This window comes from Heteronotia binoei, chromosome 21, assembly GCF_032191835.1.
Source record: "Heteronotia binoei isolate CCM8104 ecotype False Entrance Well chromosome 21, APGP_CSIRO_Hbin_v1, whole genome shotgun sequence".
Lineage (NCBI taxonomy): Eukaryota > Metazoa > Chordata > Lepidosauria > Squamata > Gekkonidae > Heteronotia > Heteronotia binoei.
Window position 1 is genome coordinate 41,956,804 of NC_083243.1, and position 72,089 is coordinate 42,028,892.

Genomic DNA, 72,089 nt, shown 5'->3' on the forward strand with positions numbered 1-72,089 from the left:
GCGAAACAATGATCAAGAGTTCCATTGGTCCCCTTTAAGTATTAGCTAGTATTATTAGTATTTTTAAGAGAGGGATTAAAATCCTTCCTTTAACAGTGGTTCAGCTGAGTTTGGGAGGGAAGGTGGCATGGTATAGTAGTCTGATCTTCTCAGATCTCAGAAGCTAAGATAAGCGGTAATTGGAAGGAAAGACCACCAAGGAAGGCAATGGCAAACCACCTCTTTCTCACTTGGCTTGAAAGCCCTTTACTGGGGTCACCTTAAATCAGCTGAGACTTGACAGTACTTCACACACACACACACAAACTGAGCTAAAATCCCCACATCTTTCTTCTAGATACAGTGACTGTTATATCCCACTGCACATGCTTGACTGACAAGTACAGTCCTAAATAGTTATGCCCTTCTAATTGAAGATGCCCTTCTAATATGCCCTTCTAACTGAAGATGAGCGTGAGTAAAATTATATCTGCCTTCATACACCTACACCTGCACACACTTGCTATGCTTATTTCTACTTCAAGAAAAATTCCAATGGTGAAACCATGCCCTTTCTAATTAAGTATGGATGGATTTACACTGGTTTTAATTGGGAATTTAGTGGAATATATGAATATTCAATAGCAGGATTTTATCAGGCTATGTTTACCATAATGCAACAATTATGCTTTTGTAACTTTTTGTAACTGCAGTTTAATATACCCAGTGGTTTATATACTACTTTAGAATGCTAATCACTAGCAACAAACTCACTGGCTGAAGTCTTGAAGCCTTAGCAATCCCTGAATAGTTATACAGCAACTGAGTCTCTGTCTCAGGGAACATTACCAAAATGAATGTATTTGTGGAGGTAGTCATGATCCCATGCCTGTAGGTTCTATTACTTGCCTTAAAAAAGAAAAGAAAAATTAGGCCCTGACCTGGATAGCCCAGGTAAACCTAATCTCATTAGATCTCAGAAGCTCAGCAGGGTTGACTCTGGCAAGTACTTGGATGGGAAACCTCCTTGGAATACCATGAATCAGGAGGCGGAGGGGAGGCTTTATTCAGACATCTCCCTGAATATCTTCCAGGCTGCCAGTAAGTCACCATAGGGTTGCCAAATCCTACCTTTATTATGATGGGGGATATTCTTCTTGTGTGATTTGTGTGTGTGACATCATCACACCAGGGACATTGTGCCTGGGATGCTCTAGCATTTGGGCAAAAACACCTCTATGGTACCATAGAGTTTTTTGCCCATATGCTACAGTGTCCCCGCATGACATGCCCGGTGTGATGATGTCACTTCCAGGTGACATCATCATATTGAACACATCATGCAATGACAGAGCTCTTTGGGAGCAGGGATCCCCCCACTAGCCAGCTTTGTGCCAGCGGGTTGGAGATTCCCAAACTGGTGGAAACCCCACCCGCGGCAGAAGCTTGGCAGGCCTAAGTCACAATGACTTCCAGGTTCTCCCTCTCTCTCTCTCTCTCACACACATACACACACACACACAACACCAAAAGAAAAGAAAAAGAAAAATAAGGCCTCATCTCTTCTGGTTTACAGTAGAGTTTCTGGTGATTCTTAGAGTTGCCCTTCATCATAAAAACATTACAGAAGCCATGCTGAATCAGGACAATGGCCCATCCAGTCCAACACCCTGACAAGATTTTGCACTAGGGCTTGTTCTGGGTGGAGAGCCCTTTTGCCTCCAGCATTTCTCTTGGTTTTCACACAAGCTGCCCTGGAGCTGCAAGTTGGCCCTCTGCTTTTCTTTGGCAAGCAGAAACCATTTGTAAGAGGATCTCACTTGCTGCAGAAAAGTGGCGCACCAACTCACAGCTCTGAGGCAGCTTGTGCGAAAACTGAGAGAAGCACTGGAAGCAAAAGGGCTAGTGAGAAATTGGTCCCTGTGTCACACAGTGGCCAACAATTAGGTAAAACTCAGGTAATTTCTGGGTAGCTCTAGGAATCAATAAGAACTGTATGATAAGAAATTCTTGCGAGTAGATGAGACCATATTTTTCTTTTCTTTTTTCTCCTGGGATGTTGCCCCCCCTCCTGATGACAACCCAATCTGAGATCAGGAGGGTGGCAACCCAGGAGATGGCCTTCTTGGCAGACGCATCAGAACCCTGGAACTTTCTGCCTTATATTGCTGTCTTCTGCCAGTGAGTGAAGACTTTTAAAAAATTTCATTCAGCATTTCCTCAGCAATAAATATAGTTGGGAGATCTGCTATGATTCCAAGAGATCTCCGGGCTCCATTAGGAGGTTGGCAACCCACGAAGGAGAGACAGAAGCAGAAAAATGGAGGCAGCTATGGAGGCCAGAAGGGGAAAGAAGAAATGGTGAGGGGAGGGAGAAATAAGATCCCTCTTGCAAGTCCTTATGCATTCCCACTTTTTAATATAAATAATGAAAGAGCTCTTTTAAAATAAAAATATTTTTTAAAATAACCCTGGGGATCTTGACCTAAAGGCCAAACTGCATGTGATGCTCAAGTCTGGTGTAATTTTTCCTGACTCTTCCCTCCCCTCCCATTTTGTAAAATGTACCCATAGAGGTTACATTCTACAGTACTAGAGAAGACCAGGAAAAGAGGATTCTTATGGTGCTTTCTTGCTGAAAATCACTTCCCTGAGAATCACTTTCTCCCTACCTGAATAAAAGATGAATACCTCTATCCTTTCCTCTTCTGGGGGAAAAGCAGCTTGGGAAGGGGAATGATTTCTTGCAAAACAGAGGGTTAAAAAGGCTGTCTGCCATACTGCAGATTTTAGCTTCCATTGCAGAATTTTGCAAGAAGAAAAAAAAGAAAAAGGAAAGGAAAGCATTAAAGAAAATCTGCACACAATTGAGCATCACGTGTAGCTTAGTCCTTAACAAACAGATGATTGATGGCTCAGGTTGCAACTGCTGACCCAAAGGAGCCCCACATGCCTTCAGGAATTGATTGGCAGGGCACAGCACCATGCTTCAGATCAAAAGGTAACAATCCCACTGATGGAGAGATGTGCCAGGCATACAAAAGAATCACAAACGTTGTGTGGAAAGTGCATAGGAACCGAATACTTATTATTTATGTGTTTCCAAAGTAACGGAGCTAGGAGATATGTTAGGAGATTAAGTGCCGCTGCTGAATAAGATTGTTTTCCTGGACTGTACCACTTTGCAATATGGCAAAGTTGCATTGCATGCCAACAGTTTCTCATGTTTTTAAAAAATCTCCCCCCACCCCCCAAAAAGAGAAAATTGCAGTACAACCCTGAGGGCTGCCAAGGTGGAGGCACTTGGCAGCAGTGCTGCTGGCCAGTTCTCTGATGGGAACCGGCTGAGGATTGGACAAATGCTGTGGCAGCAGGGCTGCAGGGGCCATAACCATGCCTGCATCACCAGCAACAGAGCTATCGGACCACAAATGAAATAAAGTGAGTTCAGCCAGCTCTGACTCAGCTAAGAACACTTTATTGCAAGAAAAAACAGTCACAAAGGAACACAGGCAAAACTGCACCTATATACAAAATGGACATGGTTAACCAATAGCAGGCAATAGTTGCTCCTATTGGCTCACTCCAGAATCCTTCATTTGCATCTCTTTGTTACAAGTTGTTACATGCCTAGCATCCTGATTGGCCAGTTCTACCAGGCTTCGAGATCCTGATTTGCAAGGAGGGCCTGCCTCAAGCTCAGGCAACAGAACACAGTAAAGCACAACACTTTTGGGGAGGGACAGTGGCTCAGTGGTAGAGCATCTGCTTGGTAAGCAGAAGATCCCAGGTTCAATCCCTGGCATCTCCAACTAAAAGGGTCCAGGCAAAAACCTTAGCTTGAGACCCTGGAGAGCCACTGCCAGTCTGAGTAGACAATACTGACTTCGATGGACCAAGGGTCTGATTCAGTATAAGGCAGCTTCATATGTTCATATGTTCAATACATAACAACAAATATTGCAGGGGTGCAATGGTATGGCTGTGATGGATCTGGGGGATCTAACCAAATAGAAGGCAGCAGCCATGGAGACTCAACTGCAGGGTCACATGAACTACAGTTGCCAGGTCTCCCTTGGCCACTGGCAGGGGATGAGTGGTGATAGATCCAGGTTGAAAAACTCAAGCGTTTTGGGGATAGAGCCTGGGAAAGACAGAGACCTAAGTGGGGCACAATACCCTAGACTAATCCTCTGAAGCAGCTGTTTCCTCTGGAGAAATTGATCTCTCTAGTCTGGAGATAAGCTGTAACTTGGGGGGGATCCCCAGGTCCCCTTTGGAGGCTGGCATCCCTAACTTGAGCAGAGTGGCAGGTGAGCAGCCATGTCCATGACAAACAAGCCACCTCCCTGCCACCCCTGCCACACAGAATAGAGGAAGCAGCACAAAAATAAGGAGAAAGAAGCCCCACACAAACCCTTATGCTGGGAGCATTCCCAAGCAGGTCCACTCAGAAGCAAGCACTGTGAAGCAACAGGGATGAACTTCAGGATGATCCTTGGGAAAGTGGTAACAGCAACAAGCCACCATTTGCAACACCCCAAGACTGTGATGTGCATGTGTGTGTATGCCTTTAAGGAAGTCCTCATAAACTAGTATCTGTTCCTCCCCTCTAGGCCTGTATGTAGGACTGCCCACTTGAGGTTGATACCTCGAGATTTTTAAGGGTTGGAGCTTAAGAAGGGTGGGGAGGGGAGGGACTTCAGTGAGGTATAGTGTCATAAAGTCCACCTTCCAAAACCACCATTTTGTCCAGGTGAACTAATCTCTGTTGCCTGGAGAACAGTTGTAACCCCAGGAAATCTCCAGTCACCACCTGGAAGACGGAAACACTAATGGAAGAAGCCTCACTTAGTTCTAATTCTCTATGTGTGGGCTGTGTGTGAAGCAATACAGAAGCATATTATTGAAGCTGCCTGTCTCCCATGTGCTATCTGGATAGGTAACCTTAGTCTACCACAGTGCTTGTCAGTACTTCCCCTGGTGCCTGTTTAGCTTCTCAGAAAATGGATAAGGCCATTGTAAGGCAGGATTTCTTATTGACGATCTTTATTCAAATGAAAGAGTTTTCCATGGCTGCAACAACAACTGCAGCTCCTGGAGGATCAGGAGGACTGGTAAGAAGAAGAGTTGTTTTTTATATCCTGCTTTTTTCCACTGTAAGAAGTCTCAAAACAGCTTACAGTTGCCTTCCTTTCTATTCCCCACAACAATAGAAAAGAGCAGGAGTTCAGTACCACCTTAAAGACTAACAAAATTTGTGGCAGGGCATGAGCTTTTGTGAGCCAATTTGGTGCAGTGGTTAAGAGCATGGAGTCTAATCTGGAGGAATTGGGTCTGATTCCCCACCCCTCCACATACAGCTGCTGGTGTGACCTTAGGTCAGTCACAAGTTCTCTCAGAGTTGTTCTCTCAAGAGCAGTTCTTGAAAGAGCTTTCTCAGCCCTACCTACCTCACAGTGTGTCTATTGAAGGGAAAGGAATGGAAAGGAGAAGGTAAGTTGCTCTGAGACTCCAAATGAAAGGCGGGGTATAAATCCAATCCCTTTTCTCTCTCACGAAAGCTCATGCCTTGCCACAAATTTTGTTGGTCTTTAAGGTGCGACTGAACTCTTGCTGTTTTCCACTGCTACAGACCAATTCAGCTACCTTTCTTGATCTATCTCCCAACAACAGGCACCTTGTGAGGTAGGTGGGGCTGAGAGTTCTGAAAGAACTGTGTCTGGCCCAAGGTCACCCAGCAGGTTTCATGTGGAAGAGGGGAAGAATCAAACCTGGCTCTCCAGAGTAGAATCCACCACTCTTAACTACTACATCACACTGACTCACAAGCACCCAAGCTTCTGGGTCTATTTCCCTTTCAGGCTTTCTTTGTTTTTCTCTCCCCACCCCACCCCACCCCACCCCCCGCACAGCTTCCCTTCATTTCTTGTTATTCCCCTTCTGTGATTCTTTACAAAGCAAGAAAGAAGGTAAATAGGGTTGCCTGGCAACCAGTGGGAGGGTTGTGGGGGCAATATCCTGGGAGAAAAAAAGAAAAAGAGGGCTTGTGTACTTATGGGAAGTCCAGACAACTAGATAAGCAGCCAGTGGCAGGGCTCTCAGCCCTATCCCAGTGCCTGGAGGTGGTTGTCCAATAGTTTAAGGGGGGAGCTTATGACTGCTTCCTATAGCAGTGGGCAATGGGACCTGGGGTCAGCCCTAGACTTATGGTGATTATCATGTATGGATCCATGTATGGATCACATATGGTGATCTCCTGCAGCAGTCAATTCAATGTTCTCTCTAAGGCTGGGTACAGACCAGCAGCTTTGGGCATACCAGAGGCATCCCAAATTGTGCCACCCCAAACTGCAGCAGCCAAATCCTGATCAAATGCTCCAGCGCAATGCGCCTGTACAGAAAGCATTTTGGTGCATTCACACAGTGGTTGTACACCACCCTCTTAGTGCAGTTTGGTTTTTTTCCCTTTACCTTTTTAGTGATCATGCACTCATGTGCACATGCCCTGGGTAGTTTTTTTTTTTTTTTAAAGAATACCAGTGATGGTGAGTGCCTAAAGCAGATTGGCAGGTTCACACCACCAATCCGCCTCGCTTGCATGTTCCCCATTCAGACGCCAGGAAAGGAGTGGAGCAAAAGAAATTGCTACCATTTCCTAAGTGGTAGCTATTTGATCCACCTCAGAGACATCAGAGTACGGGGTGAATGCGGGAGCAGGACAGGCAGCAGCTGAGACTGTCTGACCTTGCTTTTTTAAATCCGCTTGTTTGCTGTCCTTATTTTGATTCAAATTGGCTGTCAGTATTCAGCCTATGGCGGAGTGCTGTGAGCAGAAATTCTACTTTGTGAGCTACTAGCATCAAAGTTGTGAACAAATTCTTTTAAATGATATTTTATGTTCAATGTTTAAATCATTCTTAAAAAAAATAGTTTAAAAGAATTTGTTCTGAGATTTTGCTAGTTTATTTTGCTTGTAGACATCACTAGTAATGAGGTACGTGGCGGATAGTGGGAAAAGGATATTTACAGTAATCAGTTTCTTTGTTATTTTATTGTTCATATTGTTAAATAAAATGAAAAAAATAAAAAAATGTTCTTTTAAAAAACTGCACATATATTTCATACAAAAAATTTAAAAATGAAAGCCATGTTGTACCTTTTATTAAAAGCAGCCAAAACAAGATCGTTTCAAGAAACAGAAACATTATCAACATGTTGGTTATCTCTTTCCAAAGTTTTCAGAACGTTTTAAAATGAGCTTCTCTTTTTGAAAACTGAGACAAATTTTTTTGTCTTCTGGTATACAGTAAACAAGTCAGACTCAAAGACTGAATTTTAAAAAGCAGCAAAGATCAAAAGAGAATTCTAGATAAAGGTTTTAGAGAAGGAAACAAAAATAGATATACAGATAATCTCAGAGTTCTTATGAAGGACAAGAAAACAAAACAAAGCAAAAGCAGCTGAAAAACAAAGGCCATAGAAGAGCAGGTAATTCAAACATTTATACTTGCAGTGAACAATTAGTCAGTCATCTACATGAAATCATTTAAGGTGCTGGTCATACTCATACTCAGTCCCGTGGCGCGGAGTAGTAAAGCAGCAGTACTGCAGTACTGTGATCTGAACTCTCTGCTCACGACCTGAGTTCGATTCCAGCAGAAGCTGGTTTCAGGTAGCCAGCCCAAAGTTGACTCAGCCTTCCATCCTTCTGAGGTCGGTAAAATGAGTACCCAGCTTGCTGGGGGGAAAGTGCAAAAGACTGGGGAAGGCAATGTCAAACCATCCCGTAAAAAGTCTGCCATGAAAATGTGAAAGCAACGTCATCCCAGAGTCGGAAACAACTGGTGCTTGCACAGGGGACCTTTCCTTTCCATACTTATACAAGAAGAAGAAAATGGAATCATATAATTAACATAGAGCTTGACAAGGCAACTTTAAATTCTAAAGCCTTTTGAACAAAATGGTTAAGAACTACAGAAACCTCAACTGCACAATTTACTGAAAATCTACCATTGGTGAGGCCTTCAATGGGTAAAAATTGCACTTACAAAATATCCTTGCATGCAAAGACTAAATACATTGACCAAGCCAATCCGGCTGAAATCTTCACTCAAGCCTCCCATCCACTGCCATGCTGGCCCTCAAGCCAGCAACTCTTCGTCTTACCTGAAATGTGGCCTCCACTTCCAGTGCTCCAGTCCCCACCCCCTTCACACTGCCACAAAGCTTTAGCAACAAAGGATGCCTAAACCCAGGCTTGAGATGCAAGAGCAGCCAAGCAACTCAGAGATACAAAGAAGAGTTGGTTTTATACCCTGCTCTTCACCAGGGCTTTTTTTGTAGCAGGAACTCCTTTGCATATTAGGCCACACACCCCTGATGTAGCCAATCATCCAAGAGCTTGCAGTGCCTACTGTGAGCTCCAGGAGGATTGGCTACATCAGGGGTGTGTAGCCTAATATGCAAAGGAGTTCCTGCTACAAAAAAAGCCCTGCTCTTCACTACCCAAAGGAGTCTTGGAGTGGCATACTGCCTTCCTTTCTCCACAAAAGACATCCTGTGAGGTAGGCGGGGCTGAGAGAGCTCTTGAGAGAGCAGCTCTGAGAGAACTGTGACTGGTTACCCAGTCAGCTGCATGTGGAGGAGTGGGGAATCAAACCTGGTTTTTCAGATTAGAATATGCTACTCTTAGCCACTACACCACAGCTCTCAAGCCCCCTCCTCCCACCATCTTCATCCAAGATCACTTTTAACCTTTCACCTCTCTGCTCTGTAATACTTCTGGTCTGCTGTTGCCAAGGAGACAGCCTCCTGCACTTGAAACAGTTCCCATAAAATAGGAACATCTATTTTACAGACCACAGGGCTTTCTTAAAGAGGTAGGAACCCATTTTTTTTCCAGTTTCTTTCTCTCAGGCTATTTGAAGCTGATGGGGGCAGTGACGTTCAATGTGGCCAAGTGCAAAGTAATGCACATTGGGGCCAAAAATCCCAGCTACAAATACAAGTTGATGGGATGTGAACTGGCAGAGACTGACCAAGAGAGAGATCTTGGGGTCATGGTAGATAACTCACTGAAAATGTCAAGACAGTGTGGGATTACAATAAAAAAGGCCAATGCCATGCTGGGAATTATTAGGAAGGGAATTGAAAACAAATCAGCCAGTATCATAATGCCCCTGTATAAATCGATGGTGCGGTCTCATTTGAAATACTGTGTACAATTCTGGTCACCACACATCAAAAAGGATATTATAGCATTGGAAAAAGTGCAGAAAAGAGCAACTAGAATGATTAAAGGGTTGGAACACTTTCCCTATGAAGAAAGGTTAAAACGCTTGGGGCTCTTTAGCTTGGAGAAACGTCGACTGCGGGGTGACATGATAGAAGTTTACAAGATAATGCATGGGATGGAGAAAGTAGGAAAAAAAGTACTTTTCTCCCTTTCTCACAATACAAGAACTTGTGGGCATTCGATGAAATTGCTGAGCAGTTGGGTTAAAATGGATAAAAGGAAGTACTTCTTCACCCAAAGGGTGATTAACATGTGGAATTCACTGCCACAGGAGGTGGTGGCAGCTACAAGCATAGCCAGCTTCAAGAGGGGGTTAGATAAAAATATGGAGCAGAGGTCCATCAGCAGAGTGACACAGAGTGTTGGACTGGATGGGCCATTGGCCTGATCCAACATGGCTTCTCTTATGTTCTTATGTAAAAGAAGGCATATGCACCCTCCCCCTTCCCCAGCTACCTGGGTTCTAATGCCACTGTCCTGCTGAGCTTCAAATTGGCCTTGCAGAAGCACTTCTTCTGCAATCTGTCTTGCAGCTGGTGGGGGTGGCACAAAGCCTTGAGCCACCCCTGTTTGCCACACTAAGCCAACACCCAAAATGTGTGGGATTCTTCTGGCCCACAGGCCACCACAGAAGAAAAGGACAACCATAGAAGAAAAGGGGTGGGGCTGGTGAGAAGAAGTGGCTGGTTGACCTCGCAGGCCCAATTGCCTGAGAGGGGATGCTGACACCTCCACTTTGAGCATTGGGTAAGTGTTGGTTCTTTTGTTAGTATGATTTACTATGGCTGGGCTAACTGCACTATGTATCTCCTAGTTTTTTTGTTTATGTTGGTTCCAGTGAAAGTATTTGATTTTTCTGCGACCATGAAGAAGACTACAATTGAAACATACAAGTAAACCTAGGTTGCATGCAGTTGCTTCTGCTTTCATCCACAAGGCCAGACAGCCTTCACTGTTGCACTTGCTATCTTCCAGTGTATTAGATGCACTTGGAACTATAAAGGATTTGGATTTACTATATGTACTTTGGATGACTGTAGGAAACATTGTAGTACCACATGTGCATTCATTGATTTTAAGACTTTATTAAGCAAGTCGGAGTACAAAATATCTTTGATGTGGCAGGTAGGGTTCAGGTTTACAGATGTGCATGATCATGTAACCAGCTACCTCTCCCTGTGCCTTGCTGGGAAATATAGTCTAGAAGCTGCAGCTGTGGTCAAGGTGATCTTTCACTTGCATCCGCTTGCACCAGTGTGTTGAGCTGAAGGCCATGGCTAAGAAGAGCAGTGCCACTCTGTTCAGCCCCAGCACCACCCACACCCTCTCAGCTTCCACAACACAGGCACATGACTCTGTGTCTCCTGCCTGCTCTCTCCCCCCAACCAATATCTCAGGAATTTTGGCCATGCACTGGGCAAAAAATCCTTGTGCTATGGGCTAAAAACATGTGCTAGCACATCCTAGCACAGCTTAGAGGGAACACTGCACACCACCCCCTTTCAAAATCTCAAAAGTGCCTGCACACTCAATAAAAGTTAGGGACACGAGACCCCAGGGACTCCCAAGAGGGGGTATTCCTGTGGGATCATCAATTGGCCTGCCAGGCCCAAGACCCCAAGGCCCTCTACCTCCTCCTGGAGAGGACAGTTGTGAGATTGATGACTATGGTGTGGGCCCCAAGATCCCTCAGCCTCTGGAGAAGAGCCTTCAGCTGAAGGAGATGCAGCAGGGAGAGCTCACATGCAGATGGCCTCAGCTGGCATCTCTGTTTCAGATACAGAGTTGGATGCATCTGCTCTGTTCAAAAAAGAGAAAAACCAGAAAGGGCAGAAATGGAAGAAAAAGAAGCACCACCACACGGCGTGGAAAGAGGGCCCAGCTACCCAGGAAGCTGAAAGGCATGGGGATGAGTCAGGGGCTGAAGGACCTGTGGGGACTGAGTAGGTCACAGAGGAGCCTGAAATCTATGACCCCAATTTCATTTTCTTTAAGAGAATCTTTGAAGCTTTCAAGTTGATTGATGATGTGAAAAAAGACAAGGAGAAAGACAAATGAATGTGAGGGCGATCTGGCTGTGACCTTTGTCACCCCATTGGTTGCCAGGGTTGATTCAGCTGATCTGGCTGGCTAGGCAAGTGTCCTCTACCTTTCTCACTGTTTTGTATGTGTCCCTCCTGAAGCTGCATGCTCATTGGAAGAGTATGGCCCTCCCAGTTAGGGACTCCAGCTGTTTGGTGTAGTGGCTTAGTGTGCGGACTCTTATCTGGGAGAACTGGGTTTGATTCCCCACTCCTCCACTTGCACCTGCTGGAATGGCCTTGGGTCTGCCATAGCTCTGGCAGAGGTTGTCCTTGAAAGGGAAGCTGCTATGAGAATCCTCTCAGCCCCATCCACCTCACAGGGTGTCTGTTGTGAGGGAGGAAAGTAAAGGAGATTGTGAGCCACTCTGAGACTCTGAGATTCGGAGTGGAGGGCGGGATATAAATCAAATTTTTTCTCCTTCTCCTTTGTGGAATACGCCTTTATCTGGGTCTGTCCCCAGTTCTTCAGATGTTGTCAGCAGCACTAAAAGCAGTCCATTTCCTTGGGCTTGGAAAGCTGTCATGAAACAACTGCTGAAAAATAAAGTAAAACATACTTTAACCTCACCCCCTCCCCTTTCAACAGAAATTACAATGTGGCGCAACTAAGGTTTGAATTCTCTCTCTGTTGTAGAAATATGCTGGGTGGCCTTGGCCTTGGGCCACTCATGCACTTTCAGGATAACCTACCTCACAGGGGTTTTGTGAGGATAAAAAGTTGGAGAAGAGAATGATATAACCTGCTTTGGCTCCCCAGTGGAGAAAATGCCATTGAAACTCATTCTTGGAAGAGCATATATATCACATGATTTTTTGGAATGTTTTATTTTTAACTATTTAGAGGGTTTGGTGAATACTAGAGTGATGCCCAAATATGATGGCATCACTTTTGGTTCAAGCTGGCAGTTACATTGTAGCATCAACACAACACCCATCAGATGGGTTCCAGCCTCCCTGGAATCTCCCACCACGTACCAGCTCTGGGCTGGCACTCCCTGCATGTCCTCAGTTTGGCCATGGACATAGACTTTTTATGTTTCTGGGGCCGGCAGCTTCTCAGTGTTGCCACACAGATAGAAAACCCCCCCTCCTGCCTTTTTTAAAGGAAAACCAAACAACAAAGCAAAAAGCTGATTCTGCCCAGGAGGCCCTTTGTGTCTAGCAGTCCATTTGGGACTGGGCCCTCTGTCCCATGCTACAAATGTTGAGGCAGTGCATACTATGCTTTCTCAAAATCCCAACAGTGCTTAAGCTTCTTAGGTTTGGAGGCCCTTGCTCTACATAGTTTTGTGGACATTGAAGGGCATCACAGACTTGTCATTGCTCCATTTTGAGTGGCTGAACACCACTGGTCTGGGGCTTCATGACCACAACACTGATTGGCTCAACATGTGTAACAAACAAAACTCTGGCATGCTAACTACATAGTTTTGCAGTCACTGGTGGATTCTGTTGTCAGACTCTGGTAAAAATAACACAAGAGGTGAGGAGAAATAGGTGAATGTAGGGGCCAGAAATAAGTAAATAGGCCAGAAATCAGTGAAACATAATGTGGAGAAAAAATAATTTGGTTGAACAGCTAATGGAATTGGTTGAAGGTGCCAAAGAAACTGTATTTAGCTGTCTCCTTCAGACATTTAACAATGAGTTAAAGTACCCCTGAGGCTGACAAAGCACTAAGCAACTAGTTTACAAGATAAAAGGAATAATTGGTGATTTCAATTTTACAGGATAAAAGGAATAATTTCAATCTCACACATTTATTTAAAATATTTACATCCTGTCTGTTCTACTGTTTGAGATGGCTTCAAAATTAATTAAAATTAGCCATTGACAACAAATAATCCCATTTAATGTGACCAACAGTCCAAGAAGACAAAACACTACAAAACTAGCATAACAAAGGCATGAGAGATGTAACAGCAGATGTAACAAAATCAATAGTTAAGTACATATTTAACATCTGTGAAGTCAGTGGGACATAGTGGTTAGAGTCTCAAATTAGAACAAGATAAAGTTCTATTATTACTAAAACTAAAGTACTGTTATTATTGTTTATTGTTGTGAGCTGCCCTGGGCCTGCTTTGGCGGGGAGGGCGGGATATAAATCTAATAAATCAAATCAAAGTTGACCTATGGCTGGTTTTAAATAGGAATTAACTAAATATGGCTGAGCAGAAGGGGAAAGTGGGTTGTGAACCGCCATATGCTTTCTGAAAAAAGCACAGGTGACACAGAGAGAAAGGAATCTAGGTGACTGTTCAGGGCTGGCTCGCCTGCTAAGCAAACTAGGCAGTTGCCTAGGGCGCCAAGAGATGGGGTCAGCAAATTGGGCTCTCCCCCCCGGTGCCCCATGCCAGTGCTTAGTTTGCTTCCCTCCCCCCACCGCGGCCACCGCTAGCCCCCTCTGCCCCCCCACACCACCACCACCACCACTGCAGAGCTCCACTTATTCACCCCCTTCCCCTCTCTCCATGACTAAAACTAAGCTTTACTGGCTTCGCAGCCCGCGCCTGTGCATTTTTGTTAAGAGACTCTTAACCAAATGCACAGGCACGGGCTGCGAAGTGGCAGAGCTTAGTTTTAGTTGTAGAGAGTAGGGGGAGGGGGGCGAGTGAGCGGAGTGTGATGATGGGGGGGGGCAGGCGAGCGGGGGGGTGGGTGAGCAGAGCGCAGCGGGGGGGGGCACCCCGTGACTGTTCTTATATTGAACAAGAAACCTGCCTTACACTTACTGGTACTATTGGTTGATCAAAGTCTGTATTGTCTACTTAGACTGGCAGTAGCTCTCCAAGGTCTCAGGTCTTCCACACAATCTACTACTTTTAATTGGAGGTACTAGAGATTGAATTTGGGACCTTCTGCATGCAAATCAGATGATTTACCACTGACCTACATTTCTACCCCACAAGGACAGGGAACTGTCACCCACACAATGGGAAAACTTTGCAGACCTTTCCAAAGCATCGCTGTATGAGAGAGTATTGCATCCTGCAGACTGGGCTGCAAAGTGAATGGGTCAGTTTTGATTCACCAGTAGTTTTAAAGGGTTGTAACAGGTCAGCACCACTAGTTTGGTAACAGATGGCACCTGTAAAACCAAATTTTGCTTCTGTGTAAATTTAATCTTTTCTATCAATGACTGGTGCCATTTGTTTTTCTCCTTCTGGCTATTCAACATGGAGATTTGGGGACGGAGCCTGGGGAAGACAGAGACCTCAGTGAAATACAATGGCATACAGTCCACTTTCCAAAGTATCAATTTTCTCTTGGGATTCTGATCTCTGTAGTCTGGAGATGAGGTGTAATTATGGGGAATCCCCAGTTCCACATTGAGTCTGGCATCCCTACTTCCTAGTGAAAATATATATTGATAGTTCCATGCTGGAGACTTAGAATCATGGAAACTTAGAATCATAGAGTTGGAAGGGACTTTCAGGGTTGGGGCTATGGTGTGCAAGGAGAGAGGGTTTATGCTAGGTGGGAGATTAGAGCCTGAGTCTAACAGATCATATAGCCTATTACTCTAAGTATTACTTTTATGCATCATGTGTATATGTGTGTGGGGGGGAAGATGAGGTTCCTTGCCCCATACCAATCGAACAATAGTTTTACCTTATATAGGGCTGTCAACATCAGGTTGAGAAAACCCTGGGGATTTTTTTTGGGGGGTGCAGCCTGAGGAAGGTGGGGTTTGGGTAGGGGAGGGACTGCAGTGGGGTACAATGGCATAGACTCCACCCTCTAAAGCAGCCATTTTATCCAGGGGAACTGATCTCCATCAATGGGAGGGGGTCAGTTGCAATTTTGGGAGATCTCCAGGCCCCACTTGGAGGCTGGCAATCCTACACCTCTTCCTACTTGGCCCCTGTTGCTACTAATTCCTCAGCAAATCTCCCAGCAACCTTGGCTGGTTATCTATTTGGTCCTCCTTCTTTTCTTTCTGGCTTGCATTCTTGCAACAAACTGACACTTGCAAATTTCATGCCTATTGTGAATTTAAACCTAAGCTTCACAACGCACACTGTGATTTTTTCCTGCTCTGCTTCATGATCCTCAGCTACTTACAGACACCACATTATTTGCATAAATAACGACTAGAGGGATCAGATCTGCATTTCCTTCCCCAGAAGAATGAAAACCAACAACAATAATATTCTTGTATTTCTTTATTTTATTTGCTCAGCAGGCAATCCTACAGTGGTTTTCTTTCTCTTCCCCCCTCCTCTACCCCCAGGCCAGATCTGAGCTGTCAGAAGGATAATGTTGGATTTAAAGGAGGCATTGAACACTGAGGTAAAATGTGTCATTGCTAAATATTGTTTCTTTGGGCTAATATTACTTCTTACTAGCTTTTTACCCTGGGGAGACACTTGCAGCCCTGAAAATTCCTTATCATGTAGGTGAAGGTTAGAATTCTCACAGCTTATGTGTGAACCAACAAGAAATTGCTCAGTGTTGCAGTGGCTGGTCTATAAAATATGCCAGTTTTCTTCAGCCTGTGAGAGTGGATGTTATTTCTACTGAAAGCTTCCTTAATCTTAAAACCCTTGTAGGTGTTTGGCATTCTGCCTTTTGAAAAGGCATTAGGAGAAAGGTTTTGCAGGTAAGCTGGGTCATAACTAGGGATGATGCCAAACTTTGCAAGCTCATTGATTTAGTTCAAATACCCGTTTTGATTTTGGGAAATCAAACTATGAGTCGTCGTTCTTTCACTTCCCCCAATATTCATTTCCCCCTCTTTGTGGCATATAAGTGGCATTCAGTTGAGTATATGTACATTAACATGCAGAGACATGTAAATGACATATGAGAAACAGAGGTCTCCTCGATTACAGTAGAAAGAAAATCAGGTGGACCAAAACTGAGGACACATGGACAAAGACACTGACAACATATGGAATGGAAAGGGAAGAAAGGTGTCTGTAGCAGGTTACTCTAGTTGCAACAGACAACAACGCCTTTCTCAGATGCTATGACTGCACATTCTGGGAGCCTGCCAGTCATGTGAAATTGGAGTGCATGCTAGCTGCAGTCCTCCTAATATGTGAGGTTACCATCTTATCTGAAAGGGGTAATACACAGATTTGTGCATGCATATAGCTGCTGTACATAGGGATGGGCATGAACCAGGAAAATGTGGTTTGGTTTGGCTTGTGGTTCATGGCATGCAGGGTTCACAAACCATGGACCATCATAAATCTTTTGGTGCTACATGAGTTTGTGAGGTTTGTGATGTGATAGAATCCTTCCCCTCCCCCAGTACTCTAGAGACCTCCAGCTGACTCTCCTTTATCTGCCATCCAAGTTTGGAGAGGATTGGTTTTACAGGGGCTGAGTTATGCTCCCCCTCCCCCCCGCAAAGAAGGTGCCTCCAGGAAAGTGCTTTATGGGAGAAAGAGATGCAGGATTAGGAGATTCAGGAGTGTATAGAACAGATCTTGTGCAAGCCAGTGCAATGTGCCCAGCTGTGAGCGAGAGCCCCCTATTTTCGCTTATATACGGACATTGTGATCGCTAGTTTGGTTGCCAGGGTGCCTGGAGTTTCAGCTCACACACACATCTGCTCTAAGACGTGGGTTTTACCCACCATTTTCTGAGAGACTTATGTGGATACTAAAAGCCTCAGCCTTACAGCAGCACTCTCTGTCTCTGAATGGGTGTTAACTAGGAGTGAAGACGAGCTCCTCGATGCTCCGTGTGTGCACAATATTGGCTGTTGCAGTGGAAGATGTTGCCACCATGAACTGTCCAGTCAAGCAGTTTCCAGTTTTTTCCTATGAAAGCCATGTTCCAAGGCTAACATCACCAGCGACCATTTTCCTGCACAGCCAGACTCCATGATGGAGAAACAAGAGGCTCACGTATCCAACAGCTGCTTCAAACATCCAAAATTGAAAAAGAAGAAGAAGAAGAAGAAGAAGAAGAAGAAGAAGATATTGGATTTATATCCCGCCCTCCACTCCGAAGAGTCTCAGAGCGGCTCACAATCTCCTTTACCTTCCTCCCCCACAACAGACACCCTGTGAGGTGGGTGGGGCTGGAGAGGGCTCTCACAGCAGCTGCCCTTTCAAGGACAACCTCTGCCAGGGCTATGGCTGACCCAAGGCCATGCTAGCAGGTGCAAGTGGAGGATTGGGGAATCAAACCTGGTTCTCCCAGATAAGAGTCCGCACACTTAACCACTACACCAAACTGGCTCTCCAAAATTGACATAGTTACTTTGAAACTGGCGAGAGTGCTGTCAAGGCTTGAGAATTCTGCCCCCCTCTTATTTTGAAGTTTGGTAAACATTTTGTTTGAGCAGAGATAATCTGACTGGAAATGTATCCATTAACTAACCCGCATGAACTTTCACAAACCACTTGAAAATTCGTGGAAAGTTCATACCGGTTGACCTGCCACAAACTTCAGTTTGCGAACCATGAACCAGCCAAAATTCATCACAAACTTTAGTTTGTGAGCTGGTTCATACCCATCCCTAAAGAGGATCTACATGTAGCTGCCAGCCTCTTGGTACTCTTGTAATACCTGAATAGGGCTTGAGTGACACTTGGTTTGTTAAGCAGATGAGAAAGGGCAGAATTTGCAAACTCATCACAACTCAGCAATTCTGACATGTCAGGAAAACAAGTTTCCCTGCATAGACACATATTTCCTTTGCTTGTCCTGCATGTGCAGAGGAGTGCTTTTACCAAGGTGCACTTCTGCTGAAGTGAATGGGATAAAGTAATACATGCTCCATGTGCGCTTCAGACCATAAATGACAGTCTGGAATGGAGACTTTTGGGCTTGTGCCTCAGGGGAGAAAAGCACCTATTTGTTTCCTGGTGTCAATGATTTTATTCATGTTTATTTTTATGCTGCCCTCAGGCTCCTCAAAAGTAACAAACATTTTCAAGTACAGAGTGTCAAAACATGTTAAATTATAGGTAACACACAACTAAAATGCTATGCCTGAAAATAAAACAGCTTTCTATTATTGGTGGATGAACCAAAAAAACACACTTGCCAAGCATGCCTTAAAGTGTTTATGAGCTTGGGACTTCTGGGGTTGGAAAATGCCGAGCTGAATTGCTTCTCAGAAGGGGAGCAGGCTGGGGCTTCTGTTTGGGGTAGTGGAGGGCAATTTAATGCCTACTGCCTACTTTTCTCAGTCAGAGATCAGTCCAAGAAATGCACAGGAAACTCTGAGGAGATTTACCTTGGCTAAAAGGGAGTCCCGGTGGGGGGGGGGCTCCTTTGAGGCTTTGAGGGGTCTCTGGAGATGAGTTGCATATTCATCATCTGCAGAAGTTTTCAGAGTCATTTATTTGACATAAGCTCTACAGGATCCTAACCTTCTTTGAGACTGCTAAACATCGAAAGCTATACAAGACTGGTGTTGGATCTGGATAACTGCAGAAAAAGGTACTGATGACTATCTTCATTCCGGGACTATTTAAAGTTAAACAAAATAAAATCAGAAGGTGGGAAATAGAGATTCAAAAAGCTTGAAAGAAGAAGGGGTGAAAGGGCAAAATTTGAACTTTGCAAATTTAAAGGACAGTGATAAAAAGTGGAAAGGGATTTATTGTTTTGTCTACTTGCAGTTTTGGTGAAAAAGCCCCATCATCACAGATATGCAGCTCTCACAGTCAACACAGGAAATACGTCAAACATCGCGAGATCTTTTTACCAGTGAAAACGGGATTTGGTGGCAAGAAAAGCAGGAAGTGTCAGATGGAAGAGGGAAATCATTGAAGCAGCTAGCCTACTCTAGGACTATAATATCATAGAAAAACATCGGCAGCCATTGCTAGGAGGTCAAAATTTAAACAAAGTTTTTAAAGTGTTCGGGACATTAAAAATTGGTGAAGCTGACAGAGGTGACAATTATAAGGTAAATACTATTGGACATTATTGCTGATAATTATTTTAGAAGCCTTTTGAAGGACATTTTTTTAAAGGGAAGTAGGAAGTCGCAATCACCATTTTGGAAGAAATAAAAACTTTAAAAATTAATATCTGAGCCCAGGAGGCTCTGAGGACAGCGAAATTAGGCTTACTGAAAAGGGCAAGTCTTACTCTATCAAACCTGATAGTTTAAATTTAATTTGGAGATGTCAAAATTTTTGGTGTATTTTTAAATGTCAGAGCATAAGTTAACCCGTGCAAGGACTGCCTCAATGGAGAAAATGCAAGAGCAATTAGAAGCAATGGAAGCCAGGATGATGAAAGGGGTTAGAGACATGATAACTGCTTCTAAAAAAGAAATTAGAAAAAGACATTGAAGAGCTAAGGAAAGATATAGAAGATCTCAGAAATGAGACTGTGGTAACATCAAAGAAAGTGCAAGAGGTGGAAGAGAGAGTGAAAGTACATGATTCCACCTTGCTAAAAATGCAAGAAAAGGTGGCAATTCATGACTGCAAATTGATGGAAACCCAGATGTGTTTGAGAGGAGTACCTGAGGATGAAGAGACTCATTTGAAAGGATATATAATAAGAATAATTGCAGAATTTTTGGAGGAAGATCCTGAAGGAACCAGAAGCATGTATGACTATATGTATAGAGTGAACTCACTATATGCCAAGAAAAATAATTTACCAAGAGATGTGGTTATAATATATATGACAAAAGAAATGGTGGGAAAAATCTTGAATAAAAATTTTGAAAAGACATTGATAGTGGGAGGCAGCAGAGTAAGAATCATGAAAGAATTGCCAAGACAAGTGATAAATGACAGAAAAGCATACAAAAAATTGACAGAAAAACGACGTGACAATGAAATGAGGTATAGATGGATAATACCTGAAGGTCTGAGCTTTGAGCTGCAAGGAAAAAGGATTACAATTACAAGCACACAGGAACTGCGTAGGTTTTATGAAGAACATAAAGAATTTGCACCATGAAGGATTACAAATTATTATCTTGGAATGTAAATGGACTAAACTCACCACAAAAAAAGAAAGGCAACATTTCAGTGGATTAAAAAGCAAAATTGTAATATAGTTTGTTTACAAGAAGTGCATATCAAACAAAAGGATTACAAATTTTTATGGAATAAACAACTGGGACTAGAATTTTATTTATTTATTTATTATTTATTTATTTGTTCGATTTATATCCCACCCTATCCCACCAAGGCGGGCTCAGGGCGCCTTTATTCATTGGCTGAACAGAAGAAAAGGGGAGTGATTTTCTTTATTAAACAAGAATTGGAGCTGAAATTAGTGTTTAAAGATAAAGATGGAAGATTTGTAGTGGTAGAAATAATATTAAATGCAAAAAACCCCTTTGTTATTGGGACTGTATGCACCAAATGGTGCAAAGGATGCTTTTTAAAAAGACATTATACAACAATTTGATGAACTGACTTATGACCAAGTTTTGATAATGGGGGACTTTAATGGAACAATTAAGAACACACTGGATAGGTCTGGGGAAAAAAATAATAAGGAAGGAAAATTGCCAAAGTCTTTTTTTGAATTGGTCAAACAAGAAAATTTGGAGGATATATGGAGGCAATTTAATCCTGAAGTGCGGGACTATACCTTTTTTCCAGCAAGACATAAAACTTTTTCCAGAATTGACATGTTGTGGGGCACTAAGGACTTAGGCCTTATAACAAAGAAAATAGAGATTTTACCTAAAATTGGGGCTGACCATAACCCAGTAATGTGGATTACAAAATTGTCTAGGAAGTTGAGAAGATGGAGATTGAATGAAGATTTACTACAGAATAAAGAAATAGTGACATCTCTTGAAAATGAAACTAAAGCTTTCTTCCAAATAAATGATAAAGAAGATATAGAATTTCAGACAGTCTGGGATGCTTATAAAGCAATAATGAGAGGAATATTGATTACATTGAATCACAAAGATAAGAGGGCAAAAGAAAAACAGATGTTGGACATTCAAAATGAAATAAAGAAAAAAGAAGGGGAACTGAGAAAAAGGCCAGGGAAAAAGAAAATTGTAAGGGAGATTACAATATTACAAACTGGAATGGAATTTGAAAAGATTGCAGCAGAAATCTTTCGAGGGAGCAAACAAACCCGGAAAATATTTGGCCTGGCAACTGAAGAAAAAGAGAGAAAGTAAAATTATTAATAAAATTGTGGTGGATGGAAGAGAGGTGGTAGATCAAGAAGGAATAAAAAGAGAATTCTTTAAGTATTATGCCAAGTTATTTAAAGGTGTTAAAATAAGGAAAGAAAAGATGGATGAGTACTTACAAAAGAGAAAAAAGCACCCTTAGCAGAAAATATGCAAAAAGTTTTGAACGATCCAATTGAAAAAATAGAAATTGAAGCAACAATTAATGCAATGAAAAATGGAAAAGCACCTGGGCCAGATGGATATACAGGTAAATTTTTTAAAACCCTCAAAGAGGAGTTAATCCCGAAACTTCAGAAAGTGATGAATATGATAAGAACAAAAGGGGAAATACCAAATACGTGGAAGGAAGCTGTTATTTCGTTGATTCCAAAGGAAGATAGAGATGTTACGAACGTAAAAAATTAGACCAATTTCATTATTAAATAATGACTAAATATATATATACAAGAATCTTGGCAAAACGGTTTAAACAATATTTGATAAACTTTATAAAGGAAGATCAAGCGGGGTTTCTTCCCAAAAGGCAAATAAGAGACAATATCAGAATTGTTGTAAATATTGTAGAATATTATGAAAGACATCCAGAAAAGGAAGTAGCATTTTTCTTTGTGGACACAGAGAAAGCATTTGACAATTTAAATTGGGATTTTATGTTTGCAGTAATGGAGAAAATGGAGCTGGGAGAAAGCTTTATAAGAATGATAAAAGCAATATATACTGAACAACGTGCAAGGCTATGTATAAATGCTGATCTTACAGAAGACATGATAATTAGTAAAGGTACAAGACAAGGATGTCCACTTTCCCCACTGTTGTTTATAATGACTCTTGAAATATTACTGATGCAAATTCAAGAAGATAAAGAAATAGAAGGATTAAAAGTAAAAGGATTTACTTATAAATACAGAGCATTTGCAGATGATATAATGTTTATAAATGAAAACCCCATACAAGTCACACCTTTGTTGTTAGCCAAAATACAAGAATATGGGGAGTTGGCGGGACTTTGTATTAATAAAGAAAATTCAAAACTACTATGTAAAAATATGCAAATAAATAAGCAACAAAAATTGCAGAGACTAACGGGCTGTGAAGTTACTTCCAAGGTAAAATATTTGGGTGTGGAGATAACAATGAAGAATATTGATTTGTTCAAAAATAATTAGTAATGGAAGGTCATGGAAATAAATTTGGCTGGCACGCTTATATGTATTATGGGGAAAAAAAAGATAGACGGCCTTTTCTCTCACCATTATATAAGAAACAGCTTGCTAAATACATGGATGAAATATAAGAAATATGGAGATGAGAGAAAACCGTTATGGATAGTGCCAGCAGAAGTGATAAAAATAACAGCTGAGACGGGTGAAGAAAAGTGGTTGTCATATAATCAGCTATTAAAAATACAAAGTGGCAAAATAGAATTGAAAAATGCTGAAGAGCTGAATAATAAATATGATTGGTTTCAAATGCAACAAATAAAGAGCTTGGTGGAGAATGACATTAAAACTGAAGGAATAAGAAAAGAGCAAACAGAAATGGAAAAAGTTCTGCTTGGAGACAACGAAAAATTAATTTCAAAATTATATAAATTACTTTTAAAATGGTCTACGGAAGATGAAGTAGTGAAATCTCAAATGATTAAGTGGGCAATTAATGTAAATAAAGAAATACAGATGGAAACTTGGGAATATTAGTGGAAGAACTCTATGAAGCTTTCGACGTGTCATAGTATTAAATAGAACTGTTTTAAAATGATGTATAGATCGTAAATGAATAATAAGATGCCAGACGGATGTTGGAAATGTAAAAAACATGTGGTGGGCTTGTGAAAGAGCAAAAAAGTATTGGCAGATGATTCAACAAGAAATTTCTAGGATTTTGGGATATGAATTTAAGAAAGTTGCAGGGACTTTTCTGTTGGGATTACAAATGGAAAAATTTCCAAAAGAAGATAGAACTATAATTTGGTACTTGCTTTCAGCTGCTAGGACATTGTATGTGCAGTTGTGGAAGCAAGAAAACATACCAGAGAAATGGGATTGGATTGTAAAAGTTATGACATGGAGTGAAATGGACAAATTAACAAGACTTTTAAGAGACTATGATTTAGAAGTTTTTAAGAGGGAGTGGAAAAAGTTCAGAAGATATGTAGAAAAAGAGTGGAAAATAAAAGGACATTGGACAATTTTTGATAATGATTAAGTCTTAGAAAAAAGAAGAATATTAATTTTTGTTTTATTAGTTAAGGGTACCTTTAAACATTAGTACTTTAAGTAAATAACACTGGCGGAGGTCAAGTAACGGGGGGAGGGGTGGGTAGAAAGTAATATATGGGATAGATAAAAGAAGTTATTAATGATGCAAGAAATATAATTTGTTACCATATGTTACCAAATAAAATTGTTTTAACAACAAAAAAATAAAGTGTTCATGAGCTCATTTGTTTTATGCCTTCTCTTTATTTTCTACCCTACTAGACACTGTATACATTTATTATTGTTTTTCTTATCCTGCCTTCCCCAAAGGCAGCATTTTAACCTCACAACAGTCCTGTAAGGCAGGTTAGGGTGAGGCACAGGGATCCTTCTGAGGCAGCCCAGTGATTGGCATGACTTCAATCTCTCTTCCTTCCAGAGGCTGGTCCAGCCAGACTGATCTCTATGGCCGTTTTCCCACTCACGTTTTACTGGCGCCACGACCATCCTGACGCCGGCGAATCTGCATGGATTTCGCATCAGAAGCTCCGGCGCTCCCAGAAGCGCCGGCTACTTCCGTCGCTAAGCCAGCGCAAACGGAAATCGCAAAGATGCAGGAAAACGTTTGCGCTGGCTTAGCGACGGAAAGCGCCGGCGCTTCTGGGAGCGCCGGCGCTTCTGTTGCGAAATCCAGGCAGATTCGCCGGCGTCAGGATGGTCGTGGCGCCAGTAAAACGTGAGTGGGAAAACGGCCAGAATCAAAGAGTAACCAAAAAGAGAGACATCACGTGTGATATGACTGGTGTTTATTAAGATTCTGTCAGCAAGGGGACAGAAAATAAAGGCAAAAGAAAAAAGAGGGCTTACTACATCCCTTCAGCTGCTGGAGAGCCTGGCACTGCAGCAGATGAACTCTTTGGGCCCTGTGGTCCAAGGAGTGTCTGTGCAGTTTCTCCAACAGTGAAGCCCAAAGGGAAAAAGGATCTGTGGAGATTTATATATGCTCAACTTCCCTTTGAAAACAACTACAAAAACAGCTACGTTACAGCAGCTCTTGCAGTACACTAAAGGTACGTGAGAGGTGAGGAGGGGAAGCAGGGAGGAAACAAATGCATGCAGAAATTGTTGGAGTATAATAGGCCATGGCTTTATTGATTACAGTCACTAGAACACTGGCACAAAATAGGGCAAGGATCCAGGAACTGGGCGACCCGCATGTCAGCTGATGAAACCCTTCCCCAACCCATTTGCTGGGGGGTAAACCTGGAATGGCAAGTCCAGTGGTCTCACATGGGGGGAAGCCTCTGCATGGTTCCTTTACTACCTGTAAGTGGACCTAAGGAACAGCTCCTGAGCTGGGCATGCTGCTACATGGTCCCACCCTCAAGATGCCTTAAGAGGGTTTCCACCCCAGGGGAGTCTGACACACGGACACAGCATCCCCTCCCATGGATCCGGCTCAGTGCCTAGAACTACCCAAGGCTGTGACAGGTAGGAAAACAGCAGGAATTGCATCTACACTGCAAAACCTGAAACCAAGGGAAGATGGGTGGGTGGGATGGCTGAAGCTGAACTGGGAGCAGCCCAGCAGTCTCTTAAAAAAATTAATTGGATTTATATCCTGCCCTGTACTCTGAATCTCAGAGTCTCAGAGCAGTCACAACCTTCTTTATCTTCCCATCCCCCACAACAGACACCCTGTGAGGTGGGTGGGGCTGAGAGAGCTTTTACAGCAGCTGCCCTTTCAAGGACAAGTTCTACGAAAGCTATGGCTGACCTGAAGCCATTCCAGCAGGTGCAATCAAACCCAGCTCTCCCACATAAGAGTCCGTGCACTTAACCACTATACCAAAATGGCGCACTCGAGTCAATTTGTAGAAAAACAGGTGGGTGGAGTTCATCCAGGGATTGTTATGCAGCTGCACATACTATTCAATGGACAAGGAGGTGGAACTCACAGAAGAAGGAGGTGGAATTCTCAGAAAGGTTCAGGAGCTGTGCTCCTGTGAGCTCCCATTGAATCTGAGGCCTGGGCGCACTTAACCATTACACCAAAAGGGGAAGGAGCAGACCTGAGGAAAGTCCCCTGAACCAAGGCCCTCCCCCAGTCTGCCCCCACAGGCTTATGAGACAGCCGGCCATTGGGCAACAGTCTGCACACAGCCACCCCCCTCACGGTTTATAATTAGACAGGAGTCTCAGTACTCAGCTCTTGTGTGGCCCTTGTTTTCATGTGACATTAAAAAACCCAACCCTCCTCTTTTGAATTCTCTGTCCTTAATGTAATGATCTTTGGTCATGTGGGAAAGAGATGAATTTTAATTGTACATTAACATTCTGACCAATATATATATTGCAAACTTTTATTTATTTATTTATTTATTTATTTATTTATTTATTTATTTATTTATTTATTTATTTATTCTATGACTTATATCCCGCCCTTCCCATAAAATGGCTCCTTTACGCTCCTATTGCAAACATTCCTATTACAAACAAGTACCACGTGAAATCTCATTTGCAAAAAAGTTCACAATTTAAAAATTGCCAGGAAAATGACCAAAATAAAGTCTGGGAAAGTCCCACCATATCTGTTGGGGATGACAGGGACCAAGCGGATGGCAGAGGACCAGACAGCACCCTGATGCCACCAGGCCAGCAACCGATAAAATCACAGGGTGACCTACTCTGACATAAGAAGTTCCTGGAGATTTGGGAGTGGTATCTGGGGAGGCTGGAATTTGTGGAGGGGATGGAGCTCAGCAGGAATGTGATGCTACTTCTCCTTTTGCTAGCCTCTATGATATAGTGTAAAGACTGCATTCCAGAATAGTCATTTCCTCCAGAGAAACTGATTTCTGTAGATTGGATATCAACTGAAATTCCAAAAATCTTGGCCCCACTTTGCATTGGTAACCCCACACAATGACCAAAAGTTGCTTCCAGGTAAGATTGCAGGCTTCAGTTGCGGAGTGCTTTCTCCACATCCATCTGGCTGCCACCAAGCTTGGTATTAGCTTAAAACTTTCCCCCCCACTGGACTTCCCACTCTCATCTGTTGGATTAATTAGGTCATCCTAGATCGGTTTATGAAGAACAGAAGGTGATTGCAAACCATCTTGAGACCCTTGGCGTATAAAAACCAACTCTTCTTCTTAATCATTGATGATTATATTTTAACTGTATTATACTGTGTTTAAAGCTTATTAATTTAATTTTGGACTCCTCTATGAAATCTTATATTTGATGGATTCTGTATTTATTGCTTGGATTATTGTCTATTCTCTGACTATTGATATGCCAATAAAGGTAGATGACGACTATGATATTTAATTTTGGAACATTATTTGCTGCTGCTTTTTATATTTTGTGTATTTTCACTGCTACTTTTGAAATGAGGTGGATGCTATTGTTATGCCTTGCCCCAAGAATCTCTTGTCTGAAAATGTAGGCTAAAATAATTGAAATACATTAAATAAAGACTGGGCTTTATTTCACATTTTATTTCTTTTTCAGAGGTAAAATAGAAAATATATATTTTAAAATACTGATCCTTGCAGAACAGTATTTTGCATATGAGGGGATTAAATTAAGACTCTTCATTGTGAATTTGGATGGGCCTTGATTGTTTAAAGAAGACTCTGAGGGTCTTCTGGCACAAGTTATTGATTGAAGCCATATTATAGGCTTTTGAAGTCATTTATCATTTCTGTTTATAAAAATGTAACACCTGATTGAATTTTAGAGCCTCAGATGCATAGTTGCAAGAAGACCACAGGTGAACCTATCTTCCATCTGTAAGGTCAAATCCTAGTGGCTCCATCAATACACATAGTACAATCACTCTCACTTTTAGTTATCATTGGCATTTCTGATAAAGGTACATGATATTTACCAAAAGAGGCACCCTCCTCTTAACTCAGTAACTTTAGCCTGGCACTATCACAGAAGTAACATCTTTATCCTTGGAATAACTTGATATTCCTGCTCAATTCATTTCGGATATAGTTTCCTTATTTTGTCAATCATAAATGAGAAGCGTTTCCCATCACGTGAGGTTCCACATAAAACTTATATATGTTGTTTACAGCCTAATTACCAGTGTTTAAAAAGTCCCCTTGGTTTGTACAGTTTGTGGAAAGCCAGGAGGGTGGGAGTTCTTTTGACTTCATCAGGCAGGCCATTCCATAAATTGGGGGCCACAACAGAGAATGCATGTGTATGGGCAGTTATCGATTTGGCCCATTATCAGGGTGGCACATGGAAGAGACCTTGCTCTGATGTGTGAAGCTGCCCTGGCAGAGCATAGAAGGAGAGATGGTTCCACAGATATAAGGGACCAAGTCCATTAAGGGCTTTGTATGTGGTAGTCAAAACCTGGAATTGAGCCTGGGGCCTGATGGGAAGCCAGTGGAGTGACTGCAGAATGGGAGCTGGTACATTTTGTACCAGTGCAGTTCCCGCAGCCTAGGCTGTATATGTTCCCACCTAGGGAGTTCCATTAACAGCATGGCTGCCGCGTTCTGCACTAGCCCCCACCACCTCCTGTGGCAGTGAATGTCTCAACAAGATGACATAAATGATAATCTACTGTATATAAGACTGCATATATATCTGGTAGGAACAACAAATTGGGTATGGGCCCATAAAATAGAATGGGCCCACAAGGGGGCATCATTTTTAATCCCCCTCCCCTCAAAAAACATGTAGATCTGGTCCCAGAATGTACATTCCCTGGCCTTCTGGATTTGAATTGCTGGGTTTCATTTTGCAAGACAATGCCCTGCTGTTTTTTTTTTGTTTTAAAGAATGCGATTAAAACCATGGCCTTTTGGAATCCCAGCTCCATTTAGAAGGTGGGTAGAACACTTGACATTTGTCTGCCAAATGTAAGGGAAGGAAAAGAGGATGGTGACTGTTTCTTTTTATGATTCCACCAACCTCTTAACACTTTACTTTTATTATACTGTGTCACAGTCAGGCATTAAACTATGAGCATGGGAGGCCCAGAATAGAGCAGATTCAGCAAGGATGGTAGTAATTTGAGTTTCCTCCCATCCACTTACTATAAACCTAGAGGTCCATTGTGAAAGACCCTAAGGCACAGTTTTCAAGAGTGGAGGTGTTAGTTGAGTGTTCCACCAGTCAAATTCCAATGATTGTACACAATTTTTTTTTGGCCAGTCTAAAAATCTCCTATGTTTTTGTAGCTGGATAACAAGATCTGTGGTTTTTTTATCCCAGACTACTTACATAGAACAGGATTGTTAAGGCTGAGTGAATTGTTTTTCAGGCTAAGCGAAAAGGGAGTTTGTTGTGGATGTAGGTATGGAGGTAGGCCAAAAGACAAAGGGATGATATTCAGAGGTGTTCTGTTATAGTGACAAAACAAAAGCCAAGGGTACTCTATCTGCAAACAAATGGTTGAGACAGAAAAAGCAATGTCTCATAGACAGGTTATGTGAAGACTTTTGAGGAATGGCAAAAAGCTTTCAGATATTAGAAATCACTCCAGTGTGTCATGTTCCTTCAACCATGCTGATGCAATGTACTGATTAGAGCAATGATCTCCTTCTCCAGTATGATGCCCATAAGTACCATGATGCCCACCAATGTGATTCTGAGTGCCTTGCTGTTTCTTCTTACATCTCTTCTTGAAAGCAAACTGCCAGACTTACCTTTCCTCTACTTCACTGGAGTAGGAAGTTGTTGACAGGGGATAAGAAGGCAGGTCTTTCTACTAATGCCTGTTAGCCATGTTTGCTAAACGACAGTACCTCTCTGAATTCACCAGATGCTATAGGGGAGGGCTTGGGAGCTTCCCAGAGGCATGTGACTGGCTTCTATTGGATACTAAGACTAGATGATCTGGACCAGCAAGGCTCTTTTAAAGAGGAATTTGCTTCAGATCATGGCATTGATCTGTCTATATCAAGCTGTCAAAATAGTTATAAAAATATGAAAATTTATTATGGTGTACACATTAGCAGAAGATAAAATAGGTTAAAACAAATGGTTCAAATATCACTCTTGAAACTTTTTATATACAGAGATAATAGTTACGCATATATAACATGGATATATCTTATGACCAATAGACCATACATGTTTCAGCCTCCCAGGGCCTCCCTCAGGGGTTAGTATTGCTATAATAAAACAACACACATCCAGGAGTAAATATATGAACAAATGATTTTCTTTAAATCATGTATTTCTTCTGATGTGATGTGCAATTATTAAAAGTTACAAAGTAGGCCACAGATATGCTCTCCAAATTGTTCTGCATTGGTACCAAATATCCAATGTGTCTGGATGTGTGTCACTTCCATCAAAAGAAGCAATCAAGACCACTCTCTTATATCTGCAGTGGCCTGGAAGGTCAGAAATGGATTTTGACACAGCCCTTATCTGGGAGTTTCCTGATCCCTAATCCTCTCATGTGAATACAATTATATATAAAAAGGCCATATTAAGCTCAGGGGAAAGGAAAGAGGATGTAACTACTGCTACGTGTTCCTGTCCTGTCACTGCTGCACTGAAACCTCTGATAGTCTCCAGTACTGATAGCAAGTGATGATCAAACCCAATTCAAAGTATTTTTATATATATTTGTCTTTTGATCGATAGTCTTGATTCTGCCCTCCCCATCTGCTAGTTTTGTATATTTACTTCTACTATGTATCCAAGCTGTCTGTGCAAGTTTACAATCACAGTCCCTTCCCCTCCCCACAACAGACACCCTGTGAGGTAAATGGGGCTGAGAGAGCCAGTTTGGTGTAGTGGTTAAGTGTGCGGACTCTTATCTGGGAGAACTGGGTTTGATTCCCCACTCCTCCACTTCCACCTGCTGGAATGGCCTTGGGTCAGCCATAGCTCTAGCTGCAGTTGCCCTTGAAAGGGCAGCTTCTGTGAGAGGTCTCTCAGCACCACCAACCTCACAGGGTGTCTGTTGTGGGGGGCGGCGAGGTAAAAAAGATTGTAAGCCACTCTGAGATTCAGAGTGAAGGGCGAGGTATAAATCCATCCATCCATCCATTCATCCATCCTCCTCCTCCTTTTCCTCCTCCTCCTCTTCTTCTTTTCCTTCTTCACAGTGCAACACAGGCATAATATACAATATACATTTAATGTTAATAATATTGAAACTCATGTACTTTTTATGGAGAAAAATCATTGGAAGGAAACAGGAAATGGCCTGAAAATGAAGACTCATCGTTGGTTTGATGTGCACAGAAGAAAAGCAGCCTGGAAACTTGTATTTGGGAGTAGTTCCTTATGTTTCTGGCTTCATCAGAAATAACATATGTGTGTATTGGCCATTTGGATAACTTGTATTTCTGGACTAATCACTCCACTGTTTGTTCTCTTGGTTTTGCAACATTCAGGAAACAGCGCTGCGCTTTCAGAGTGTTTGCTCAGGATACACAAGTGGAAGGAGCTGATGAGATAAAGGTGCTTCTTGCTGTTTCTCAGGCTCACATGAATGCCGCTGTGATTGATTTCAAGAAAAAAGAAAAGAAAATTGTTTCTCTTGAGGAGTAGATTACCATTTTCTTGAATTCCTTGATGTGCTCTTCTCTGTAAGTGGGGAACAAGAAAGTCTCCTGAGCTGAAGGAAGCTATAGAATGTAATCGTTTAAAGAAGAAAAAGCACCACTGGATCAAATGCTCTGTGACCTATATGAGCTGGGAAGGGTCAGACAGATTATACCCAGGCTGGCATTTAGAGAGAAGCAAGGTGATTTACTGAATGCTGCTGTGATATGCATAGAAAGCACAGACATATCTAGATGTGGCCCAGAGCTGCAGAGCTTTATTACTGCGGCAAAGGCTTTATATAGGAAATGCTTAAGTTCAGTGAAGCTTCAACATGTGTTAACTACTCTGATAAGCTTATTTATAAATGACTCCCAGAGCGGAATGCTCCTTCTTCAAGGAATGCTAGCTTCCAGGTGGGACGTGGGGATCTCCCAGAATTACAGGTCATCTCCAGACTACAAAGATCAGATCCCTTGGAGAAAATGGATGCTTTGGAGCCAGCGCTGGCCTGTGGACGTGTGGTGCCCCAGGCAGGCTCCCTGCCTGCCGCTGCCCCCCCCCCCACTGCTCTCCCTCCCTTTGCAGTGCTGCCAGGCAGTGCCATGCTCTGTCGACGCAACCCCCCCCCCCCCCCCCCCGTGCCATGCTGCGTTGCACCGAGGCTGGTCCTTACTGGCTTAGATGCAGCTGACATGGCTTCTATTTCTTTGAAGAGCCTGCAACGCAATAGGAGATTTCACTCCCCCTCACTTCCTGAAACTGGAAGTGAGGGGGAGCAAAGTCTCCTTTCACATTGTGGGCTCTTCAGAGCAGTGCTGTGAAGGGAAGGAGGGCAGCGATGGCTGGGGACTTGCAGTGGTGGCGAGCTTGAGGTGACGGGGAGGGAGGGAGGCAAACTGGAGGGGGGAGCCCAATTTGGTGCCCCCCTACCTCCCGGCACCCTAGGCAACTGCCTAGTTTGCCTAGGGGCTGAGCCGGCCCTGTTTGGAGTGTGGACTCTATAGCATTGTACCCCACTGAGGTCTCAGTCTTCTCCAGACTTCATCCACAAATCTCCAGGAGTTTCCCAACCTGGAGTTGGCACCACTATCCCCATCTCCTGTCAGTGGCTAGAGGAAACCTGGCAGCCCTATCTTCTTTATACAATGCATTTCTTCATGCAACAAATTGTGGAATTCATCACCAGAAGATATGGAGCTGGTCATCAGCTAGATGGCTTTAAAGGGAGTTAGGCAAATGCATAGAGGATTGTTCTGTTTATTAAATGGAGCCTTCATGTTCAGAGGCAGGCTATAGCTAAGCATTAGTTGCTGGAAAAATTAAAAAAATGGTGAACAGATTTTACTTTTATGCTCTTTCCTGAAAGTTAGAGCAGTTCCTCAGTGAAACAGGCTTCCTTGGGAGGTGGTGGTTTGGAGGTTTTTAAACAGAGGATAGATGGCCATCTGACAGCAATGCTGATCCTGTGAATTAGGGAGATCATGAGAAGGAGGGCAGGAAGGGTTGCATCAGTGCTTAGTTCTCATGGCCCTTTCTTACACACCGAGGGACATGCTGATTGACACTTTGGCAAGGGATCCTGGAGATTTTTTCCATCTTTTGAGCATGGAGCAAGCGTCACTGGGGATGTGTGTTTGTGGGGGGCAGGTATTTGTGAATTTCCTGCATTGTGCAGGGGGTTGGACTTCACTCTGGAGACCTCTTTCAATTCTATGATTCTTCTTATGGGCTTGCCAAATATTTCAATGAACCATTATTGGGAATAGAAAATTGGAGTGGATAGTTCTTGTGTCTAATCCAGCCCTTTCCCATCCCCCCTCAAAGTTCTGTGGAATTTTTAATCATGATGGTATTCAGTTAACTCACATCAAAGGAGGAAGGGCAATCATTATCTTCTGAGGAATAGCTTAATGAGAAAGATTGCATTAGGGATTTCTCAGGACTGATGCTCACTTTTTTGTACATTTCAGAACCATTCCCTATTTTATGCCCCAGAAAGAGAATGAAGTTCAGTCATATCTATTAATTTCCTGAAAACTCATATTAAGAATACTCATTTATAATTGCAGAATGTTGTTTCCACTTCCACTGAGAACAGAAAATATGCTAAACGGTATTATGTCACCCAAATCACAAAATGCAGAAAGTGACTGGCCCACAGACTTACACAGAATGAAGGAGTTGTTGAGGCTATCCTGGGTACTCTACTCCTAACATAATACTTTCGCTACTGCGCCTGTTCTGATCTCTACCCCTAATACCACATGAAATACTAGCACTCAAGTTACAAGATGGCATCCTTCAGTTGATAAAATATTGCTCCCAGTTCCTCAGTGTTCCTCAATAGCTCAGCCTTTTCAAGTGAGGTTATCCAGGAACATAAAGCTGTAATGTTCTATGCAAAATTGCTCTATGCAAAATTCACGGGTCTCTGGAAAGTACTGGCCATGCTACACAGCCCAAAGGGCATCACAATTGATTCTGGTAGCCCTCTCTTGACACAGATAACAGTCATAGCTTTATCTTTTATATGTGCTCCCACTTCCCAATGCACATAGGCACGACTGAAGTGTGGACTATGTTGCGGCTTTTGAAAGAAAATCCAAGAAGAAATACATAGTGTAGGTGAAGAGCGAAGAAGTTGCACAATGCACACTTTAAAAAAATCAGACTCATAGTGTTAGAACCATAACCGGCTAATTTTGCACCTGACTAAAATTGCACCTTCCCTATTGCCACACAGCAGGGGACCAGGAAGGCCCTTCTACTGGCTGCCACCACTCTGGTAAGGGTCTGTCCGGGAGGGCCCAGAGCATCCACCCAACCCGTGTATTCTTCCTTCTTAGCAAATACCGTTTATCTGTGACCAAAGGAGCATGCAGACACAGGCAGTTTAACTATAATGGATTTATTATAAGTGCTCCAAAAACAAACAAGTGGGTTGTAAAACTTTTTAGAGCAACAGTAAATATAGAAAAAACAGTAAAGGTTGGTACAAAGAAATAAAAGCCCTGATGCAACTAAATGTTCCCTTTCTCTAATCCCAATATTATTACAGCTCTGCACAGTGTATACACAGCCTTTTTTTTTTTTTTTAAATTATCATACATTGTAGTATCTTCATCTTGGTTTGATACCTGGGTTGCCAGGTCGAACTCAGGAAGTATTGGGGGATTTGGAGGTGGAGATGAGAGACTTTGGGGTTGGAACCAGGAGCCTTTCTCATTTCAAACAAACAAACAAACAAACAAACAAACAAACAAACAAACAAAGCAAGCTGTGCAGTTCCCTAAAATACAGTCTTCATTTCCTCATCTCTTTTTTTTTTTTGTCTTTTTTGTTCCCTAGAAGCTGCAGTTCAACTAAATGAAAGTGAACTCACTCACTCACTCACAAAGCATGCCCACAGTTTTGTGATCTCCTTGGGGCAATGATATAGACAGCTTTGCTCATTGATGTTGCTGAATGTAACAACAATCTGCTAAATTTCAACGAATTTAAGGAAAGAGAAGTCTAGGAGGTGGAGTTTTCCTGTATCCCATAAACAGGTTTTAGTTAACTCCTTTTATTATACAAACAGCTTCTGAAAGGAATGCAAAATGAACAGAGAGACTAGGCTCCCTCTCTCACACATGTGGCTCTGGCTGCTCACCCCACCCCCACAAACTTCAATCTTGCTGAGATTTAAAGGCACATACATCCACCTTCCAAAACATAAGCAGTTTGCTAGCTTTTAAACCTGCCTGAGATATAAAGGCACATGGTGGCTGTTGAAGCAGGGCTTCCTCCTGCTGGCCAGCTGGCTGCTGGTGGGAAGGAGCCTGCAAAACCCAGGAATCCCCTGCCAGGATCCGGGGATTAGCAAGCCTATTGGATACAGGAAGTAGTGGGATGGATCTATCTCTATCCTATCACTCCAATGAACAAAATTTGATGTCTTCTTCCACTCTAAGGAGCCTTCCCTTCAACTTAAATGGCTCTTCTTTCAGCGCAAGTGTCATATAAGTTGTCAGAAAGCTTCTGAGAGGAAGCTTGGCTCCACATCAATATAAATGACACCAACACCATGATTCTTGAAAAGGACAAAGCTTAAATGCCACACTACCCTCTGCAGAACGATCTATTTAGACAGGAGACAGTTTAGTACAGTGTAATCTGGAGTACCAGGCTTGATTCCCCTCTCCTTCACATGGAGCCTGCTAGATGACCTTGGACCAGTAATCATTCTCTCAGAACTCTCCCAGCCCCACCTACCTCACAGGATGTCTGCTGTGAGGAGAGGAAGGGAGGGTGATTGTAAGCAGCTCTGAGACTTCTTTGGGTAGTGAAGAGCAGGATATAAAACCAACGTGACAGAAAAATATGGAAGAACAGCTAAATCTAACAAACAACAAGCTGAGTGCTGCTCATTGACTGATTATTTCCTGTTTTCCCATGTTTCCTTCACCTACAGAGTCACCCCAAAAGCAGTACCTGAGGGATGTGGCACAGGAGACTGCATTTTTAACAGGAAGTCTAAGGAAGCTATCAGTTTGCAGAATGGATACTTTGGATCCAACCCATTCACAGGGCAATCCAGCTGTTACTCCAGCTGAAGTCCTTTGTAATCAATAAGAACATAAGAGAAGCCATGTTGGATCAGGCCAATGGCCCATCCAGTCCAACACTCTGTGTCACACAGTGGCCAATATATGTGCGTGTGTGTGTGTGTGTACACACACACACATACACACACACACACACACATATATACTGTGGCTAACAGCCACTGATGGACCTCTGCTCCATATTTTTATCCAATCCCCTCTTAAAGCTGGATATGCTTGTAGCCACCACCACCTCCTGTGGCAATGAGTTTAGACAGGACAAAGTAACTCTGCAAAGGATTACACTGTTTGTCCCTTGTGCACTGTTCCCATATTGGGAAAAATATTACAGAAGGGAGCATTTTTATTTTATATTTGATATCAGCAAAAGCGTGGGCCAGTTGTAACCCCCTCCATAACAAAATATAATTACTAGGTTTAACACACAACAGTGGGAGCTAAATTAGCTAAACACATTGGAAAGATTTAATGTAAAAATATGTTGGTTCACAACCTTTTGAGCCAATTAAGGATTCATTCAATAAATGCTCTCTGTTTGAGGAAAGTCAGCTAATTAGCAGAGTAATTGGCACTCGCTATGGAAGCCAATACTCCCATCTTTACAGACAGCTCCATGGGAGCTTTCACGAGCGCAAGTGACTATGACCTCAGTGTTACAGCTCATCAAAAGACAGACCTCCAAAGGTTTCAAGGATGGTCACTTGCATGCTAATGGATTGGCTCTTGGAGATTGCATGCACATTCCATTTTAACACATGGTTGTTGTACCAAAACTTTACACAGTCCAAAACGTACCTCTGGGGATTCCTCAGTTCATACATTCCTTTTTTTAAAAAAGAACATAAGAGAAGCCATGTTGGATCAAGCCAATTACCCATCCAGTCCAACACTCTGTGTCACACAGTGGCGAAAAAACCCAAGTGCCATCAGGAGGTCCATCAGTGGGGCCAGGACACTAGAAGTCCTACAACTTTTGCCCCGTCCAAGCACCAAGAATACAAAGCATCACTTGCTTCAGACAGAGAGTTCCAACAATACACTGTGGCTAACAGCCACTGATGGACCTCTGCTCCATATATTAATCCAATCCCCTCTTGAAGCTGGCTATGCCTGTAGCCACCACCACCTCCTGCGGCAGTGAATTCCATGTGTTAATCACGAGTGAAGAAGTACTTTTGCATTCAAATTGCCCTTTCAGAACCATTTATCAAAACAATGAGAGCCAGTTTGGTGTAGTGGTTAAGTGTGCAGACTCTTATCTGGGAGAACCGGGTTTGATTCCCCACTCCTCCACTTAGAGCTGCTGGAATGGCCTTGGGTTATCCATAGCTACCGCAGGAGTTGTTTTTGAAAGGGCAGCTGCTGTGAGAGCCATTTCATCCCCACCAACCTCACAGGGTGTCTGTTGTGGGTCTCTGAGTCTCTGATTCAGAGAGAAGGGTGGGGTAATGCACATTGGGGCCAAGAATCCCAGCTACAAATACAAGTTGATGGGTGTGAACTGGCAGAGACTGACCAAGAGAGAGATCTTGGGGTTGTGGTAGATAACTCACTGAAAATGTCAAGACAGTGTGTGATTGCAATAAAAAAGGCCAATGCCATGCTGGTAATTATTAGGAAGGGAATTGAAAATAAATCAGTCAGTATCATAATGCCCCTGTATAAATCAATGGTGCGGTCTCATTTGGAATACTGTGTGCAATTCTGGTCACCACACCTCAAAAAGGATATTATAGCATTGGAAAAAGTGTAGAAAAGGGCAACTAGAAAGATTAAAGGTTTGAAACACTTTCCCTATGAAGAAAGGTTAAAACGCTTGAGGCTCTTTAGCTTGGAGAAACGTCGACTGCGGGGTGACATGATAGAGGTTTACAAGATTATGCATGGGATGGAGAAGGTAGAGAAAGAAGTACTTTTCTCCCTTTCTCACAATACAAGAACTTGTGGGCATTCAATGAAATTGCTGAGCAGTCGGGTTAAAACAGATAAAAGGAGGTACTTCTTCACCCAAAGGGTGATTAACATGTGGCATTCACTGCCACAGGAGGTGGTGGCGGCTACAAGCATAGCCAGCTTCAAGAAGGGGTTAGATAAAAATATGGAGCAGAGGTCCATCAGTGGCTATTAGCCGTATATATAATTTTTTTTGGCCACTGTGTGACACAGAGTGTTGGACTGGATGGGCCATTGGCCTGATCCAACATGGATTCTCTTATGTTCTTAACCAAAACCAAAACTGGAAGTTATTTTAGCTCAGCCCTTTTAAATAAATTTCCAAGTCCTGAACAAGGATGTTAATGATAGGACAATTTGGAGGTTGCCAATTCATAGGGTTGTTGTAAGTCTGAAGCGACTTGATGGCACATAACACACACAAAGCCTAAGGAGTATGAAAAAAAGGGGAGACAGTCTGGCTTTAAAAACATGAGTTGTAAGTAGATACAGATGTGCTGCTGTGCAAATAAAATAAATCCCCCAGGTCAATACAAAAAAGGCAATGGAAACCACATCATCTAACATCTGTCTGTCAAGGCCTGCTCCAGACCAGAATGACCAAACATAGACTCATAAAGATGGAAAGAGCTGTCTTCTTTCCTCATAATAGTGATGTTTTACCATCATTTTTTGCACACTGTAGAGGAGGTATGAGGATGCAGAATGGTGTAGTATATAGCCTGATCTCATCAGGTCTTGGAAGTTCAGCAACATTGCTAATTGGATGGGAGACCATCAAAGAAGATGTTATTGAATAGCAATGCTATGAAAACCCTGGCTGCAACTTGACAGCATTTTACATAAACACAGAAGGGACATGAAAGAAAAGAGGGTGCTTATCAGACTGATTCACTGGGATAAGAGAGACTATGAGAAGACTAGACTCACTGGAAAAGACAATCATGCTAGGAAAAGTTGAAGGCCACAGGAAAAGAAAAAGACCCAACATAAGATGGATTGACTTAATCAAGGAAGCCATGGCCCTCTGTTTGCAAGACCAGAGCAAGGCTGCTAATGATAGGAGGTCTTGGACCATGAATTGGAAATGACTTGGTGGCACAACACACACAAAAAAGAGATAGGGGGAAATTATGTCAGAGACTGGGAGATCTTGGATTACTGATAGCGCCATACTAAACAGAGGTATACTCTTCAAAGTCCATCGTAGTAACTGTAACTCTATCTAGGATCGTAAAGGATGATACCCATGAACACATGAAGTTGCCCTATACTGAGTCAGATCCTGTGGTCAATCAAGTCAGCATTGCCCACCCAGACTGGCAGCAGCTCCCCAGGGTCTTTGGCAGAGATCTTTCACATCAACTACTACTATGAGATCCTTTAATTGGAGATGACAGGGACTGTCATCTGAGCCCGCCTTCTGGCGGGGGAGGGCGGGATATAAAAATAAAATTTGCTTTGCTTTGCTTTGCTTTGCTGTGCCTGGGACCTTCTGCATGCTAAGCAGATGCTCTATAACTGAGCTACATGCCTAAACTGTAGGGTAAACTACATTTACCCTAAATTGAGAAATCCCATCCTAAATAATGCCTGGTAGAATATCTGTCCATCTTTTCCTTGTTTTTATTTAGGTATTCCTCAATAGGGACTCAAAATGGTGTACAACGCTGTTCTCTCCTCCATTTTATCTTCTCAACAATGAAAGGTAAATTTGGCTGAGAAGGACTGACAGCTCCAAGGTGAGTTTCCATGGCATACTGGGGATTTGAGTTCAAGTCTCTCAGATCCTTGTCCAATACTAGTGTACCTTTCTGACTTTGCAGAAAATCTTTCCACGAAGAAGTTTCTACCAATACCTTGAAGCCCATCTAGATGTGATGTTAAATGTGCACCTGGGCTGAAAAGGACCGGTGCATATTTACTTTCACCATCCTCCTCTGGAAATTGGCCACCATGACACCCTGTTATTTTCAGGTTCAGTCAAAAATGTGGCAGTCATGGGGAACTGCAGCATGTTGTGATGCAAAGCCCCTGGTAAACATTTACTAGAATGTATGGAAAAGAAGGGGAAACCGGAAACGTAGCTGTCCTTTTCAGCAGTAACCATTTCTTTAGGATTAAATCTAATTTCACCCTTATTCTGTTTCTGATCAGTTACTCCTGATTTTTCATGTAAAACTTTTTGTGTAAAACTTCTGGTTTGGCAGTAGGCAGACTGCTTTTGGTGCCAGTGTTGAATTTGCAGTTGGGAACAGATGTTCGGCTTGTTCCTTTGGTAACTGTCCAAGAAGACTTCCTTTGAGAAGCCTGCAAAGACTTCATATCCTTTGAAGCGGCTCAATGTGATTGATTTGACCTTTCCTGTAATATTAGCTTCAGTAGTGGTGTGCTTTTAATACAAATGTCAAAAGATCTGTCTGATTGGAAACTAGTCCTGGGAGGGAAAAAAAAAAGAGTTAGAAGGGATGATGGGCTAACAGGTCTTTGGTCAATGATGACATTGCTTGTTATATCCTGCCAGAAAGCAGGGGAGTTTTCTGATGTTGGAAAGGAGCTGTTTCTCTTAGGCATGACTCATCCCTACAGCTTAATGGCAAATGACATGCTGGTTTGGCTAGCTGTTCCACCCACAGTCTGCAGCACGGCTCCTCGGCTAGTCAGCCTCCCTCTGAATGCCAAAAAGGAAATACAGATCAGAGCCTCAGACATGTGCTAAACAGCATGTGCTCTCTGAGTGCCCAGTCACCTACTTCATTTTGCAGCTTTATGGTCTTTCCTGCACAGAGTTTTTGCTCTGGCTTGGCTTATTATTGCAACAGTTCCCCCCACCCCAGCTTCACACGTATTATCTTTGCCTGTCATTGTTCTGCTGATTCTCTCCCAAATTTTCCCTGTCTTTTTTTCAGACCATCTTTTTGCCAGTGTTTCTGGAAGGAATACGTTTGAAGCATTTTTGTGGATTCTGTACAGTCTGCTGCACTTTTAACGGTTCTGTCTACCTCCAACCACGTGCCCTGATTCTTAGTCTCTCCTTTCCCCCTCTTAGGTGCTGCCATGACCCTGGCAGCACCCATCATTAACAAAAACAGCAACCACCATCTTGTAAGCATGTAGCAGAGGACTATAAACTGAATTTCTTGGGAGAGGAAGTTTGTCTTACAGTAAAACAACATACTTAGCTACTAGAATTCCTTTCCCCAACCCTCTCTCTTTAATGTGTTGAGTGCTAATGGACAGCTCCAAGCTGATCTGACAAAGCAGGATTAGTGAGTTACCAAGCAGGAGTGTGGAGGAGAACTTTTTCATGCACATAAATAACACAGTTGCTAGTTCTCTGGGTGACCAGTGGCTGGGGAGAGGGGAGGCTGAGGTAAAGGGGTTTCCATAGCTGAGGATTAGGGAGAGTGACAGGGGAGGGTATGTGACAGGATGTTTGTGGGCAAGTAAAAGGGAGAAAGAGAAGTGTCGAGCTGGGTTCTCCTTCCCACTCCTGCTTTAATAGGGGTCCTAGTAAGGCTGCACAGATTTGCTTATTTTTTCTGAGGTGGGTGGGAAGTGGACTGTTTAAAAATGCAGCCTCTAGAAAAGGTAGACCTCTCTGTTGCCCTGGGAACACCAACTTGTGGTATCCTGCTATATTGACATAGTGCATCTGCAAAGCGATAAAAAGGGTAGTATGTCACTTGTGTGGTGACAAAAATGCCAATGTCACTAAAGCATGATCATTCACCGGATCATGTACAAGGGAAAGTCAAACTTAACAATTTAGGGGGAAAACCCAAGAAAGCAACCCATCAGAAAGCAGACTGGTGAGACCATTTCAAATGAAAGTGTGGTGGCAACAGAGAAAATGCAATACAGAACAAGTGTTTCATGCAGAAACAGCCTCTTACTTACAAGGTTGTCTATTTTAATGATATGCTGCTAACCATCCAGTTCCAAGGACTTCATAAATAGAAGAAACTCATATAACTTTGTGGATGCATGCTAAGCACATCTCATATCTGTGAATGCCACAAAGCCTAGGTATAAAGGCCCAAATTTTCTTTGTGGGAATGTTTGAATGACCCCCAAAGGAAAACAAAAAAACCCCTTTACCAGTGGAAAGAAACTAGATACATTGATGGTTGACCACAGAATACTTTGTTAAGCATGGTTGCTTTTAAACAAAGTGTTTACCTTGTGGCAGAATAGTGTTAAATCACCCCCAGGGATTCCAGAGATCTCAATCACTCATTTGTGGTGGTGATTTAAGCTATCCATTTAACCCACTGGCATCCTCATGGTGGTTTGCTGGCATGGATATTTTAACTTTGGGAGGATAAGAAATAACAAGTCTCACATAATATTTCTGCCTCACTCTTCTGTCCTCATCCATCCAAAAGTCTCCTGCTGCCCCAGTTCTTTCCCGCTTGCTGTCCCTCATGTCTTGGACTCCCTCCCAAATTGCCTATGTGACACCACTTCCTGTCTTTTCCTTCTTGAGAGCCCTGAACATCTACCCTGGGGTAATCTTAGTCCATAACTTGACCTGAAACAAAACTCAAGCCAAGTGTAACTGTATATCCATATCTTGTTCTCTCTGCCTCTCTCTCTTCTTCTGTTTGTTGTTTCCCCTTAGGTTGGTGCTTAGGCTAATTATTTTGGGTGGTGGTAGTGGTTATGCAGTCCTGTAATTCAACCTTCCACCCTTCCGAGGTTGGTAAAATGAGTACCCAGCTTGTGGGGGGGAAAGTGTAGATGACTGGGGAAGGCAATGGTAAATCACCCTGTAAAAAGTCTGCCAAGAAATTGTCGTGATGCAACGTCACTCCATGGGTCAGTAATGACTCAGTGCTTGCACAGGGGGCTACCTTTACCTTTTATGTATGTTTTAGATGGTATTATATATTATTATTGTATAACTATATCACCTTTTATTGGTTGTGAACTGGACTTTTATGAATTGTTTGCTTGTCTATGACTGTTATAAAAAATCCATTCATTTTACCTTTACCTTAAAAATGCTATATAGAGTGAGAGGGCTGAATCTATTAATCAATTGTGGAGATAATATCAAAACACAGCATACCATAATGATGAACACATCAGATCTTATTTAGTACACATTTTTATGCATGAGGACCCTGGATGATGCTTACTGCTCCCCTCTACCCATGCTGATAATAATTATGCAAGACAGGTAAGACTAAGAGAAGCTGACAAGTCCAAGGTCACACCCCAAAAGACCCATGGCAGAGAAGGGATCTGAACCCCCATCTCCCAGATCCAATCTGATACTCTAACCACTATGCAACATTGGCTGGTCATTCTCTAACCCAGGGGTGTTAAACATAAGGCCTGGGGGATGGAACCGGTCCACCCAAGGCTCTTATCTGGCATGTGAGCAACTGGTATGAGGGAGGGAACAGGAGGCTACTCAGGGGGAAGTGGGAGGAGCCACTCCAATTGTTGCTTCAGCACAGTGGAATACTCCAATTCAAAGGGAGATAACAATGTGAGATTGCTGAGCTTGAGTTAATTCACAAGTTCAGAACAATGGATCCACTCAGGGAACAGGGAGTAGGATTTTTATCGCACTATAGATGCTAATTTTCTGATCCAAGCATTCTCCCTCTGCTCTAGTCAAGCTGATTACAATATACATTATACCGTTGCATCCTTTACAACAATTCTTTACAGAACCCCTCCCACCTTCTGACTAGAAGGACTCAGATATACAGTTCTATCTTAGTCCTGTCTGCTGAATGGAGCTTTGACTCTCAAAAATTTATACCCTGAAACTCTTGTTGCTCTCTAAAGTGCTACTGGGCTTAAATCTAACTGCTCTACTGCAAACCAACACATCTACCCTCTGAATCCACCCATCCTAGGTACTTCCACCTCATGTGCACCTCCAGGCAATGGCATTGTGAGCTGGATATGAAGAGGAAGATCTCCATTGAAACACTGGAGAGTTCCTTCAGAGTTGTATGTGTGCTTGTGTATGTGAATAAAAGTAAATGGTACATTTAAAAGCATATCACATCGTTTATTCTACTTAAGAAATGCCAAGAAGCTCATCTTAATTCAAAAATATCTTGCACCAAAGCAACTTCCTATAAAAATAACGAAATTACCTGTCAGGATGCATAATCCCCTGGGAAACAAAACATCCCTCAGGTTTCCTTTCGAGAATTCTCCCGGATGCCTCCCCAACCCAGCCTCACTGCTTTATGCTGGGAATACAATCAGCTCTCAAATTTAATAGTCTGGAAACCTTTCAAGCTTTGCGCTGACCTTTTATGTCTGTGAAGGACACCCGATAAGCCCTTTCACCTACCACCAAGCCTGAGAGGCACTCCATTTCTGTGCCGGTTCCAGTCTAATTAAAAGTGGATTTATGTAAACCACAAGCTAGACTTCTTCTTTTTATCTAAAAAAAAGAATTCTGAAAATGTTGGCTTCATTATTTATGTCATGCAGCAAAACTAGACCATGACAGATGAGTTTCTGAGCATTTACTGATCATTCATCTACAAAACATAATAGTTTGATTCTCTCACTTAGGGCTATTTACAGAAGCAGAAATTGATGAATTGAAAGCCCCAGGACTCTGCAAAAGCTCTCTGTTGCTTCAAACCCTATATCCCTGTTTCTAACAGAAATCTTCAATAATGTGGTACAAATGGCAGATGGGTGGCTCCATGCCTGTCTTCTTTTTGAAAAGAATGCAGTTTCTTTAACCCCAGTGATGGAATGTCAATATCACAGTGTCCACATAAGTCAAGACCACCATTGCGAAATAGTGGTTAGAGGGCCAGACTAAAACTTGAGTTCCATTCCCCACTCAGAACACAATTAGACAATATGGCTTCCCTGAGGACAAGCTGGGGCAGCCATCTAACAGTAGGCATCCTCTTTCTTTAAAAAATGCTACAGTGCCCTGATCCTGATCAGGACCATGGCACAGGGGAGGATGAGGGGCTCTTGTCTCCCTCCTGTGCTCCTTTTCAAGAGCTCAACCCCCTGGGGCATTTTGGCTGCTGAAATGTGGCACATGTGTGTTTGGGGGGGGGGGGGACAAGAGAGCCTCACCCTGTTGTGTGGTCCTGAGGAGGACTGTGCCCTCACAACATTTCTAAAGCGAGAGAATGCCTGTTGTAGAATGGCTGCAGCATCCTCTTCTATAAAGCTTACTGGGTGACTCTGAGCCAGTCACGGTCCTTCATTCTAACCTACTTCACTGAGCTGTTGTGAGAACACAAAAGGTGAAAGCAGAGCCTTTACTCAGAGCTTATTGGATAAAAATATATGTTTTCTTGATGAGATAAAAATGTAATAGAACTTAGGTGTGGTAGACAGTATCTTGTGGTGCAATTTGAGCCATTCAGTTACACAAATGGAAAGCAACAATCACTGTTCTTGGCAGTTGTGTGCAATGTACTATATGCATCAGCACATTCTCTATTATGTACATCAATAAAAAAAAATCATATGTGCTCTCACAGAACCATACTACTGTTCTCAAATATCTAAAATGCTGCCACAGAGATTTCTTTAGCTAATCCTGCCCTGTGTTGAGTTAGGCCTGCTTCTGAAATCCTCTTCATGTGAATTTCTCCCCAGATCTTATTTCTGAAATAGAATTAATACAATTTATTTATATAATTATTGCCAGGGTCTTTTTTCTGGAAACAGAGGTGCTGGAACTCTCAAGAGGGAAATTAAGGAGAAAAACATGGGTGCCCTTCATGAACTTTTAAACATTCTTTTAAATATAATTTTGTTTCCACAAAGAGGTTCCAGAACTGCATTCTACTGTGTTCCTCCAGGAAAATAGCCCTGATTATTGGTAAACAGCAGCTACTGCCTCATTGAGATTGTGGCCAAGGCAATGCTGGTGTAATGCTGGACAGTGATCTGGGAGAGAGAAATCTGGGTTCAAATTAGAGTGCCATTGGTGCTAGCCAGCCAGCCAGCAACGGAAGGAGGGAGTAGGAGGTAAAATCATAAACGTTTTTGGCAAATACTTACAGACTCCTATTGGCATGGTGATGTCACTTTTGGATAGTCAAGTTTTCAGGTATTTTCCCCCACCCACCCCATAAATGGTGGGCAGAGAACAGGGAGGATGGGACATCTCTGTAGTTCAAATTCACCTGGTCATGAAGTTTTCTGGACAGCCTTCAACCAGTCACCTTCTCTCAGCCCAGACTGCCTCACAGGGTTGTTGTGAGGATGCAATAGGAGAGGGAGAACCATGTGTGCTGCCCTGTGAGAATCCTGGAGGAAGAATGAGACAAATATACTAGATATCAGTTGTGGGGTGAGGATCCTCCCTATGCTATTTTCCCCAGCTTCAGGTAGCACTGATGTTCTCTTACATAGCTATATATAAAAACTAGATTGCCCAGAGAGGAAGTTTACTTACACTACAGGAAGTGAACCAATTGGGCTTGCCAGGCCTCTCACTGTAGTTGGGGGAGGCCTCCTGCCAGGAACCCTCACTGCTTTGAGAGGCAGTGGGGAAGACACCCCCACCAGTGCTGCCCATGGTGTGACATCAAATCCATGGAAAACCTGGAAGAGACACTATGTCACTTTAGGAATCAGTGGAAGGAAATTCTATGGTTTTACCATACAGTTTCTGGTGATTCCTAGAGCAACACCAGGTTTTCCCAGAAGTTACTTCATGGTGTGCATGATACTGTGTGCCCCACCATGTCCCTATCCTCAAGCACAGCTGGCAACCCTAGAACCAATCATGAGGGAAAATGGTATGTCTTTTCTTTTGTTTTCAGACATTTTGAAGACTAGGTGAGAACTACATCTGTTATTGTTGTTCTCATAAACACATACACCCTTAACTCATATAAACTGGTATTACATACCTAAAGACTAATATGCTCTTTCTAATGATCTCAACTATGTTTATAAACCACAGCGGGCTCTTTGCTGTTTTCATTTAAGTGTACTTCTCAGGGGATAAGCTCTGAGCTTTCAGTACTTAAGACCTGCAATCTCTAATAACATAAAATAAATAAGCGGCTTTGAGATAAACCTTTTTATTCCTGCCAGCCACCTAGAGCCTCAGTTTCCACAGCACTGTTATCACTTCAGCAGGGAAAGTTTAATCTTGAAAAGGAATTTCTTCACTGTATATTGCTGAACATCAGTACTGAGAGACTTTTTTTTGAGCGAGACCTTGAAAGTTAATTTGTGGATTTTGCAAGGCAGTGTGGTAGAAGGTATTGTGGATCAACTGCCATCATAAGACTTGAATTTCTGGAGCCATTTACAAACAGATTTTTACTGAAAAAACTGATAAGATGTACTATGGAAAATGTTCATGTCCACCTACTTGAAGCAAATAGTACAGAAACATAGGGATTCTACATAACTGAATCCAGGTGTTGTGATTGCAGCATTAGCTATTTAATCTGTCATTGCCATGTTTAATTCATTCATGGAGAATCCAGCGGATAGCTATGACAGTCCATTGCATTCCTGTGTTTTCCCTATTGGACTTTTGTCTCTTTTGGTCAGTTTTTATTAAAAAAATATAAAATAAAATGGCTATATCAAATTTTCTGGCATGGACAATCAAAACACTCTGGAGCTTTCTTTGGGCGACTGTCCATCTATAATTTTCTCCTGCCCTTTTGCTTCAGCTATAATTTCTTTTTCTTTCTGTGGATGATCCTCACATTGATTAATAGAATATTAACTATTAGTTTTTGAGCATGTATTTTCATATGTGTGCTCAAGTGTGCAATGTGTGCAACCTGCTTTGAGTCACAGGAAGGTGGGATATTTCAAGAAATGAATGAACAAAATCTGGGAGGAAAAACTTTCTTTTGTGTGGGGATCTTAACTGAACCAAAATGCCATTCTCTTGAGTTGGACAAGTCACGTAGGCAGCTGGGATGTGGTGCTTTATCGTCTAGCAGCAATGTCAAAATGGCCTGGCAAGTTTCTAGGATGGATCAATGGAGTATACTGTTAACCATCTCACACCCATAAACTGTGCACCCATCTGTAAAGCTCCTAAATGCAAAATGCACACAGCCATGAGACAATAGTTTGTTAGCTCTAACATTCTTGAGAAATCATTTGAATAAGCCCACCTTTCTGTTCTGATCGGTCCACCCTTCTTTATATGGCATCCCTGAAATATGGAGTGGGAGGGAGATTGTCATCAATCATATAAAAATCTGACTATCTGACTCCTTTCCAGGAGGGAGGTGCAGGGCTTTTTTTGTAGCAGAAACTCCTTTGCACATTAGGTTACACCCCCCTGATGAAGCCAATCCTCCAGGAGCTTACCGTAGGCCTTGTACTAAGATTCCTGTAAGCTCTTGGAGCATTGGCTACCTGAGGGGTGTGTGGCCTAATATGCAAAGAAGTTCCTGCTACAAAAAAAAGCTCTGGGGAGATGTAATGGTTAGAGAAATTTTGTGAGTTTTAATTAACCAAAAAATTACGTGATCATTAATTTCATGTGTTCTGTGCTTCTCATGACCTGTTTTCCTCATTTGCTTTTTGTCTAGCAATAAATCTGTTATGTAGAATCTTTTTATTTTGAGATTTGCTATTCTCTCCCCACTCCATATGTGGTCTGCTGTATTCACCTACTAAGGATTTTGAATATAGGAAGATTCTTGCAACTTGGGGAACAGGAAACATCTAAATTTTCTTCTAGAGCAGAGAGTGGATTCTCTGCCTGTCAAATAGTCATGGTCCTAGGCCTAGTGCATCCTAGAGGCTCAGTGGAAGCCAGAGTAGCAACAAAGCCTACATTTCCCAGGATCTCGTCTGTTTCTCTGATTGGGTGGGCAGAAGTTTTGGAAGGAAAACTTGCCATGTGAAGAAAAGAGGGGTGGGACCTGGGAGGAAACAATAAAAAGACTAGCTAGAGAGGGAAGTATGTTCTCTCTGGAGAGGCTGCAGTCAGGAGAGTTCCCTCTTGAAAGGCTGAACTGGAGAAAGGCTGCACAGGAGGGTTCCCTCATCCAGGGAGGGGTGAGTGAGTTGAAAATAGAAGAAGGGGACATGTAGCTAGTCAGGGCTTTTATTTCTTTGCACCACCTTTAATGTTTTTCACTTTCCCTGTTGCACTAATAATTAAAACCATTTGTTTTTGAGCACTTACAATAAACTCACATGTTTAAGTACTTGAAGGGTTGTCATATAGAGGATGGTGTGGAATTGTTTTCTGTGGCCCCAGAAAGTAGGACCAGAACTAATGGGTTGAAATTAAATCAAAAGAGTTTCCAGCTCAACATTAGGAAGAACTTTCTGAGCAATAGAGTGGTCCCTCAGTGGAACAGGCTTCCTCAGGAGGTTGTGGGCTTTCCTTCCTTGGAAGTTTTTAAACAGGGGCTAGATGGCCATCTGACAGCAATGAAAGGCTGCAGCGAGTGCTCAGGAATTGTGGTATGTGTGCATTTAGGGGGAGGTATTTGTGAGTTTCCTGCATTGTGCAAGGAGTTGGACTAGATGACCCTGGAGGTCCCTTCCAACTCTATGATTCTGTGATCTGTTTGGTTACACTTAAAAGGTTCTTGTTGAGAAGGAAGACACAGGGGTTGGGTAGGTGCTCTGGGCTCTCCCAAATTGACCCATACCTTAGTTGTGGCAGCCAGTAGAGGCTCTCTCTGGTCCCCTGCTTGTGACACAAATGCACAAGCAGAAATCATCTGGCTGATCTGGAGCAACCCAGTTGTGTCATCTATAGTTATTACAAAATATTCCAAGTGGTGAGAGGAATTGTTGAAGGGTAGGTAGACCCACATTTGCTAGACAGCATATTTAATGCTCCATTGTATCTATTTGCCCACAGAAATCTTCCTCCCCACTGCTTCCATTTACAAGGGCAGGAATTAAGACTTAAATCCCCTGGAGTATTTCTAAAGGTGGAAATATATGCCTTCATGGAGTGCAGCTTTCTCATCCCACCCCTCTTGTGGCAGCCTAAAATGCCCCCTAAGTCTAGTTCCTGGGGGGGGGTCCAGTCCCTCCAAGATTTTGGCAGGGCGTTAGGGCTACAAAGGGGGGGGGGAGTCTAATGATTCTGCTTTACAAGTGAGTTCACATTTCTTATTTTTCATTTTATTTTTATGATGGTTATAGCATTGTATGATAGTTACAGCATTACAAAATTATGATGCAGAGATCCCTCAACGGAAGGTGCTAATGGTCACAAATATTTCCTGCATTTGCCTCTTTTCAGCAGTCTTTTCTGACCATGGAATTGCAGGATCTGGATAGTCTAACAACCATTTTCCTGACTTCTGGTTTTGGCGACGCGCAGCTGGAAGCAGTTCAGACCGACGCGTCCAGAGCCGCTTTCAAATCGGTCCGAAGAGGGGTCGCCCCCGAAGGACAACTCGATTCTGGGACCCAGGAAGGGTCCCAGAAGGCAGGGGACTTGAGCGGTAGATTGGGGGTGTCAGCAGAAGCGGCTGCTCCCCAATCCCACTTGCCTCTAGCCTCATCCTTCCGATCGCCATTTTTAAATGGCAAGAGGGTCAGCAACCGGCTTCTTCTTTTCTTCTTCTTCAGTACTCTACATTTTGGAACTTAAAAGTTTTTAATATCAAGATTCTACTACTGTAAGTGTTTTTTTTTTCCCCCATACTATTTTCTTGAATGGTAACTTCTCTGAAAAGCAGGAAAAAGGAGAATCAGGAGTGAAGCAGATTTCAAGTGGGACTAAAGACTGAGAAGGCGGGGAGGAAACTCTCCCTCATTCTTTCTCAAGGCTTATAAAAGTTTCTGCCTAACCTGATAACACTGAAAATACCTGCATGAGGAGACCACATCAACTTTTAGTTTTGTAAGAGACTTGATGGCTGAATTTAACTGATCTGCTTTAAACCCTCTTTCAGGGAGAAAAATGTTTTGGATTTTGGGAAAGATGCTTGCTTGCAAGTGTATATGGATGTGAAAGACAGCTGGCTTTAAAACACTTCGAAGCCTAAATCGAAGTGCTCTTAATGAACTTATAAGAGTTTTAATTAACTTCCAAAGGCTGGTGGGTACCTGCTATTGATTTATAAGATACAGAAGGATCTCTGGCTGTAAGAAGAATAAATTTATAAATTTCCAAAGTGGATTTTTATTTATTTTTGCTGGATGATATGGATATAACCTTTTAAACTTGTTTTTATTTTTTCTTTGCCTTCTTATTAGTGGCTGGAATATTTTTGGACATGGTTTAAATATTTTTTGATTTGGGATTACTTTTTTCTTATGCACCTTTCATTTTTCATAGTTTTTTGTATCATTAAATAGGGGAACTTTTTCCTTTTTTCTACTAATTTTTGCCTTTATTTTTGGGAGTGCCTGATTTTCTTTCCTTTTGTTTGGATTATTGGCTTATTTTTCAATCTTGGGTCTCACTCTTGGATTATAAATAGGGCATTCAGCCCTGGATTACAAATTTACATCTTGAAGTTTCTGAAATGTGAAGTTATTTGAAAGACATTGTCGTGATTGGATTGCAACTGAATCAGCATTGCTAGAGGACCTGTAATAGTGAATTGTTGTTGTTGTAGTGAACTGGATTATTTTGCCTATTGACTATCTAGTGTGGTTGGCTAAATTTTTTTGTTTATTATTATTATTAGCATTGTTTTGGCTACCAAAAATTGTTGAAGGTTGTTGAAAGTTAGAAGGTTGTTTTTTTTTAAACTACTTCACAGTAAGGGTATCACTTGGTCCTGTTTATAACAGATTAGCTTATCTGTTATAAACAGGACCATAGAGTTTCAAAACAAATGTTGAAGAGGCACTTATTGTAGTTGTGAGTGTTCCTACTCTAATAAGAATGGAAAATAAAGCTGGGATTGGTTTCAAAGAAACAGTAAAAAAAAAGATAACAGAGAAGGAAAGCCACCATTTCCTTTGCCCAATGCTCCACCTGGGCCAGGGAAATTTACGACCATGCAGGGAGATATGAAAGAAATGCAAAACACCTTAATGACGGCTATAACACAGCTGACTAGTAAAGTAGACAACATTGGTGAACAGATGGCAGAGATTAAACAAGAGCTTCTGGAGAATAGCAGACAGACAGCTGAGACCAACAAAGCCTTAAAAGTACTAGATGGTCAGGTGACAGAGAATATCCAAAAGGTGGAACATCTGGAAAAAGAACAGAATATACACGATTCTAGACTCTTGCAACTGGAAGTAGACAGAGCTGCCTATATGTTGAGGTTTCAAAATATACCAGAAGAGAAAAATGAAGATTTACAGAAAATTTTAAATGAAGTCTTGGCTGAAATCTTACAGGTGACTCCTCAGAGGATGGAAGAAGAGTTTGATCAAGTTAGACGGGTGCCATCGAGTTATATAAGATAAAACAAATTACAAGAAAGAGGATTAAAGATGACATTTTGAAGCAAATAAGAGACAGACCTATGATGATAGCTGGCAATATGGTGAAAATTCTAAGAGAGGTACCTTGAGACAAAAGAGGAGAGAATACCAAGCGCTAACAGATTTTTTGAGAGGAAGAGAAATATTTTATATGTGGCTAATGCCAGAAGGCCTTCTTTTTACCTACCAGGATAACAGATACAGGATTAACTCCATTTTTAAAGCTCAGAATTTTCTGGATAGAGTGAAGGAAAAAGAAGGCAAGGAGAAGAAGGAGGAAGAGGAAGAAAGTTCTGGTGAAGAAAATCCAAATGAACCACGGAGATATCATACATTCCAAAAAAGATAAAAAAGATAATGATAAACAAAACCCATAATGGCTTCAATAGTTTCAATTACTGTGAATGGACTTAACTCTCCTGCCAAAAGGAAGAAGACTTTTAGATATTTGACAAAAATGGAAATGGACATAATTTGCCTACAAGGAACCTATATTTTAACTAAAGATCAACATTTTTTGAAAAATAAAAAACTTGGTAATTTATTTACAGCAACAGACATGAATAATAAGAAAAGGGGAGTGGCAATATAAAAGATAAATTTAACCCACAATTGCAGTATGCTTCTGAAGATGGAAGAATTTTATTAGTGGAAATTACAGTGGATAATAATTTTTTTTTATTGGCAAATATCTATGCCCCAAATGATCATCAAGAGAAATTCTTTCAAGATTTGCATTTTAAATTATCAGATTTGGAATATGTAGAATATTGTCTAATAGGAGATTTTAATGCAGTTTCTGACAGACAATTGGACAAAAAAATGCACAACCAGATGAAAAGTGAAGGTCTTCAGTTGCCAACGAGTTTTTGGAAATTAGCAGAAGAAATCGATTTGGTTGATGTATGGAGAACAAGATATCCCAACTCCAAAGATTTTAGTTACTATTCCTCTAACCATCAAACTTGGTCAAGAATCGATATGTGTTAGCTCTCTGCAAGTATGATTAAAGACTTACGGTAGTTGACACAGAAATTCAAACAAGAGATTTCAGACCATAGCCCTGTAATAATAAAGCTCAAAGGTCCACGGATGAGAAGATCATGGAGGCTAAATATTTTAATTTTGAAAGATAAAGACTTTCTCAAAGAATCTGTGGAAATGGAATCTTTTTTAAAACAGAACATAACAGCAGAGGTAAAGATGCAAGTAGTTAGGGACATCGCTAAAGCTTACTATAGGAGCCTTGCAATTAGATATAGTATCAAGAAAAAGAAAGAAAGAACTGAAAATTTTCAAAACTTAATGTCACAAGCTGGAGAAGCTGAAAAGAACCATAAAAAAACAGCCAACAAAACATGAATTTCAAAAAAGTGAAAGAAATGCAACACAAAATGAATTTAATTCTTATGGAAGAGATGGAGATTAAATTGACGTATGCTAGACAAAAATTTTTTTGAACATGCCAATAAGCATGGAAGATGGTTGGCTTATAGGATGAGAAAAGAAAAGGCCAAAAGAATAATTACAGCACTGAAAGATGAAAACAACAAAGAGAAAACTCAAAAGCAAGAAATATGTCAATTTGTGGAACAGTTCTATAAAAAATTATATGAAGATAAGAGTTCATAAAATAGATTAAGAATATATCAACCAAAATAATCTCAATAAATTTACAGAACAACAACAAAAAAACTTTAAACGAGCCAATAACAATAAGGGAACTTGGAGATGCAATGGCATCTCAAAAGAATGGTAAAACTCCGAGTCCAGATGGATTACCTGCAGAATTCTACAAAGCTTATGAAGAGTCTTTACTCTTACCATTTAAGCGTCTTATTGAAAAGATTCAAGAGGAAGGCCAAATACCAGTTTCATGGCAAGAAGTTAAAATATATTTGATTCCAAAATAAAATAATGATTTGAAAGATATTAAAAATTATCGTCCAATTTCCCTCTTAAATATGGATTATAAATTTTTCGCTGCAATACTGGCACAACATTTGAAGAAAGTTCTAAAGTCTATAATACATTATGATCAAGCAGGATTCCTTCCTAGAAGATATTTGAAAGATAATGTCAGAACAGTTTGTAATACCTTGGAATATTATGAGACTCATCCAGAGAAACAAATGGCTTTAATTTGTTTAGATGCTGAGAAGGCCTTCCATAATGTTCGTTGGCATTTTATGCTACAGCAACTGAAAGGCATGGAATGTGGTGAAAACTTCTTGAGAGAAGTGGAAGCAATATATTCTTCACTAAATGCAAGGGTGACAGTGAACGGCGAACTAACAGGTAATTAACATTCAAAAAGGTACACGACAAGGCTGTCCATTGTCACCTCTAATTTTTATTTTATCTCTAGAGATATTGAATAATCAAATAAGGGAAGACACAAGTATAAAGGGAGCTGTGATAAAAGATGAACAATACAAACTTAGAGCTTTTGCAGATGACTTAGTCTTTATACTAGAACAACTGATGGACTCAATAGACTGTCTTATAAATAAGATTAAACAATTTGGCCACTGGGCAGGATTAAAGATTAATTATCATAAAACAAAAATTTTGACAAAGAATATGACGATGGAACAAATTCAATCCTTCCAGCAAAGATCAGGATTTTTGTATGAAAAAAGAATCAAATATCTAGGTGTTGTTATTTCAAATAAGTGTAGTAACTTAAAAACAGATAATTATGACAAACTGCTTAAAGAAATTCAAAAAGATTTGGAAAAATGGCACGACTTGAACCTATCCTTAATGGGAAGAATAGCCTTAATAAAGATGAATATCCTTCGAAGGTTACTATTCCTGTTTCAAACTGTTCCAATATTTTTAAATAGTGGATTTTTTCAAGAACTGAACAAGATGGTCGCTAAATATGTTTGGCAAGGCAAAAAACCTAGAATTAAATTAAAGACATTGCAAGATTCTAAATTAAGAGCAGGTATGGGCCTTCCAGACTGACAATTGTATTATAAAGCTTCTGCGCTTCTATGGGTAAGAGACTGGATGCTGCTGAATGACAAGAGACAATTGTTGCTAGAAGGACATGATCTCACTATGGGGTGGCATGCATATTTATGGTATCCAAGTCTTGAAGGCCATTCCTATTTTAAAAATCACTGGTTTCGAAAATCCTTGTACCATACATGGTCATGGCTAAAGACTAGAATTTATCAAAAAATTCCAAGATGGGTTTCTCCAGTAGAAGCATTTACTCATCCAAATCTCCTAAGATCAAATCAGAACTATAGGTATGATTATCTGTTGGGAAAAGATAATCAATTGAAAACCAGAGAAGAACTGGAAAATATGGATGTTAAAATGAACTGGTGGTTGAGAATGCAAGTTGAATCCAGATATGCCAAAGATAAGGTGACAGGTTTCAACAATATCTATTTGACAAAATTCTTTGGGTCCACAGGAAAAACTAATCTCCAAATTATATGCATATCTACTTCAAATGAAGACGCAAGATGAAGTTGTAAAAGATTGTATGGTCGAATGGGCAAAAAATTTTGGTCATAATATTACATTAGAAGAATGGGACAGATTGTGGAAGCTTAACATTAAATTAACTAGGTCAGCAACTTTTAAAGAAAATTTCTATAAGATGTTTTATAGATGGTACCTGACTCCACAGAAATTGTGTAAGATTTATACTAATATGTCTAACAAATGTTGGAAATGCACCAAACAGGTTGGTTCTTTTTACCATATGTGGTGGACATGTGAGATGGTGAAGGGTATTGGAAAATGGTGCATGAAATATTACAGAAGAGTATAAAGACACAGATTCATTTAAAACAAGAACTATTTTTATTGAACATATTTCCTGAGGACTATTCCAAAGAAATGAGACATTTGTTGGCACACTTTAACACAGCAGCTAGGATTCTCCTGGCACAGAGATGGAAATCTCAGGAAATTCCCATGAGAATGGACTTGGTGGGAAAAATTATGGAAACAGCAGAGCTTGACTTTCTATTCCAGCTGTTGACTGGGAAATCTAAAGAAGAAGCAAGAAAATATTGGATGAAATTTTATGCCTGGTTAAACACTTGAGACTCTTAAGATTCTCTAGTGTGAACTTATTTCTCTCCCCCCCCCCTATTTTATATTATACAATTTCCTTTACTAGAATTGTCAAAACTAATAGACAATTTGAACAATAGAATTATACTATAAAATTTTAAAATGTGGATGATGTTTAGTTTAGACATAATAATATGGGACAATTCATGTAAAGAGGGTATTGTAGAACTAAGCTTGTATTTTTTGAAAGTATTTTTATGCAGAACAAGTCAAAATGTATTGTGCTTTCTACTCCCCCTATTCCCTACCCTCAATCTTTTTGAAATCAATAAAACTTTTGAAAACAGGAGGCTGAAAGGCTGAAAGGCTGAAGAGAGTGCTCAGGAATTGTGGTATGTATGCGTGAAGCATTCCCTTGGGTAGGGCAGATTTTAAACTTTTGTATTATTGACTAATTACAAACAAGATAATCCTTCTCATCAGAAAGTTAACAACCCATTCAAATGATGAAAATCTAAACTGAATGTCTGAAAATGGTTCATTAAAAAGCTTTAACAATTGATCTCTAGTATCCCAAAACTTCTTTTTTACTTGCCATTGGATTTCTGATGCACTATTAATTGCCCCAAATGTAGCAGCTTTATTAGTCTAGTTTATTTATTTGTTGTGACACTTTTAGCTGCCTTTCTCCAACAAAGGACCCAAGGGGGTTAACAACTTAAAAACAATTCATTTAAAATAATAAATGACACAATAAATCAAGGCTCCAACAGCATACCACAGAGGTCAATTTCCAGCAGACAGACTAATTCAGATCTTGGCCCCTATCAAAGGCCCCTGTAATCAATGCTGCCAGACATAATTTCCTGAAAGTCAGCACTGAAGGTACCTTTCTAATGTATTTGTGAAGAATTCCACAAAAATGGGGACAAAACTGAACAGAGCTGATTTAACAGATTTGTAGCTGATGACACAAAAGAGACACTGGCTAGGTTTCTGGAGTAGTTGCATAGGTTCAAACTTGAATATGAATTTTCAAATATAAAAGGAAAAAAGGCACATAATACCTCCTGTTAAGACAAAACGAAATGGCACAAAACAGTTATCCAGATCTCTTAATTAGGCTGAATGTTAAAAGAAAAAAAAAGAGGGGGGGGGGGGACAAATATTAGGAGTCATTGTATTAACATCTCATTGCCTCCTGTGATGGACTGTTAAGGGTTAATACCCCGCAGAGTCTGAGAACCTTTGAGTGACAGGCATTTCAAATGGAACTGACAGTTGAAGAAGAGACAGTTTAGCACTGATTGAGGACTGGGAAGGAGGCAAAGAGGCATGAGAGGATCACAGAAGATCCCCATTCAAACTGAAAAGGGACAGAGCTTCTAGTGAAGAGAAGTAATCCCTGCCAGTGAAAAGGAAGACAGCTGTAAAGGGAGGAGTGATCTCTTCGTCTGTATATATATAGAGAAGGATTTTGGGAACTTGCTTGTACATTCCTGCCTTCTGAACATGAAGTGCCAGTGAGAGTCAGAAACCTATGATTTGAGAGTTAAGGCAGAAACTAAAATGAAAATCTCTCTCCTTGAAGTTTCAGAGACCTTGTTGAAAAACAGAAGCTTTTGGCAACGTATCAGCTGGATTTAGCAGGTTACAAAGTTACCTCAGTTTTTATTATCGGTTCACCTCATACATCCTACCCCTGATTTCACCTGACTTTTTCTCCTCTAAGTTAAATAAAACATTTTTGTTTATTTTAAACTTCCAAAAGCTTCTTGTATGCCATGTCAGAAATAGAATATAAGAAGGTGATTTTGTCTCTTCCCTCAGTTCCCTGAGCTGAGTCAACATTAAAATATATAATGATGTAAAAGGGAAGGGACAGTCATAGAGCAACAAACAAAAAGAAAATAGAAGTAGGCAAGCAAGCAAGAAGGAACAAAGGGAAGATTCTGTGTGTGAGGGAAGGAAGAGGACAAAATCCATTTGATAGGATGCTTGTAAGGAGCTTTGCTGACTAATGGGCTAAGCATCTTATGGAATGCTGACAAGATGGTCTTAAGACCATGGCTCAAAATAGGTGTTTCTTTCTTCCTTCCCACCTTTTTTGTTTTTAATATCTAGTCTGATTAAGAGTTCTGGAGAACATAAATGCTTGCAGATTGTTTTCTGTCATTTTGGTTGGCCCTCATAAAAACTATTACATTGATTTTGTTTTGGGATTTTGCTTTCAACCCAATGTGGTTACCTGAAACCACCTTCAAGTATGCAGGCATCAGGCTAAGCATACAAAGACAAGAAACAACTGTGTACTAGCATAAGTAACTTCCATATTAGCTTTTTGAGAGCATAGGAACCATTGTTTAGTTTGTTTTAATGGGTGTCTTTGTGTTTTATTGTTCATTATTTTGAGTTTTTTTTAAAAAAAATAGGGGGGGGGGAATGGTCTTTAAAGAAACAGTCCAGTAAAATAGGTGCTCTACAGTTGAGCTGCAGTACCTCTTTGTGAAGGTCTCAGCATGTAGCTTTTTTCCAGGGCAGATCAGACATGAGGGGAAAGGACAACCTCCAGATAAATGTCACCAAATGGATGACCTGCAGTTTACTTCCTTCCTGTTTCATTAGTCACTCACTGTGATTCATCCGCAGAGTCCTATAATAAAGCAGACCCGACTACTGAATGGGAAGTGAAGAATGAAAGAAACTTTCACGCTGGAAAAAACACACACACACCAAGAAGTGCAAACAAAACAAGATGAGCTGCATAATGCAGCGAGCTGGACTAATTTACAGTACTGCCAAGGAGTTGTACAGTAAATATCTCCTGCCACAGGCAAATGGAGAAAAGGAAGAAAAAACAAAACCAAATTAAGATAGGAATGTGTAAAACATTTCTGCTGTTTTATATATATATATTTGCTTCTCTGTTGACTCTTAATCAGTTATTTCATATCAGTGGCTCAGTTCTTGCAAAGGAGGGCTTCAGATTAAGACTCCTAATTGTGCATTTACCCAGAAGATGGGAATTCAAACTCCCAAAGATTATGGATAGGATATTTAACCAGGATTAACTGAGGTTCAAGTCTGTATGTTGTAAAGTTACTTCGTAGTTCAGAACATCACAAATTTACTGTACAGAAATGCTGAGATGCCATTTAGATTATGGACGCTCGATTATCCACTAGTTCAGATCATATTTTGACTGACAGTTAAAATGAGACAGTTGATTTACCATCAGATTGTTAAATTGATTGTGGTGTGCTCCTGTTGAATGGGATGAAGCAAGCATTGGCTGGGGTGGGGGATAAGAAGTGGTCTCTCTGAATATCCCTTTCCCTGAATGGACCTCTTACTCATAATTCCAGGATGATCTAAGTAACATTGAAGAAACAGAATGGAGAGGGAAATTGATGAATTACAAATTATTATGAAACTTGGAACAAACATCTCTTCAGGACTGAACAGGGATATCGTTTTTTTTTCTCATCACATATGCTAAACTCACTTTCACTAAGTATAGCTATATATCCACAATATTCCAATGTATTTCTCTTTTAGAATAGTATCTCAGAATAATGTTTTCTGTATTGACATACTCAAATAAGGGATATTAGCTGTTTACCTCATTACATATACCAAACTCATCTTCTGCTTCATTTTAATGTATTTTTTTCTAATGACAAACTAGAATGATGTTTATATGGATGGTACATGTTAAAGGGTAAATTAATTGGACAGGAAAAACCTCTGAGAAAGAAATGTCCTCATTTTGGCCCAGGCTTGCTAGCAATAGAGTAATTAACAGGCATTCTCACATTCTGACATGTTACTGCTTTATTGGTTTCCCACACAAATGCTATCCAGACCAAATGTTCTCTCAAGTTGTTAATTTCATGATTCTGCCATTGAATTTTAACGTTGTACCACTTTGCATTTTAAACCACTGCCCACCAGCTATATGTAGCTGTACCTCATTCCTTGTCCGAAGTATGCATGCATATGAAAGCTTACATTCTGAATAAAACTTTGTTGGTCTTAAAGGTGCTACTGGACTCCTACTTTGGAAAAAACTGGAACATCTTCAGCAGAAGAGAATGAGGACATGCCAGGGATACTGTGGGAGCATTGCTACACTAGATTTCATTTCTACATTGCTGACTCTGTTGTCAGTCTGGAAATGAAATGGCTTTCCCTCTCCATTTTACTATATTCTTAGGTGTGACATTACTGTTCTAATGTCCAAGGCAGCAGTATTCATACATAGTCCATTTTAGCATTTATCCTGAAAAATAGTTCCTATAGGCTTGCCTTTTCTGATAAAAGGAGACTTTGGAAATACTTCGAAAGAGATTACAGCCATGTGAAATTGTACCTGCCCAGTTTTTCTTCTCAGCTGCTGAAAATTCTTCTGTCATCAGGTATTTCTGAAGCCAAAGCCTTTTCTTGATTATGTTATTTTCCTTTCAAGCCTTTTCCCCATTTTGTTCATGTCAAAAGTAACTTAAATCTTTGCAAACAATCAATAGAATTGATTTGTTTAATGGTCTCTATGAACGATGGCGTCAGCTAGACGAGGAGTGATCTTTGTCTAGAAGGTTCAGGGCGACCCGTGACCTGTAATGCTGAACATGCTGAAATGCCAGTGTGGCTATCGGGGGAGATCTATTAGGAGCACAACATTTAACGAAAAAGTCTGAAGACCTGGCATTTCAGCCAGGAAACAGCAACAAGAAAAATCATATCAACTGGAACCCCACTGCGAAAAATGCAAGGACATTGACGCTAGATGTGTTCGCCCAATGTATCGAGCAGAAAACATTCAGAGCTGTTATCTGTTTCAAACTATATTTTGGTCCATGTTCCATGCACAAATTCAGTAATTTAATCCTGCCCATAGTAACATGCCAAGAATAGCCTGTGCACAACTCTTAGCCACACTGAAGAAAAAAAGGTTGAGGGAGGCAAATCAGCTGCATTTTCTTACCTGGTGAAGAAGAAGAAGAAGAAGAAGAAGAAGAAGAAGAAGAAGAAGAAGAAGAAGAAGAAGAAGAAGAAGAAGAAGAAGAAGAAGAAGAAGAAGAAGAAGAAGAAGAAGAGAAGGAGTTGGTTTTATACCCCACCCTTCACTATCTGAAGGAGTCTCAGAACAGCTTACAATTGCCTTCCCTTTTTCTCCCCACAACAGGCACTCTGTGAAGTAGGTGGGGCTGAGAGAGCTTTGTGAGAAATTCAAGGTCATCCAGCTGACTGTATGTGAAAGAGTGGAGATTTAACCCCAGTTCTCCAGGTTCGAGTCTGCTGATCTTTAACCACTACAGCTGGAGGCATTGTTCAGCAATTTGAGAGTATTCCTTGAATGTATAAATTTGATTTGTTCCTTGGCATCCTCCCCCAGTTGTAAGGATTTTAGGAATCAGCACTTGCCTTTGCTCTAATGTTGCCACCCTCCAGGTGGCACCTGGAAATTTCCTGCTATTACAATTGATCTCTATATGATCAAGATCAGTTTCCCTGGAGAAAATTGCTGCTTTGGAGGGTGGGCTCTATGGCATTATACCCTGCTGAGGTCCTCTCCTCTCCTCTCCTCTCCTCCCCAAACCCTGCCCTCTCCAGGCTCCACTCCCAAAATATCCAAATATTTTCCAACTCATAGCTGGCAAACCTGCTTTGCTGGAGAGCCAGTCAGTTAGAGCACTAAGACTGGTAGATAGGGTTGCCAAGTCCCCCTCAGCCTCTGGCGGGGGACTTTTTGTTGCGTGCATGGCACGATGACGTCACCCAGAAGTGATGTCATCATGCCAGCATTGCTGCATGCTGGCCACTCGAGGCATTTCCAGGAAAACTTTATGGTTTTTCCAGACGCTCTAGCAATTTGGGAGGGAAAAACATGATGGTACCATAGAACTACAAACTGCTGTAACTTGGTGGTTTGTGGGATGGCATGGAAGAATAATTCCATCTCACCATCAGGTATGAAACACCCTAGTCCACATTCTTAAACCTGGTGTCTGGAATGTGGCTGCAGAGAGTTAACACATCTAATATCTTCTTCAGTGGAACCCTTGAAATGAAGAAGAAGAAGAAGATACTGGATTGATAGCCTGCCCTACACTCTGAATCTGAATCTGAGCCTGCTTCGGCGGGGAGGGTGGGATATAAATAAAATTTATTATTATTATTAATCTCAGTGTCTCAGAGTGGCTTACAATCTCCTTTACCTCCCGCACCCACCCCACAACAGACAACCTGTGAGGTAGGTGGGGCTGAGAGAACTCTCCCAGAAGCTGCTTTTTCAAGGGTGAATGACAGAATTACAGAATGAATTACAGAATGATCCAAGGCCATTCCAGCAGCTGCAAGTGGAGGAATGAGGAATCAAACACGGTTCTCCCAGATAAGAGTCTGCGCACTTAACCACTACACCAAACTGGCTCTACACCAAATAAACAGAATTGATTTGCCAAAACTATAACTCTAATTACATTAGCAAAACGATGTTATTTTGGAAGGCACACTAGAGAGTTAATTGAACTCCGTTTTTGATGGCATATCTATTAGTTGGATGATTTAGTACTCAATACTAATTTCTCCATGTTAGAGAGAATTCAAGTGGTACATTTACTGAACGTCCTGTGGCCTGGATCCTAAGGTGCTATTCTGTTGGAACAACAGTGGTTTCTCCAATAGAACAGCATTTGAAGGGGAGGGCACGATATAAATCCAATAAACCATTAAACCAAACCATTTCTGTTTGCAGAGGAGGGAAGGACAGCTTTTCCCAATTACCCCCTTCATTTTTGTTTTGTCCCCTTTCCCATAGTGTTCCTTCAGGAGTACAGGGTTGTTCACACATATTAAACAATGAATTTTGCAACTGATTTTTCTTTTTACTGTGTATGAATAGCAAAATTCACTTGCAAACAGTTGCCATGTGAAAGCACCCACAGTTTCAGGGGCCAAAGAAGTCTGCAGAGGCACAGGGATGTTGAGAAGTTGAATTCTTTGAGTGTGATTCCACTAGCTCTGCTTAGGATTCAAGCCTCAGTTATTTGGAAATGGAGAGTCCTGCATTGTATATTATTGTTCATTTGTCCAGTTACTTGGAGTTAGTGATGGCCAGGGCTTTTTTTTTTTTGTAGCAGGAATTCCTTTTTATATTATGCTGCACCCCTTCCCCCCGATATAGCAACTCCTCCTGGAGCTTACAGTATGCCCTGTAAGAAGAACCCAGTAAGCTCTTGGAGGATTGGCTACATCAGGGGTGTGTGGCCTAATATACAAAGGAGTTCCTGCTACAAAAAAAAAGCCCTGGTGATGGCCTATTCCACAAGGCTCATATCATAATTGTGCTGTAAGCTATGAGCAGGCAGGAAGGCGGTATAGTATAATGCAATCTTGTCAGATCTCAGAAGCTAAGCAGGGTCAGCACTTGGAACTTGGAACCAAGATTCTGCAGTGGAAGGCAATGGCAAACCACCTCTGCTTCTCACTTGCCTTCCAAGTTCCTTGCTGGGGTTGCCATAAGTTGGCTATAACATGAAGACACTTTATACACATGCAAGCTATGAGCAGCACTTTTTAATCCTCAAAAAGTTGTTGTTCAGTCTCACAGTCGAGTCCGACTCTTTGCGACCTTATGGACAAAGTCACGCCAGGCCCTCCTGTCTTCCACCATCCTCCAAAGTTGGCTCAAATTTGTGTTTGTTATATCAGTAACGCTGTCCAGCCATCTCATCTTTTGCCGTCCCCTTCTTCTTTTGCCTTCTGTCTTTCCCAGCATCAGGATCTTCTCCAGTGAGTGCTCCCTTCTCATTTGGTGGCCAAAGTATTTGAGCTTCAGCTTCAGCATCTGACCTTCCAGGGAACAGTCTGGGTTGATTTTCCTTAGGACTGACTGATTTGATCTTGCAGTCCAAGGGACTCTCAAGATTCTTCTCCAGCACCACATCTCAAAAGCATCTATTCTTCTGCACTTGGACTTCCTTATGGTCCAGCTCTCTCAGCCATACATTACTACTGGGAATACCATCGCTTTGACTATATGAACTTTTATTGGCAGGGTGATGTCTCTGCTTTTTATTATGCTGCCCAGGTTCGCCATAGCTGTCCTCCCAAGGAGCAAACGTCTTTTAATTCCATGACTACAATCACCATCTGCAGTGATATTGGATCCCAGAAATGTGAAGTCTGTCACTGCTTCCATGTCTTCCCCTTCTATTGCCAAGGTGTGACGTGGCTGGATGCCATGATTTTAGTTTTTTTGATGTTGAGTTTCAAGCCTACTTTTGTGCTCTCCTCTTTCACCCTCAACAAGAGGTTCTTTAGGTTCTCTTCACTTTCTGCCATTAGAGTGGTATCATCTGCATATCTGAGGATGTTGATGTTTTTCCCAGCAATCTTAATTCCAGTTTGTGCTTCATCCAGGCCAGTATTCCGCATGATGTATCATGCATATAAATTAAATAAGCAGGGTGACAATATACATCCTTGTCAAACTCCCTTTCCTATTCTAAACCAATCAGTTGTTCCATATCCTGTTCTGACAGTTGCTTCTTGACCCTTATACAGGTTTCTCAGGAGACATGTGAGGTGGTCTGGTACTCCCATCTCTTTAAGGACTTGCCACAATTTGTTGTGATCCACACAATCAAAGGCTTTAGCATAGTAAATGAAACAGAAATAGACATTTTTCTGATACTCCCGTGCTTTCTCCATAATCCAGTGAATGTTGGCAATTTGATCTGTTGGCAAAATCTGTTGGCAAATCCTCAAAAAGATTCATCTGCAAATGCTCACTTTTACGAAGTGTTCTAAATAGGTTTGGATCTTTTGCACATGTATTCTCATATTGCCAGTTGAGAACTGAACTGCATATATTGGGAAGGCAGCATATAGCTTAGGCAACTGTGCCATGGTCCTATACCTTTTCTTTGTCATGTGTCCATCACAATGTCTTGTCCTATCCACCATATCAACGTGGAGAGGAGGCACTGAAGCTCATGGGATTTCCCTCCAATTACATTCACTAAAATGCAGGACATTTAAAGCAATTAGGTCAGTTTCCTCAGGACTAAATAAGGGGTTAAAATAATAAACTTTGTAACATCCTATGGACCACACAAGGCAAAAGCAGAATATGGCCTTGAATAATATTAGTTTTAATTTAAAATAGAACACTAATTTGAGGGCAAGAGGCACTAATGATTTCTTAAAAATGAGAATTATGAGCAGTGGAAATTCCCATTATAAGTCCTTTTAAAAAGAGCTGTGGAGTATCATTTCTTAACTCATCTTTCCTGCTACTATTGCTTTTGGGGCCTGCAAGCATAATTCACTCAGAGAAATGTGGGCAATAATTCAGTTATAGCATCTGCTTTGAATACCAAGAGAGATCCCGGGAATATATGAAAGTATACCTGAACAAGTTTAGAGTCCAGTGCTCTTATCACTAAATAGTTGGCCAAGCCTGTAGATCAAGGATGGTATTTCCAGATTAGGGTTGCCAGCAGTGCCTGTCTACCAAAAGGAATCTGGGAATGAGGTTTGGGGACATAGGGAGGTACTGTCAGCATGACAGTGTTATATCACTTCTAGGAACACCCTGTCCCCCAAGTAATGCCACGACTCTCTAGGAATCACCTGAAACTCTGTGATAAAAATATTAACATCCTAAAGAGATGTGACATAGAATCATAGAATCCCAGAATTGGTGGGGCCATACAAGTCTTCTAGTCCAACCCCCTGCTCAATGCAGGATCAGCCTGGAGTATCCCTGACTAGTGTTCATCCAGCTGCTGCTTAAAGACTGCCAGTGAGGGGGAGCTCACCACCTCCCTCAGTAGCTGATTCCACTGTTAAAGAACTCTTACTGCAAAAAAAAGTTTTTCTTAATATCTAGCCAGTACCTTCCCACCCTTAATTTAGACCTGTTTTGTGAGTCCCCTCCTCTGCTGACAGCCAGTTTGGTGTAGTGGTTTAGTGTGTGGACTCTTATCTGGGAGAACCGGGTTTGATTCCCCACTCCTCCACTTGCACCTGCTGGAATGGCCTTGGATCAGCCATAGCTACCACAGGAGTTGTCTTTGAAAGAGCAGCTGCTGTGAGAGCCTTCTCAGCTCCACCCACCTCACAGGGTCTCTGTTGTGGGGGGAGAAGATAAAGGAGACTGTAAGCTGCTCTGAGTCTCTGATTCAAAGAGAAAAACAGGGTATAAATCTGCAGTCTTCTTCTTCTTCCCTGCCTTCCTGTGACAGCCCTTCAAATACTTAAAGAGAGCAATTGTGTCCCCCCTCAGCTTTCTCTTCAGCAGACTGAACATTTTCAGGTCCCTCAGCCTTTCTTCACAGGGCTTGGCCCCCAGGCCCCTGATCATCCTTGTCACTCTTCTCTGCACCCGTTCCATTCTGTCCACATCCTTTTTGAAATGAGGTCTCCAGAATTGCACACAATACTCCAGATGCAGACAAGGTTTGCCATGAAAGTGAGGTAATATTGTCACATCCATGGTAGTTTTATTTGTCTCCTAAAGGCCAAGAGAGCAGAAAGGCTTACCAGTGAGAGGTCTCCTGCTATGGTAACCCTATTCCAGACAGATGTGAACACTGTCAGCTTTGTTTTATAAAAAAGCATCTACTCATAAGATTTTACTTATGAATTGATTCTTCAATACGTCTTCCTTCACAGAAGCAGGATCTCATATATAAAGTACAATAGTATTCAGAAAGCTTGAAACCTTTCAGCTTTCTCATTTTGTAAATGAACAAGGCCCCTAAGAGCTGGAGAGATTAAAAACTTCATCATTTATATAGCACAAATCCAGCAGTTACCAAATTGCAGTTATCATCATATAGATGCTAATCTCTGTCAAAGATGGACATAATTATAAAATACGCCATCATTCTAATGTGGGGCTTTGGGCTGCCTAGGGCCCGATAACACTACTGCAAAGCCAAAGCAGCACTTGAGATGGGTTGCTTCCCTTATTAACTTTTTGGTTTTAGGGCTTTTATTTTATGAAAACTTTTCTTTTTGCTGGAACGTAGTAGGATTTCTGCAAGTGGAAAGTTCATAAGCCTTATAATAACAATTGGGTATGCCCCAGAAGATCAGGAGAACACCAACATGGACAGAGGAAGAAGAATGGAGGGATTTTTTCCACCATATCAGGACCATCTGATATACAAAAAAAATATGTTTGGGAGAGAGAATTTCCATGCCTACTACAAAACCACTGTAGCAGAAGGGTTTATAATGTAGACACACACCCTTACATTTAATAGTGTTAGGGACCTGGAAGTTTGAAAACTTGGCATAAACCCATGTGATCTTAGTTCTGGGGGGAAAAGGCTTACAGATTGCTGTACATAAGGTTGCCAGGTCTGTGTTGGAAAATACCTGGAGACTTTGGGAGTGGATCCAGGAGAGGGCAGGATTTGGGGAGAGGAGAGGCCTCAGTGCCATAAAGTCCATCATTTAAAGCAGCCATTTTCTCCAGGGGAGCTGATATCTGCCAGCTGGAGATCAGTTTTAAAAGTGGGAGATTTCCAGGCAACCCTATTATTTATTTGTATGCTACTTTTCTCCCCAATGAGTACCTACAGCAGGTTACCATTCGAAAAAGAATAGAAATAATTTGTCCTCGCCCTGGCTGGGCCGCGAAAGTGGCTACACACCGCGGGGACGTCCTTTGCCTCAATGGAAGGATGTGAGGCTGGAGAGAGCTTCCTGGGCATCTGGGTGCTGCCAGTGGGAGGAGGGTTGAGGCTATATATAGCCTCGGCCCCGCCCAAATGGCACAGTTTCTTTTGGCTCTCGGCCGGGTCGGAGGCACTCCAGGCTTCCGAAGCCGAGAGTAGGGGCGATGGTTTGTGGTGGGCCTGTGGCCCGGGCGGGCAAGTGTGCGGCAGCAGCAACGACCCGTGGTGCAGCGACAGGAAGCGTCTTCGGCAGCGCGAGGCTGCGAGTGGTGGTGACGAGCCCCTGGAGGGGTAGTAGTAAAGAGGGGGAGTGGGGACTGTCTGGGAGCAGTGGTCCCTGTGTTGCTTTATGGGGGGTGAAGAGGGGGTGATTAGCCTGGTGTGGGGTGGAGCAGGAACAGCGGGAGATTGTGTGGGGGCCAGTGGCCTTTGTGCAGGTTTGCACACACGGCCCTCTCTCTCCCCCCCACCCTCCCCCACATATATAGAAAATAGTGATTGAACCGCTAGTGGTGTTGGGGGTTCATTAGGGTGGGTGAGGGAGTTAACTGCTACTGCCCCCCCCACGTATTTTCTTTGGCTGTCTGGAGGCCTCTGGGAGTACGGCGGCAATGGGTCCAAAGAAGGGGCAGGGCACTTCTAAGGGCAAACAGCCCACTAAAAGTCCCAGAAAATGGGTTCACCTGGGTATTCCGGGGGAGGACCAGTTGGATGGTAGTGAGATGCGCCAGGCAATAATGAATCATTTTGGCACCTTAGAGAGAGTGGGGTGCAGCTGGGGTATCCACAGTTTGGCCGGGGTGTCGCAGTGCCACAGGGAGGTCGGGCACCTTTACTTTTGAAAGGGAGGTGTTGGCAAGACTCTCTGCATTGCAGGAAGGTATGAGTTCAAGGATGGCATTGGATTGAAGCCAGGTGGCAGGGACGAGCAAGGATGCAGTGATAGGCGATGAAATTGAGAAGCAGGAGGTCGTGGAGGAGAGGCAACAACCAGCTCAACCAGTTGCGGTGGCTGTGACGCCGGCAGGTGTCAAAGGTAAGATGACATTGACACAGCATGCACCCACATGGCTATGGGGAACATGGGGTCACAGCATTTTGCCTGGCCCCGGCAGGGCTGGGCATGTTACTAGACAGACAGAGCAAGGTGGAAACTGGGTTTTCCCGGCTCAGCGTGGGCCATCATGGGCATCAGGGAGTTCAGTTGTGGGGCTCCTTCCTTCCTTCCTTCCTTCCTTCCTTCCTTCCTTCCTTCCTTCCTTCCTTCCTTCCTTCCTTCCTTCCTTCCTTCCTTCCTTCCTTCCTTCCTTCCTTCCTTCCTTCCTTCCTTCCTTCCCTCCCTCCCTCTAGTAGCTTGTAAGAGTCTAAGAGTTAATTCAAAAGCTCAGCACACATGTGTTCTTGCACTGTGCTGAACAGTAGCCATCTCGGGATCCTACACTTAGCAGTGCATGTTTGCATGCTCCATCAATAACAATATATTCTAGAACGCTGGAAACGCCACCTATAACATCTATAACACCTATATCGAAGATAAGCTACATTCCCGGTGAGCTAATTTGCTGCTGTTATAAACGGACTAGACTGAAAGTACTTACCAACGAGGGCCGAGAAGACTGAGATGGCCCGAACCCGGCCCCGGCCCCAGCCTCGACGCTGAGACGCCGGAGACAGTGTGGCTGGAGGTGAGGACTGAGTCAGGCTGTCGGCGGAGGATGCTGACGACTGGCGGCTGCGGACACGGGCGAGTGAAGACGACTGAGACGGCGAGAAACGCTGTGACCGGAGCGTGCAGACTGAAGCAGGCTGACGGCTGGTGGGGCTGACGACTGGCGGCTGACGACCGGCGGCTGCGGACACCTGCGAGCAGAGACGGCCGGGAGTTTGAGGCGACAGAGCCCACAGACTGTCTGTTTGGGGACCGTCCGCCTGAGGACCATCTACCTGAGTGGCCATCTCACCGGTGATCCCGCCGGAGACTGCACGAGGCGGGGGTGCGAGGCGGAGAGAGTGAGGAATAGTGAGGAGTGCCTAAGAGTGGCTTTTTGCTTGGGGAGACTGTGGCGCCAGGGTACTTGGAGACAGTGGCGGGTGAGGTAGGGAGGGGCGAAGTACCAGGGTAGCTAGTCTACCAGTGGGACGACGGCCCCCCCTCTTCCCCCTCCGCTTCTTCCCCTTTCCTCTTTTCTCCTCTCTTCCCTAGTGGAATTGTAAACACCTGGAGTCCGCATATAGGGTGGAGAGTGAGCTGAGGACGCCCAGTGGGAGAAAGGGTGAACTACAACTGAGTTACCAGGAAGCGGCCGCACGGCTGTGGGAAACAGGGAGGACTAGCACCCCCTGGAGCCCTGAGCTGGGTGGAGGCTGCCTGAGTTCTCAGACTCTCCCACCCCCCAACAGGAACATCAATGAGAGCGTCAATACTATCAATTACTTCGCGTATTCCTACACAAACAGAGGATTTGATTTCACATATGTTTGTGGCGGCCAAATTTGCAATCGCCTCGGTTTGGAAACAGCAAAATCCTCCATCAAGGCAGGCATGGTGACTAAAGCTGTGGGACTACTTTGTCTTAGATAAACTCACTCATGATTTAGATCCTCGTAACACCTCCCAATCTGCTTCTCTGGACTTTGTGTGTAAATGGCGTCCCTTTATTGACAAGGTCTCAAAGGACAGCAAAAATCCTAATGACCCATATCATGCTATACTGATGTCATGTCAACTGTTGTTGTAACCTGTATTTTAATAACTAATTTTGTTTATATCCATCTTCCCGCTGTATATGGGTACATACTACACATCTGCCGATGCATTTTCATACTTGTATCTTGAACTTTATATTAATAAAGCTTTTTATTATTTTTTTAAAAAATACTATCAATTATAAGAACTATGCAATCATACCATCTAAGAGAGAACAAGATTGAGACCCAATACCCTCCTCTGCCACTTTACACCTCGCACTTTAGACTCTGCCGCCTTGCACTTTTTTTTGGACACTACCGCACTTTAGACTTTGCCGCCTTGCACTTTTTGGACTTTTGACACTACCGCACTTTAGTTCTTAGAACCTCCATAATATAAGTAGTAGAATCTTGCACTTTAACACTTTAACCTACTACTCCGTACCTTATATACAGCAGCACTTTACTTACCGAGTTTCTGCCACCATCAGTTGACGAATTGGTGCCCACCACAGAAGATGACTGGCCTGGGGATTCCAGTACTCCTGGGGAGGGGAAGGTACGACGGTGGGAGCAGGCAGACTTACAAGTGAAGGAGACTGAGACATGTGAGTGCTTGACCACCTTCCAGCCTGCGTCCCATCCTGACGGTGACAGGTAGTGGGACCAGACGAATTTACCCGCCTCCGACACTGGTGTTATGCAATGCCAGGTCCATCAACAATAAGACCGGTGTCCTTCGGGACTTCCTGCTCGAGCAGGACGCGGACCTGGCTTGCATGACCGAGACCTGGGTGCGAGATGGGGAGACCGTGGCTCTCTCCCAGATGACCCCCCCAGGTTACTCGGTCTTCCACCAGTCCTGGACTAGCGGGCGGGGGGGAGGAGTGGCATTACTCATACGAGAGGCTTACTCCTTTAGGGCTCTCCCGGCCCCGGAGATTCCGGGCATTGAATGTGCCGGCCTGATGTGGGACGTTGGGGAGGGGTTGGCGATTTGGCTGGTGTACCGACTGCCTAACGCACCAGCCGCCGCCTTACCATCCCTGGTGGAGGCTGCGGCGGGCTGGGCGTTGGAGTGCCCAAGGTTACTGGTCTTGGGTGACTTCAATGTTCATGCCGACGACGCGGCCTCCGGCCAGGCGATGGATCTCGTGTCATCCATGGCGACACTAGGACTCTCCCAGGTTGTTACAACGCCCACTCATCAGGCGGGACACCTGTTAGACCTGGTCTTCGCGGCGGGAGTACAAGTGAATGATATTGCAATGGAAGCAGTGCCATGGTCGGATCACTTTGCCTTCAAGGCTTGTATGGATATGCCACCCCAAACCCGTTTAGGAGGAGAGCATATTTTGGCTCGCCCGCAGAGCCTGATGGACCCGGAACGGTTCCTGACGGCCCTGTGGGATACCTGGCCCACTGTTGATTCCCTGGAGGTTCTGGTTGAGTCCTGGAACGATGGACTCTCCAGGGCTATCGAGGAGATCGCGCCTAGGCATCCTCTGCGCCCCCGCCTCAAACCGTC

General features: G+C 42.3%; 1 protein-coding gene across 1 annotated transcript; it reads left to right on the top strand.

Moving 5' to 3' along the window:
* The first annotated feature begins 1,016 nt into the window (after nt 1-1,016).
* Nucleotides 1,017-11,335, top strand: LOC132589569 (splicing factor 3B subunit 2-like). Its single transcript, XM_060262333.1, has 3 exons — nt 1,017-1,080; nt 10,816-11,039; nt 11,225-11,335. Exons 1-3 carry the CDS (start codon nt 1,017-1,019, stop codon nt 11,333-11,335), a joined length of 399 nt encoding a protein of 132 aa, XP_060118316.1.
* Nucleotides 11,336-72,089: the final 60,754 nt, after the last annotated feature.

Excerpts from the sequence above, each read along its gene's own strand:
- LOC132589569 (XM_060262333.1), top strand. The coding sequence starts at position 1,017 with ATGAATCAGGAGGCGGAGGGGAGGCTTTATTCAGACATCTCCCTGAAT. Across the intron at positions 1,081-10,815 it reads GAATATCTTCCAGGCTGCCA|TTAGGGACACGAGACCCCAG; the intron begins GTAAGTCACCAT and ends ACTCAATAAAAG. Across the intron at positions 11,040-11,224 it reads CATGCAGATGGCCTCAGCTG|GTCACAGAGGAGCCTGAAAT; the intron begins GCATCTCTGTTT and ends GGGACTGAGTAG.